This window comes from Salvelinus namaycush, chromosome 14, assembly GCF_016432855.1.
Source record: "Salvelinus namaycush isolate Seneca chromosome 14, SaNama_1.0, whole genome shotgun sequence".
Classification (NCBI taxonomy): domain Eukaryota; kingdom Metazoa; phylum Chordata; class Actinopteri; order Salmoniformes; family Salmonidae; genus Salvelinus; species Salvelinus namaycush.
This window is the reverse complement of record NC_052320.1, coordinates 10836326-10908414: the sequence shown is the minus strand read 5'-3', so window position 1 is coordinate 10908414 and position 72089 is coordinate 10836326. Positions and strand designations below refer to the sequence as shown.

The window sequence follows — 72089 nt, the reverse complement described above, 5'->3', positions numbered from 1 at the left end:
TTTACTCACGTTGGCTGCAGTGAAGGAGAGCCCGCAGGTTTTGGTAGCAGGCCCTGTCAGTGGCACTGTATTGTCCTCAAAGCGAGCAAAGAAGTTGTTTAGTCTGTCTGGGAGCAAGACATCCTGGTCCGCGACGGGGCTGGTTTTATTTTTGTAATCCGTGTTTGACTGTAGACACTGCCACATACGTCTCGTGTCTGAACCGTTGAATTGCAACTCTACTTTGCCAGCCCGGGTCACGCATTCGATATGCTGATAAAATTTAGGGCGCCTTGAGGTGTCTTCTTGGGGGGAGCCATCAAGGTGTCTTCTTGGGGGGGGGGGGGGGGGGGGGGGGGTATACACGGCTGTGATTATAATCGAAGATAATTCTCTTGGTAGATAACGCGGTCGGCATTTGATTGTAAGGAATTCTAGGTCAGGTGAACAAAAGGACTTGAGTTCCTGTATGTTGTTATGATCACACCACGGCTGGTTAATCATAAGGCATACACCCACGCCCTTCTTCTTACCAAAGAGATGTTTGTTTCTGTCGGCGTGATGCGTGAAGAAACCGGGTGGCTGTACCGGCTCTGATAACGTATCCCGAGTGAGCCATGTTTCCGTGAAACAGAGAATGTTAAAATCTCTGATGCCTCTCTGGAAGGCAACCCTTGCTCGAATTTCGTCTACCTTGTTGTCAGAGAGTGGACATTGGCGAGTAGTATACTCGGGAGTGGTGAGCGATGTGCCCGTCTACGGAGCCTGACCAGAAGACCGCTCCGTCTGCGGCACCGTTGTTTTGGGTCGCCTACTGGGATCCGATCCATTGTCCTGGGTGGTGGTCCAAACAGAGGATTCGCTTCGGGAAAGTCGTATTCCTGGTCGTAATGTTGGTAAGTTGACATTGCTCTTATATCCAATAGTTCCTCCCGGCTCTATGTAATAAGACTTACGATTTCCTGAGGTAACAGTGTAAGAAATAATAGATTAAAGAACAAAATACTGCATAGCTTCCTAAGAACGCGAAGCGAGGCGACCATCTCTGTCGGCGCCATCACGGCGAGCAATACCTCGAGACTTCTTTAACATTAGACACCCCCGCACCTTGTCTTACCAGACGCAGCTTCTCTGTCTTGACGGTGTATGGAAAATCCTGCCAGTTCTATATTAGGTGGGGTGAGATACAACGTAACAATTGAGATTTAACTTGTCATGCTGCTCTTAAACAAATGTTGGCTTCCAGAACCTTCCAGAACATTTTCTATGTTAGCATTCCATTCCTCAACTACAAAAATAAACACTATCACGTCTATGTGTTGATTATGGGATGGCAGGGGATGGATGACATTTATCCATTGGACTGCTATACTATGACAGGTATCAATTGGACTGGCCTACAAAGTTAAAGATAGTCGAACCATTGAGCAGTGAACATGATACACTCATCAGTCTCTGTGTCAACAGTGTGATTTGGCAATATCTTACCAAGACAATCCTGAAAAGTGGGTTGCTATGTTTATTCAAGCATAAGTATGAACTTGTAATTTATACACACATCCCAGCTCTGAAACCTGACTGCATTTTTGTGGGAGCATAGCTGTACATAGTAGCTTCAGTTAGTACTGTATGATGGGACATCAACACACACACACACACATACACACACACTGACACACACACACACACACACAAACTCTTATTTTGGTTCTCTGACAACTGTGGAACAGTAACATGAAGCATTTGACAATGTGCAGACCATTATCTAAATGAATAAATTGTGTTCTGTTTAAAGACGTATCGTATGCCTAATGAATGAGAGGAGAGTAAATAGAACCCAGTCAGGAAAGCTAGAACAGAGCTGTCATTCAGAAGTAACTCTATTTTACTAGGGGGTTAGGGACCATGCATGATCCATACATAAACATGTTTGTAATCTATTGGAAGACATATCTCCTCTACGGACAAACAAACAGCAAGCAGAGCCCGATATAACATTAAGATTGGTTATAATAATTATAAGGAATGTGTACCACAAACACAATTTAACAAATCCTGTTGTATCGAAAACATCAAGCCAACCGAACCACAACATCAAATACAAAAGAAACGCGATAGGTTGACGCAACATGAATGTTAGTAAAAATATTATAAACTTACTGGAGTATTTAAGGATCCATTTGTGACCGAGAGATCAGCACCACCACTACAGACGGACTAGTCCGGGCCAAGGTAATCCACACTAACTGAGACAAAGCCCTTTCTACCTCAGGTAATAGAAGTCAGCAGCTGCGATTCAGGACAAGATTATATATGATGTGTATATATCGAAGGTTTGTCAGTTTTTCCAGGCCATAAACCCCAACTTTAATGGCACCACGTGCTCCCTGTGCACCATTCACAGGCCCTGCTCGAGGCAATTGGCATAAATAACATTACAAACTTTAAACTACTAAAAGAAAGAGACACTAAAAGGGGAATGCGATAGCCCTATATAACAATGTAGCATGGTTAGGCCCGACAGTGCCATTGAGAAAGCAGCCCATGCTCTGTTGTATTTATATAGCAGTGAAACTAGGCTACAAATCTGCAAGGTGAGTGAAAATATATATATTTTTCATATGGGGCAACATTTCCTACAGGAAAAGGCATCTGATTAATCCTTTTCCCTGGAACTAGATTTTTGTTTTGTTAAGACATCTTGTTATAATACGTGTCAATAGTTAGGCCAGCAGTGTGCCAAATACAGGTCAATGCATAGCTGTGTTTCAACTTATGGTTTTGTCTACTACACTAGCTTACAATATTGACTCACATGATCAAATATCTACTTAAAGCTATATTAATAAACCGTTTTTTGTTAGCTTTAAAAAAAAACGTTTTGATATAGACTGAATATAAACATATAGCATACTCTAACATATTTCATAACCATAGCTTTACATTTGGTCCGTGAGTAAGGCCACTGAAACAGCCAAGTCTGTGAGTGGCTAGGCCTATGGAGAAAGTTAGCTTATACATCTCAGCCCATAGGAATTTAGAAGCAGCTAGCTATGCTCTCTGGCTCTATCCTGTTAAAACAGGAACCATTTCATATCTGTGGTGGAGAGGTGGAAACACAGTAATACAGTTTTACTGGGGGCTTAAACGTGTATGTGCATGCGTTTGTCTGTCAGGGATTGATAGGCCTACTGTAAATGTTTTAAATAGACGTGTGGGACCTCGAATCTATTTCTTAATACTAAGTGCCTGTACATGTGTAATGATATAAAAGTGCGACACGAATGTGCTGGTAATACGGTATGGGAGGTTTATGCAAACGTTTTCTCAACACCTGTAAGCGTTTTGTTTGAATCACAAGCTTATTCAGACAATTGTATAATAGGCCTTCTGTACATATGCAATTATTGTGCATCTATGGGGGTGGCAGAGTATTCAATACGTACACTGTTTCGATTGGATCAGACAACTGCGAACATATATATAAGACATGGAATGGTAGGCCTATAGGTATGGGTGCTGTCCTCAAATACCATCACGAAACTCTTACATATTTGGTTGGACATAATCCATAGTTCAAAAAGTCAACCGTCTGTTTGCTGTAAACCCGAATACAACAAAGTCACTCAGCGCCCAAATACGAATTTTAAGACATTTAATAAAATAAAAAATGTTCGTCATTATAAGACACATGAACAGTTAGGTCTTCTCGTTATGATTGTATTACCACTCAGTATCACTCACTGACATGTTCTTAATTATTATCTCAAGGATAAAAGAATAGGCAGAATGTTCATGTATTTGCATTGAAACATGAAAGAGGGAGTGGCCTTATAGTCAGCTCCTCCCTAAGACTTCCAAAGGTCTTTACACAATCTTTACATTTAGACAACACATGACTATATTTTTGTTCAATATTTTCCTTCCATTTTTACATCCATCAAGCAAAGAATAAAAGTCCACATGTAAAGTTACAAACACGTAATATGCTAATAATGTAATAGTCCGTAACACAAGTGCTGATTTATGAAAACGGCCTTCACGTTTCGAATAATGGTCTCCCTCTGAGTACTTCTCTTAGCAGTTCGTCTCCAGATCAGTCATCAACTCCATGTTTATATTGAGTCCTTTAATTTCAGTTTCGAATCCTTCTTCCACTTCATACGTCGATTCTGGAACCAAATTTTTATTTGCCTCTCGTTCAGACAGAGGGAATTGGCGAGCTCAATGCGCCTGCGACGGGTGAGGTAGTGGTTGAAATGGAAGTCTTTCTCCAACTCCAGAGTCTGGTAGCGGGTGTAACTGGTTCGAGAGCGTTTACCGTCAGATGATTCTGAAGTGGTATTAGAAAAAATATGCGTTAGCCTAAATTTTAAGAAAACTCAAGAGTTATCGAATATTATAAAATCTTAATTCATATAAAAAATAACCTGAGGTCAAGGTTAATGTCGAATGACGTGAGATGAAGATACTGCCTCTCTATTTTGAGTTGCAGCATCTAAAATGATTAAAATCGTTTACAAATGATGAAACGTTCAAGTGACTAAGCCCCAAAGAAGTGAAACTATTTCAATTCAAATTAACTGCTTGAACGAAATAATGATATTGAAATCAAGGGACAAAAGCTCTGGATGAATGAAATGAAATTGTATTCGTCACATGCAGGTGTAAAAGGTGTAAACTAACAGTGAAATGAATGTTCTTCTAATTCTATTTCATTGAATACAACAGCTTATTTATTCTGGCGCTTGTTCATTTCAAATAAATCTTGGCAAACAAAAAAACAGCATTTGCTGCACTGGGAAATCCAGATCAATATTATAAGGAAGAACACTCGCAGAACAATAATTTTGGTCTTTAATAAAGCACCAAATGCAGTGGTAATATTTAGTGGTAACTCCAGCAGTAGGCTAATACCTAATGGGCAATAGTGGATTTTGGACATGATGAAAAGTTCACACGGAGGTCAGGGCACATAGTTTTCCTCCGAGTTCAACTAGGCTATAGCCTATACTCATCTTAGAGTATAATAACCTGTTAGGAGCTGGAAAGCATTAATACATTACCGTAAAAAAGACTACTCGTTTATCGTTTTCTAATATTTTTGTTTCTCTTATCCAATTATGCAGCCATAAATCTAACCGTGGCAGATCACCTCTTCACAGTAACAGAACAGGTTTACGAGCAATAGACGCCTTTGTCATAAAATTTATGACCGCCAGTTTTATTATTTCCTGCGTTTGGCCTATAAAACTCAAGACGAAAAACTGTGAATGGACAAAAGCAGGATAGCAGGCGAGAGAGAGTGAGTGAGTGAGGGAAGTAGTAGGATTTAAGTTGGCTATAGACTTTTTTTTCAGTTTACCGTGGCTCATGTGTAGTTTTGTCATCCAGGGAAAAATCTGCGGTTGCTGTTGACTGTCTTGGTGCTTCTTCGAATGGTTTTGACATTTCACAGGTTGCATAGTTTCGACTTTGATTGCGTTTTCTTCAGTCATAGGGTTTTCGACCACTTCCATTGGCCTTCCAGTTCCTTTGCTCAGTATCCCATCACGAAGGCAGTTTTGCACGGAGTTCCGGGAGCTCGCAGCTGAGCAAGACTGTAGTCGTGGTGGAGGTTGAGTGTCCGTATTGCCTCGCAGGCTAGTTTCCATCTCTTCTAGTTTCAGAGAGTTCGCAGTGGAATCAGAGGAGGTGAATGTTCCGTTGAAATGAAGACCTCCGTTATAGGCATAATTGGCTTGATGGAGGGAAGAGAGAGAGCCATAACTGCCAAAACTATTCATGGTGTTAAAGGAGGATGCCTCGTGCGTGTGCTCCTTGAAAATGTTGTTTGCTACGTACGAGCTCATCTTACACGAAACACACAAAAACGGTGCGCAAGGGATTCATCAAGTAAAAACTGCAATAGACTAACAATACATATTGTATCCGAGAGTAGCCTGGGCTAAATATTTTGCTGTTGTATTGTTATTTTATATTAGGTTTTGCTATTCCTAGGAAGCTCTTTGGAAGTTCAAGGGGTATCTTTTTTTTTAATACCACGATTTATAGGTGGTGGCATTCATATATGTTTTTTTCTTGATTCGACGTGCAATGCCCAAATATGGGGAATCTGAATAGGATCACGTGCTGATGTTGACCAGTCATGCATTGGCTTGATATTCCCGGGGGTATATTGATGAATAGGGGGAATGTGCCCGGTAAACTTTGTGCTTTGCACTGTTGGGGACCATGGTGGGGTCTGGGTGAGGACAAGGGCGCGACTGTAAGACAATAGCGTCATCTGGTGTCTGGTGTAGGGCAGGCCAGGGCGGTCATCTCATCTATGTCCCTCCATAGGCCCACTTCCCTTGCCCTGCTGCATTACATAGCGTACCAGCCTCTAGTGGGGGTGGGGGCGGGGGCGGTTTGCCCCATAGAGGCACTATGAACAGCAACAGTAACACTGATTGAGCAATACAAAACGACAAATGCTCCATAGTCGGCTATCATAATAATAATAATTATTATTATATTAAAATGCTGTGCTATTTGAGGCGCCATTATGCTATGTAGGTTTATCTTAATTTGGTTTAAATTGGGTTGATAGTCATCCCGGATGTGCGGAAGAAATAGGTCCATGTGCCCAAACTGCCCATATCAACGTTTATTGAGCAGCATAAACAATCTCTAAGCCGTTGTTTATAGGCCGATAGCCTAAAGGTTGGAGTAGCTATCAGTTTCATAGTACAATATGGCCTATGGCTTATGTTTGAGTTTATTTTGGTGTTCCAAACTTGTTTCCGTTGCTTCTTCATTTGGAAATGTGGATTGGCTATTATGACTATAGAAACAATACGGATGCTTTCTTAAACAGTAATATGTCAAGTAATATTCATACATGGCAAGAACCATTCACTTCATACTTTGTAGGCTACCTATAATACATTAAATACTTGCCAGACTAAACACACAAATTGTGCAAAAAAACATCACTGTCTTCTCTGGATTGTAGTGGAGGTAGTGATCTGTATTGTGATGACCCATTGCTCAGAATTGTACAAAAGACAGGGACGGACATGGTTTGAAAACATTTTATTCAATGATACACAATTATGATCAAACATAAATTCACAACCCTAAACAACGTGATTGATTGCTCGTGTATTATTTGTCCTCTTTATTAGGCAGTCTTGGGTAACCCAAAACGGTTATTAGGCTAAACAGTGGTAAGTGCCACTTTAAGAGAACGTCCATTTGAGCTACACAGGGTATACATAAGCGTACATAGAATATATACAGGCATATCTACAATTTAGGTAGTGTTGTTCACCCCATGAGAGCTTTCAGGATATTTGCAAGATGCATATTGCACATCACAAAATTACGATGGGATTCATGGGAAAGTAAAACTTCAAATACCTATATTAACAAAAACAAAATAAGTGTGCCTTCGCATTTCCTTCACATTTGGAATGCTTATGCATATTGTGTTTGTAAACCATGCCTATGAATGACCTATGTGAATTGGTTGAAGTGATCCAAACCGATACATAGATGGGGGTGGGCAAATAGCAGAATAATATCATGCGTTAGAGTTTCTGGTCCTTGAATGGCTAGGTAGTTTAATTAGAGTTTCATGATTTCGTTTTAAATGTCTTTCTTTAATTTATTTTTTATTTTTTTCCCTCTTCCTTCTCCACGCCGTCTCCTTCCTCCACGGAGGTCCCTGTTGATTCACTCCCTGTCACCGTAGACGTTAGAATGCTCTCTTTCTTCCATTTCATACGACGGTTCTGGAACCAAATTTTGATCTGACGTTCTGTCAAACAGAGAGCGTTTGCTATTTCGATACGTCTACGTCTGGTTAGATAGCGGTTGAAATGGAACTCCTTCTCCAGTTCCAGTGTTTGGTAACGGGAGTATATCTGGCGTCCTCTGCGTCTGTCGGACCCAAATCCAACTCCTGTGCAGTGAAAAGAAAAGAAAACAAATTATTGGATTATATATACACACACACACACACACACACACACACACACACACACACACACACACACACACACACACACACACACACACACACACACACACACACACACACACACACTATACATAACCAATCTGTACATTTTTCTGACATCAGATGATTTAATCACTATAATCTAGATTAGACATCATTACAAAGGTACTGACAATGTGATGGCAGCGATTCATGTCCAAAATAGCCTATTTCTGCTCCGGGTAGTAACGCATCTGGCATGCAGTAAAATAAACAAGCGGTTCTCCAAACCATGACACGTAATCTGAATGTCCAACGTCTGTTTGTAAAATATACATCGTTTATGCAAATTGTTTAAATTAAATATATAAGATTCAGGTTAAACAAAACATACAATTTGGGGCAACTCTTAGAATAGTTACGCACTCTCAGAAAGGAGGCCTTTCACCAGGGCGAGACGATACAATGATGTTTTATGGGGCCATAAAAACGAAGTTGCTCTGTTGCTAAGACATATCGTAAAACTGACCCATTTACTTAATTTATTTGTTGTAGTAAAACTCACCGCTGTGAGAGTTCATTCGCTGCATCCACGGGTAAATCTGGACGTTAGCTTTCTGCTCCTGCGATCCTCCTCTGGCGTGATCCAAGCTGTACTCCTGAGCACTGTGGCTTTGTGCATTCAGCCCTCTGCTTGTTTGTCTGCAACTGGCAAGACCCCCATCCTTGTCTTGAAGAAACACATTAGATCCATACTCATAGGATGCCCGGCTCGGCCCAAAAACAACATTGTCTTGGGGTGAATAGAAAGGATTTGAATATATCCGATTCTGGTTCACAGCAGCCCCATACGAGGAAAAATGTCTCACTGTGTCATAAGTTGTGGAATTTAGGGACACGTTTGGCAAAACATCTTGACCACCGGATAAATGGCAGGAGAGCGACGGGTTTGCGAAATACGAATTCATACCTTGCCTGTAACCCTCTCCTTTAACTCTCCCCACTTTATCTGTCTTTTTTTTCTCCACTTCCCTCTCTCAGTAGCTCCCCCTTCCCGTCTCTCTTTATACTCTGTCTATCTCACACACCTTTGCAAAACCTTCCTTTTATACGTTATCTGCTTCTGTAAAATGGACGGTTCCTTGAGATTTCAATATTATTAATTTCCAGTAAGACGCACTAACCCGAGTGTTATAGCTGAGGCTCCGAGAGGGAAAATATGACAATGTCAGCTGACCCTTCTCCACCAATTGAGAGCAAGGAGTTAAATGGAAACCGTAGCTTTTAGGTAAGCAGCTTTAGCTCTAACAACACAGTCAGGAAACACATGCATGAAGGTAGTGGGTCTTGCTACTGAGCAAGAAAACAAGACAATATAAACATATAAGTGACATGTGTATCTGTCAGCAATATCAAACTGCTGCCTGTCCAAAACCAGAATACAGTTTATGTCATTTTATAAATGGGACAACTCAATTGATATCTTTACATCTGTTTAGCCTGCTTATGGGGAATAGTGGAATATTGTGTGTGTGTGTGTGTGTGTGTGTGTGTGTGTGTGTGTGTGTGTGTGTGTGTGTGTGTGTGTGTGTGTGTGTGTGTGTGTGTGTGTGTGTGTGTGTGTGTGTGTGTGTGTGTGTGTGAGAGAGAGAGAGAAGGTAGTTTGCAAGCACATATTTTGCATATTGTAAATGCCACTAACAAGTACAATGTACAAATATATTTGTATAATGTAATTGTTTGACCTGAGCACTACATCATTTCAGGGTGAGTTGTACATTTAGACGTTTATGTATCAGTAGCACTCTCATAAAACTCGCGTGCTTTGTTGGTTCTTGTGTTTTTGCTGAAGCAAGAATTTCTCACATTCTTTCCATGATTTACATCGTGTATGAAATGCATTACATGACGTAGGTAATTATCGGGCCTCGGCTCTGAACTGGTCATTCCGATTGTTAGGGGGAAGGTCGGGGATGCTAAGAATGCGTTTAGGGCCTCTTCTGTGATGGGCAATAAAACCAACGGACGTTGCCCAGCTCACCAATAAATAACTCTATGTATAAATCTCGAGCCTCTGAAACGAATGTGTTGGATTATAATCTCAAGGAAAAATACTAGAATATTTTTTATTTAACGCTATTAACTTTTTCCACCTTCTATCCTGATAATCCAACAATCAACCGTGAGTAGAGCATTGATCAGGCTATGTCAGAGGATGTATCCACAGAGCACTTTTACGGATACAATCTTAGAAATTTAGAGCTAGGTATTTATTTACCTAACCACAATAATCTCTCACCAAATACTGTAATATCAGTCCCAAATTGCATATTATAAACCGGGTGGTTAGAGCCCTGAATGCTGATTGGCTGAAAGCTATGATATATCTGACCATATACCACGGGTATGACAAAAACATTTTTTTTTTTACTGTTCTAATTATGTTGGTAATAAGTTTATAATAGCAATAAGGCACCTGGGGAGTTCGTGGTATATGGCCAATATACCACAGCCAAGGGCTGTATCCAGGCACTCCGCGTTGCGTCTTGATTAAGTATAGCCCTTGGCCGTGGTATATTGTCCATATACCACACCCCTCATGCGTTATTGCTTAAATATATGTTATGTGTGCTGCCTTCACGCAAATATTACATACATGAACGGTATTGATATGATTTTAGTATCGGTGACATGATGTAGGCTATATCTTAAACAAGGATGGATATTTTGAAATAGCCTAGTACTTTAGCTCTACACCATATGTATGTAAATTGTAAAGTATTAGGTTTGTAATGTTTTTTTCGTTATGTGTCGGACCTCAGCACTACTAGATGTTGCCATTGGCGTCGGCTAATGGGGGTCCTAATAAATCAAATCAAATCAAAAATAGACTTATAATTGTGTTTTATGTAGGCCTATGACATGAGCTCGTGCGTAACTGAGGAAATTGAGTCATTTATCATTAACAAGAGTCATTAATCATTGAATGAATACCCGGATAAAATGAGGTACAAACTCGACACAACTGTTATGATCTTGCAGATTGGATACCAATATTCCACATTGAACCCTTTTGTTCTCCGTGTGTGGCAAAGTTCATTCAACAATAGACTACTGCAAAGCCTTTTCCATCTACAGCTTCAACACAGACCTGCACGTAAATCAATTCAGATTGATTCATTTGATTGTTCAAACAACCTTCAAGCTATTCGATAACAAAACGTTGATTAGAGAACGATATTAGCTAAACATTGCCGATATCTCCAAATTGTTCTCAAAAATCAATAGTAATAATATATAGTATTGAAAATACATTGAGAATTCACAGTATTGAAACTACAAATGTATTCAGATGTATTTGACAAGGGGATATCTATACAGACTACAACAAAACGAATCTTTAACTTGCAGATGTAGGTCTATGCTCCTGTTCTGGGTCCTAAGCAGGCCATAAAAGCGAGGACAGAACAAAGACGAGGAAGTCTGTGGTGCAATAAATGTTTCCCACTGGATTAGTGGCCATATGTGACATCCGCAAACAGGGAGAGAAAAATAGGAAAACCAAGAAGGAATATTTCAACTCAAAAACCTCTAATTGTAAACAGTATGGCATATGTGTTATTGTGTTAACTACTTAACGAAATTAAAGGCAGTTGAAAGTGCGTCATAACTCCGAAATTAGACCTATATACCTATATCCTTCCCATTAAATGTTCTATTAAAGTTGCTTTCATTATACTCACAATTTTGCATTTCACTAGCCTACATAAATAGTGTCCCCATTCTGTGAATAGAATTAGGATTCTCCTCCTACACTCAAGTAAGCCAAAATGGTCGCAGACTGTATAGGCCTACTGCTTGGGCTACATAAGTCTGGGTGTCTAGCAATTGATGAGAGCCATACAGCCGAGCGCGCTACCGAAATCAGCAATACTCACAATGTATCAACATAACGTACTTCAATGTGTTGTCAACTGTGACTGATGAGATGACTGAGTGTGAACCTCAATGATATGACTGCACTCACTGCTTCGGTATTTCACTTTTTATACCCTTTATAGGCTCTATACGTTTTGCCCCGAACTATTTCACATAATTGTTTATAAAACCACTATGATGATTTTTGTATTCATAACCTGGAGTTTGTGGTAGTTCCATTGCATAATTCACAAGAGCTGTTGGTATGCGGTATAGTGATGTGAGCTGGGAGAATGAGCTGTATGCCTATGCCTAAGTGGTTTATGGCAGCCCACAAATTACGTGCTTTTGAAGCAGAGAGGAAAGAGCCCGTTTGGCCCGTATTTCTTTGAAGACGAACATCTGCACTGTTGCACTTTATAGGCTATATGCGTGTAGCTTACTATTATCTACTAGGCCTACTACTGCTGCAGATAATAATACTAATCATTTACTCAAAACGATATGATTATTTTAATGATCTATTATTATTATTATTAGTAAATGAGGAAACAAGCCAGAACAGTCCAATTCGGCCTAATAATGGTCTCACACACTTGTAGTTGTAATCAGGAGGAGCAACCCAGGGTGTCAAAAACAATTCAAAATTTGACTTTGGCGCAACTTCGAAATTTGACATGTGGAGATAAGTGCAATAACGTATATTTCTGCAGTGAGACTGTGAGAGCTTGTTGGTTGTAATAGCCTACTCTTGCAACATTTGATCTTAAGTTGTAACAAAATAGGCTAACATAATAAAATAGAAAAGATCAAAATGATGTTGAGTTATAGACAAGGTACAGTAAGTAGTACAGTGTTCAGTTTTCCATGTTCAACAATTTGAAGCACAAAGGAACATATATATGTGTTGATCATGTGGGCCTGAAGCAATGCTTTTGTATCCGCTTTCTCTTACTGTAACATGAGGAGTTAATACTCAATGCCAGCTCTGAACAAGCTTTGATGAGATAATGTTAACATATTGCGGGGATTGGGTATAAAGAGTATGTCTACTCGCTTCCCACTGGGCACAGAAGTCAGTTCAACGTCTAGTTTTGATTTACATTTGGTTGATTTGTCAACTAACGTAAATTCAACAACAAAACATTCACAATTTCATTGGATTTAGGTTCAAAGTTGGGTGACAAAAAATACAAAATACCCTTACCTTGATGACTTTTTGCAAATCCAATTAGTTTCCCACGTTGATGCAACGTCATCACAGATTTTTTTGGGGGGGTGGAAATGACGTAGAAACAACATTGATTTAACCAGTTTTTGCCCAGTGGGGTATAGACTTTATGCCTGTTATGCACAAGGCTAATAAGAGATGAGGCTGTTTAAGGTGACTAAAACACATCGTAAATCATGTTAATTAGCAAATATCTTCTATTTTGATTGATGATTCAATAACAATGTGTAATAGACATTAAAACCTTTGACTGTACAGCGCGTGGCCCTATTACAAGTTTCAAATCCCCAATAAAAAATACCCCATAGGCGTTTGCTATATTTTCTAAATATAAAAATGTATGTGGGTTTTTTGATAAACCTTTAAAAAAGCAGCCAAATACAGGCAAACAATAAACCCCTATTTTCTGCATTAATAAAGCCAGTGTATATCTGCAAACTGACATCTGGAAAATTCTACACTCTTTTAATTTTTACAAGTGAGTTGGGTCAATCGTTGATGTAAGGTTTTGAAGTGTAACGTTAGTTACAAGGGATTGGGGAAGCGAGTTCGCATGTTAGTAATATATTGCTTCTGTGTTATGAATGTTTAATTTGAAGGATATTTCTCTCTCTCTGTTTCTCAAGGATAACCCACCGAAGAGCTAAGATGTATCCCCCATGACAAGCACAATAGGAAACCATGGGGGAAAATAGGTTCGCGCACAATGACCTGACATGACATTTGATAGGTGCCAGTATGAATAAACGCACCTGCGAGAATATCTATTGACATGTTCTAGTTTCAATTAGCCCAATAAAATATCTGAAGTGATCAAATACTCCTCTTTGCCCAATAATGGCTTTACTTTAGGCTATAGAAATAAATAGAAAATACGCAATATGTAACACCCCACACACCCCCCCCCCCCCCCCCCACACACACACAGTATAGGCTAAACTTTTGAAAACGTTCTTATCACGTAGCTTTGCCATCACTACACATGCATGCCATGTGTATTTAGGGCAAATTAATGTACAAGTGTTTGCCATATTTAACCAATTATGCACAGGTAAAGGCTTATATCCTATGGAGCTCAGTATAGACTATTGGTGATCCAAAAATGATGACGCTCGTGCGTTAAAGCTCCTGCGGGAAGCTTAACGAAGCTCGTGCGTAAACTTTAGCAATTTGGTTTACGCGCAAGTTGTAGGCTAGTTAGGCGTGGATATCTTAAGCAAGGATTCTGCCCTATGTGTGTGCATATGATTGTTGATAGGGAATGTGATCATGACGATTATTTTGATAATGATTTATTGTTATTTTTGTTATTATGATTTTGACCATGTTTGCTGTTGCTGGTGTTCCTTCAATTAATATAATTAAATATTGAATCCTTGTTGTTGTGTACAGCTTTATTATTGTATCAGAAAATAACAGGTTTATTTTCTATTCATAGGCCGTCTCACAACCCACCAATACAGACATCAATTCAAAATGGGGACGGTTGAAATATTTCATACGATATTCCAAGCTGCGTGCATGCTGGTGACAGGTTCAGTCATTTTGGTATGCACATATTTCAGCTCTGTATTAAGTTATATCCACACTATTGTGGTATATAAGTTACAGCCAGCCTGTAGACTGACTAACAGATGTAGTTCTGTCCTTGAGCTGTTCTTGTCTATTAATGTTCTGTATTATGTCATGTTTCATGTTTTGTTTGGACCCCAGGAAGAGTAGATGCTGCTTTCGCAACAGCTAATTGAGATCCTAATAAAATACCAAATACCCCACTACTCCCCCTACACTACCCCTCACCCCCGCCGTGGAAGCGGTAGGCACAAGGGGGCACTGTTAATAGCAGTGAACAACCGTTGTATGTGTGTGTGTGTGTGTGTGTGTGTGTGTGTGTGTGTGTGTGTGTGTGTGTGTGTGTGTGTGTGTGTGTGTGTGTGTGTGTGTGTGTGTGTGTGTGTGTCCAAAATACAGTTCAATGTCATCTCTATAATCTGGAAGAATGGCAAAGAAAGATTCAAGCCCCAAATGAACATAGCGCTGCTTACCACAAAACAACATGGTCCCCCCAGTGGATCCTCTCGCAATATTTACACACCCAAGGCAAGCTATCTTCGACAAAACAAACCACACTCTAGCATAACATATGATTACATCTAGACGGTGCGTCATTGATTTTCTGAACAGTGCACTACTGAAGTATCAATTTACAAGCGGAGGCAGTCTTGCCTACTATAGGGAAACAACTGAGGTTACAGTAGCCTGCAGGTCAGGTCACGAATACGCAAAATATACATCAATAGCATTCATATCCAATGTCTTTCCCCTCACTTATCTGATACCATATAGCCTGTATGGCATAACGTCTCAAATGCCCCCTTCTAACAGATACGGTTCATATCCAGATTCAAGCCAGTGAGGAAGGATCACGGAATCGCTATCTTACCCGCATCTGCGTTCTCCGAGTTGTTTGTAGTGACCGTGACGCAGGATCACTGGTCCAGTGGAAGGGTATGGCGGTGATCCTGGCAAATGGACCTCTACGTCGCTACACCGCGCATGGCAAATGTCTCCAAATCTGCCGACGGATCGAAAAGCAAAAACTAAATTGAATAATTTGGTAACCAGCGTAATTTACTGTCCACTGCTTTCTCTTCTCTCTTTGTGCAACCGTTGGGTTATTTTTCCTCTAGGATAGGCTACCGTAGACAGGGGCTGGTAAAGGCTGTGACTGTCGTGAAGCCATTTCTGACGGCGAGGCAGGAGCACGTCGGGAAGGGAATATAGCCTAAACCAAATGCGCTCCATATCCAAAAGCTTAACTGCTATTTAGTCTACACTGAAGGAGAAGAATGTATTTGCGACATCATTTCTATGCTCCTGCTGAGAGAGCTGCTGATATAACGTCAGGTCCGAGGAATAGAGAACAGCATAAAGTTCATGTTCACGGAGCGGGTGTGCCACGTGGCTCGCTGCAACCAATCCCAGAATGGATTCAGTCGTAAACGTTGATTACTCAGCTGTAAATGTATCCCCAAAACAACTAGGAATGTGTTGCACATCCTAGTATTTTTCTCCTTCTTGAGGATAAAGTTCTCTAGACCTAAATATTTTCTTAATATTTCTGGTTTAATAAAGAACAAAACGGAAGAAATGCAAATACCTGTTCCAGCTCAATGATGTGAGAGTATTCCCCAACATGCTACTTTATATCAATATCTCAATGTATCCACCAATGTGAACATTGGCAATGAACAAACTATTGGAAGCTTCACAAACACACACACACACACACACACACACACACACACACACACACACACACACACACACACACACACACACACACACACACACACACACACACACACACACACACACAGCCTATTAGGTAAGTGTATATAGTTTGAGGCCATTTGCACCTCAATCAACACCTTCAATATAGTAGGTTTATGCTCAGGTTCAATTAATTCGATTCATCAATCTTCATTCGATTCAAAGATATGCTACGATATGCACAGGCCTACAATACTCCTAATTTAGAGAAACGACACAGACCTATAACGTGTGAAAATGATAGCCTTTCGTTTTTCATATTCTCATGAATACTTCATATAAGGTAAGTGTTAGATATTTCCCACACCCAAAAGCTTGATTTAGCCTTTCCGTCCAAGAACATATAGAAGATTGGCAAAGCTTCACATGTGAATTTAAACATTTAGGCCTATTCGCTGAAAATGTTAGACAGAACATTGCTGTGAAGTGTAAATCTGAAAATCAGACGGAACTATGGATATAGGCCTATTTGAGCAAAACAAGTCAGTCGGCAGACCTCTTTTAGGATACTGTAAAATAGAAAGGTTCCGAATAAAGATGAGGTAATGTGAAGATCTAGCCCAGGCCTTATGGCATTTAAAGTTGAAAGAGTACATTACTCGGATAATTCAAAAGAGCAGGCCGTGATATTGGAGAGAAACACGTTTGATTTGTTTCGCAGTAGGTATACTATACGCCTACAATATTTGATAACATTTTTTCAGGCCTACAATATTTTCCATCCTCTTGGCATTCCAAATATAAATAGTCTTGCCGCTTAACATAGACAAAGGCTATATCATTAGTCTCTCTGTGAGATAAGAAAGAAAGATAGATCATTTTGTAAATTCCACAGCTATGATTAAGATATAAATACATTATATACATACACCGAGGCAAGTTGCATCTTGTCTGTGCAGGCCATGTGCCATGTCGCAGGATGAGTCGACATTGCACACCATTAAAAGAAAAACACCGTGTTTCCGGATATAGCTAACCCCATTTATAGCACTATTAAAGTTTATGGCAAGTAGACTAAACCTAAACGGGAATCTGTTAAAAGTATACACACAAAAGCCCGACGGTCAGACAATTCTTACGGATAATTGTTCATTGCGCGGAAGCTTCCTGTATTTTCAATACGCTACAAGCATGCAAGAATAGTTTTAAAATAAATAACCTTACCTAATGCCGTCATTTAGCAGTAGAATACGAAAAAATGTAAACACTGATAGGCCTATATTTTTTGTGCTACTTTTGGAATGACAACCGAGAAGATTTGAACGAAATTTTACAATGTGCATTCATGTAAGTTCCTGATTTTTTTTGAATAGCCGTTTCATTCGAGAGCATTATTCTATTTGAGAAAAACAAGTTGTGCAATAACTTATTAAGTAGGTATCTTGTAGGCTTTAGAAAATAGGCTATAGCCCTTTAAAATATTATCCTCCTCATTCTTCTTTTGTTTTCGATTTACAAAAACATATCAACACAGAAAATAAATCGTGAAGTATCAGTTTTGAATGTTTAAGATGCATTTTGAATGACATTTTGGGATAATTTTTGAATATAATTTGGGTTTTGGACTACTGTTGTTTGCATGTTTACATCCAATTGTTATTGAGGTGATGCATATTGCTGCAATAAATTAAGTTAAACAATATTTATTTTAAGTATGTGACTAGTTATGATGGTGTATATTGAGGTTGATTTCCATGTAGTAACTTGTTATAAAATGTAGGCCGTCATTGTAAATAAGAATTTGTTCTTAACTGACTTGCCTAGTTAAATAAAGGTTAAATAAATGGCTCGAGATAGCCAGGCTGCTTGAGATGCCCAAACACGTCTTATAGCAGTACTCCTGTTATGAAAAGAAAACGGTAAACACGTCTTATAGCAGTACTCCTGTTATGAAAAGAAAACGGTAAACACGTCTTATAGCAGTACTCCTGTTATGAAAAGAAAACGGTAAACACGTCTTATAGCAGTACTCCTGTTATGAAAAGAAAACGGTAAACACATGTTATAGCAGTACTCCTGTTATGAAAAGAAAACGGTAAACACGTCTTATAGCAGTACTCCTGTTATGAAAAGAAAACGGCAAACATATTCTGATGAGGGGGATTCCTATACATCTCCATACATTACCAAAGCTGTACAGTGGCACAAAATTAAAGTCCTACAATAGGGAGTGCAGAATAGCAATGGGCCTCAACCCCGGGCTCAAAACGAATCCCTGTGGAATAGGCCTTGTGTTACGGGGATTGTATCTTTCTCTGAGAACATTTAATCAAACAGTAGAGAGCAAAGGTATGACACACTTGTTTCCTAAATAACAATATAACATTACCAGATTGGTTCATAAACACATTTCTCTTCAAGATGTGGGAGCTCTAATCTCTCAAGAATAAACAGACTCCTTCTGATGTTGTCTCCAACACTGCAGTTTTATATGACCCATTCACCCATGCATAAACAATGAGGTTATCCCAAAGGTTCGAATCCCGGGCCAGGCAATAGGAGAGACTAACCCACAACTGGAGGGCTGCTAGTTTCAGAACCAAGCTACAATTGGCTGCCTTTGTGCCCTTGAGCAAGATACTTAACCCCTAGCTAACTCCTGGCATGCTACACTGCAGCTGACCCTGTGCTCCTCCCAATGTGTGGTGTGTTTGTCTTTGGGAGGATTGGAACAGAAAAAAAAAATAATGTCTTTCTCTGATGAAGCAATATAGAAGGACTATTATTTTCTCTGATTCTATGGGCTGAACCATTGCTTCTCCACTGTTGGACCTTCAGTCCCTGTAATCATAGAACCATACTCAATGGTCCAAATGCACAAGACTGGGGTTTCTCTTAACTCCATATTTAAAAGTTATGATTGATAACATCTAAATTCCAATGTTCCACACGTGTTCACACATAAATCCAAAGTAAGTCACTGCTGTCTCTGGGAAATCAGCCTGCAGCCATCATAATTATGATTAACAGTATGGTGAGGAGCAGTCTGTAAACCTTACCTCTTTTGAGGGTGGTGAGAGGTGATACATTTCCTGCAACTTCAATGAATGTTTATGCATGTGGAGGTATGTATGTATAAATGTATTTAATGTTTATGTATATGAATGCTCTGAAGAAGGCTTTGAGGCCATGGCCAATATTTAACCTCAATAAATCAGTGATACTGTCATGTGCAGAGTGCATTAAGTGTTTTTATTTTATTTTAAGTTATGTATGAATGTATACAAATACATTGGTCACCTTACACACAAAAAATGAGGGTTCCTCAAGGGTTCTTTAGGAAAGGTGATGGTTCTATGTGGAACCATACTGACCCAAAGAACACTTAGAGCCCTTCAATGGTTCTTTGCATTTCAAAAACGTTTTTTCTCATCTTTAAGTGATAATTAAAATGTGGGGGCGATGGCTCCTTCGAATATTTTGGGGCGTGGTTAACTAACAGATATTTTTGTGTAACCGTGAGTGAGTGTGTCATTGCAGTTAATCTAATCTGTTGTGTTGTGCTGTTCCATATTTTATATGACTGAGGCCAGTGACGGTGTGTTGTGAAAGACTAATGTATGCTTTTGTGTCTATTGAGAACGGTTGACTAGTCAGTAGTTCCTAGTTCTCTCCTCAAGGACCCCCAGCTGTTCCAGAGCTAGCACACCTGATTCAACTTGTTAATAAACACAATAATGAACCTATGGAATTTTAACAATATAATATAGCTATTAAACCAGACCCAGCATGGTTCTACAAGGAAACGTTGAGATTGAGAAAGCATTATCCATAAAGGTTCTATAAAGAACCATAAAAAGGGTTCTATATAGCCACAAAAGGGTTGTAAAGATAGTGGAACCCTTTTTTGATGCATTCAGAAAGTATTCACACCCCTTGACTTTTTCACATTTTGTTGTGTTACAAGGTGGGATTAAATTGATTTGTCTTTTTTTGTCAAGGATGTACACAGAATACTAAATCCTTTCAAAGTGGAAGAAAAATTCTAACATTTGTAAAACAAAAACCATAATAATAATGAAAAATAAACACTAATATATCTTGAGTCACTACATGTTAAAATCTCTTTTATCAGCGATTACAGCTGTGAGTCTTTCTGGGTAAGTCTCTAAGAGCTTTGCACACCTGGATTGTGCAACATTTGCACATTCTTTTTTTAAACATTTTCAACCTCTGTCAAGTTGTTTGTTGATCATTGCTAGACAGATATTTTCAAGCCTTGCCATAGACTTTCAAACCGATTTAAGTCAAAACTGTAAGTAAGCCACTCAAGAACATTCAATGTCATTTTGGTGAGCAACTCCGGTGTCTATTTGACCTTGTGTTTTCGGTCATTGTCCTGCTGAAAGGTGAATTTGTCTCCCAGTGTCTGTTGGAAAGCAGATTGAACCAGGTTTTCCTCCTCAGCTTAGCTCTATTACATTTATTTTTATCCTTAATAAAACTCTGTAGTCCTTGCTGATGACAAGCATACCCATAACATGATGCAGCCACCACCATGATTGAAAATATGAAGAGTGGTACTCAGTGATGAGTGTTGTTGGATTTGCCCTAAACATAACGCTTTGTATTCAGGACATAAAGTTAATTTCTTTCACAAATTTTTGGCAGTTTTAATTTAGTGCCTTATTGCAAACAGGATGCATGTTTTCAAATATATTTATTCTGTACAGGCTTCCTTCTTTACACTCTGTTATTTATGTTTGTTGTTTTAACCTTTATTTAACTAGGCAAGCCAGTTAAGAACAAATTCGTATTTACAATGACAGCCTACCTCGACCAAACCCTAACCCAGATGATGCTGGGCTAATTGCGCACCACCCTATGGGACTCCCAATCACAGCCTGGAATTGAACCAGGGTCTGTAGTAATGCCTCTAGCACTAAGATGCAGTGCCTTAGACAGCTGCGCCACTCGGGATCCCCATCATGGAGTAAGTACAATGTTGTGGATCCATCCTCAGTTTTCTCCTATCGCAGCCATTAAACTGTAATTGTTTTAAAGTCACCATTGGCCTCATGGTGAAATCACTGAGAGGTTTCCTTCCTCTTCAGCAACTGAGCCAGGAAGGATGCCTGCATGTATCTTTGTAGTGACTGGATGTATTGATACAGCATCCAACATTTATTTAATAACATCACCATGCTCAAAGGCAAATACATGTATGTATATTTTTACCCATCTAGCAATAGGTGCCCTTCTTTGCAAGGCATTGGAAAACATCCATGGTTTTTGTGGTTGAATCTATGTTTGTAACTCACTGATCAACTGAGGGACCTTACAGATAATTGTATGTGTAAGGTACAGAGATAAGGTAGCCATTTAAAAATCATGTTAAACACTATTATTGCACACAGAGTGAGTCCATCCAACTTATGTTAATTTTTAAGCACAGTTTTACTCCGGAACTTATTTAGGTTTGCCGTAACAAAGGGATTGAATACTTATTGACTCAAGACATTTCAGCTTTTCATTTTTAATTAATTTGTAAAAATGTCTTAAAACGTAATTCCACTTAGACATTATCGGGTATTGTGTGTAGGCCAGTGACACACAATCTCAATATAATACATTGTAAATTCAGGCTGTAACACAACAAAATGTGGAAAAATAAATGGTGTGAGTGAATGCTTTCTGAAGGCACTGTACATAGGCCTACACTTGACCTGTTCCACTCTGTAATGTGAACAGGGAAGTCTGAAACATATTAGTTATTGATATGATGACTATGTAGTTACATCTAGTAACACTTTAATCACCATATACATTGAAATGACCAGTAAGTGTAATAAATAATTTCATACAGAGTTAGAAATCCATCACTCATATTACCAATAGACAAACACTCTGTGTGTCACGATCGTCGTATGGTGGAAGAGAGGAGGACCAAGGGGCAGCGTGAAGTGAATACATTCTACGTTTAATGACACGAAACGAAGAACACTTGACAAACTAAACAAAACAACAAGCCGACGACCGTGAAGCTATATAAACAATGTGCAAACATGCAACATAGACATAGACAATAACCCACGAACTACCCAATGAATATGGCTGCCTAAATATGGTTCCCAATCAGAGACAACGATAGACAGCTGTCTCTAATTGAGAACCAATCTAGGCAACCATAGACATACATACACCTAGACTAGAAACTGCCCCATAAACATACAAAACCCCTAGACAATACAAAACACATACATCCCCCATGTCACACCCTGACCTAACTAAAATAATAAAGAAAACAAAGATAACTAAGGCCAGGGCGTGACACTGTGGCTCGACATGTTTTGAGAGATAGTTTTCCAGTACCATGTACAATGACAATTGTTCTATCGGTCTATTGGAGACACAGTCAACAATAGACCTAGTATCTCAAAATAATTGCCCTAATGCTATTGATATCAGTTGAAGCTGTGGTATCAATAGCTAAAGACTAACTACGTCCTGTTCAAAAGCAATCACAGTATTTAAAAAATTAAGGGGTGCGTAGTCTTGGTTACCCCAAAGTAAACTTCTCTTGCCAAAGTTTGTCATTTCCTATTTGACTTCTTGGGGGGATGCCGTTAACAAAAAAGGAGGTTGGTTGCACCTTAATTGGGGAGAACGGGCTCATAGTAATGGCTGGAACGGAATCAGTGGAAGGGTATTAAATACATGAAACATGATTTCCATGTGTTTGATGCCATTCCATTTACTCCATTTCAGCTGTTATTATGAGCTGTCCTCCCCTCAGCAGCCTCCACTGAACTGAAAGTAATGAAGTGTTTTGGTTCTCTTTTTAAATTCGGATTAGTCATTTTCAGTGGTTGTGTCTTAATGTTTAACATTGTTTTATATATTTGACAACTTGTCATTTTATCCCACATTATAGCAGGCATTGTTGAGCACAGTGCTCTGCTCATTCCTCTAGCAGTAACTGGAGAGAGGCCGGTAATCATTACAGGAAGCTGTATTAGCCTCTATCATTAAGAGTGGTACACACCTTGTTGATGGTGGGAATGGCTTGTCTCATTATTCAACATCAATTTGCCTGACGGTTTTGATATTTATTCATCATGATCAATTACAACTTGTAGCATAGCATATGCTTAATAGTATTTTAGAAATATGCATTTCTTTCTTTAAACATGCATACAACATTGTGTAAAAGTATCATAAAGTAAAAGAATATCTATTACCCACGTAGCACTAGTATATTCATAACTTGCAAAAACGTAATAATTCTATATCAGCACAACACAGAAGTGTTTTTTACTCAAATATCAATGTGTCTGACACTTACTTTATTAATTTAAGTAAAGATGCAAAACATAATAGAATCAAGCAAGAACAACTTATTAAATAAACCTTAGATTTACTTTAAAATATGAAATAATTATAAAATCTCAATCACTTTAGATTAGCAGAACATAAATAAATGAAGTTATACTTACTCAATAACCTAATATTTGTAAGGGAAGTCCCCCCCCAATTGTACAAAATAACATGGCAAGTTATTGGCACCGAGCGCAGCATATACACGATGGACAAATACACTACTTCTGGCGGTGTTTCATCCAAAGTTGATGGCAAATGCCATGCTGCAAATGAGCTGTGTAACACTCCAAAATTCCTATAGTGGGCGAGTGTGTTCTATCTAAATTTTTCATAGGCCTTTTGTAACGCAAGTCAAGACCCAAGAGTAAAATTTTGAGATTTTGAAAGTTTTGGCAAAAACTTATCACCCCCTTAAAAAAGTGCTTTCTGGACCGTTTTTCGAAATTCTTTCGAGTTTTATGTCAATTACACATGTGTAAGAACTATATGAAAATACTTTTTTCAAATTTTATTAACATTTGCCCGTAGTATAGTGCTCCCAGAGCGGGTATGGAAGTCTGGATCCCCCCTAAAAGCATTTAAGGCTCTGTGTGTCTTTAAGCACCATACTTTTTCATTCCATCCTTGCTGTGTGTGTCTGTGTGTGTGTGTGTGAGCTTTTCTTTGACATCTGTTTAGAGAAATGACTGATTTACACTTCATGAGGGTTGCCTAATCACACACTTAAAGTTTTGGAAAGATCTGACTTTTTTAACCCTTTGAAACAGCACCTATGACCCCATTTTAAGGCACTTCCGGTTGGCACAGGAAGCTATAAGTAAAGACCTATCCTGATCGGGGTATGATTTTACAGAATCCTGAGTTTTAAGTCTATACGTTAAGAACTGACTGATTTACACAGGGTTGAATGCACTATATATCACAAACTGCTGGTTGGGTATGGCAAAACACTTTTAGGGTGATTTTATCACTTCCGGTTGCTCCAGGAAGCTTAGAATCAACACAGGTAGACCTCATAGTGGCTTGATGGATTGTCATTGAAGACAGGTTCATAAGACATTCATAACCCTCATAGGGTTTATTTAAAGAATGCACGTTACATTTGCATATGATTCAACAGTGAAAAACATCACATCATATTGCAAACATAACACACTGTTGAATCATATCGCAAACACACACTGTTACATTTGCAATATGATGTGTTGAATCATATTGCAAACATAACACAGTGTTACATTTGCAATATGATGTGGTGAATCATATTGCAAACATAACACACAGTGTTACATTTGCAATATGATGTTTTGAATCATATTGCAAACATAACACAGTGTTACATTTGCAATATGATGTGGTGAATCATATTGCAAACATAACACACAGTGTTACATTTGCAATATGATGTGTTGAATCATATTGCAAACATAACACACAGTGTTACATTTGTAATATGATGTGTTGAATCATATTGCAAACATAACACACACTGTTACATTTGCAATATGATGTGTTGAATCATATTGCAAATGTAACGTGCATTCTTTAAATACTTTAGAAATACAAAATTGAACGTCCTGATGACCTCAGGATGGCCGGGCAGTGTTAGTGGTTCCTCTCCATCGCTCGTTGCGTGGAAATTTCATCATGTCGATTTTGGTGATGGTACCCCCGCGTTGAAACATATTGCAATTGTACAAAAGTCAACTAGCAAGTTGGTGTCCATCAGTCAATTGGATATTTTCAGACACCAAACTGATACCATCTGACACCAAACTCACTTTTTCCAACTCCTTTAGAAGCCAACTATAACATATTTCAGAGCAGGCCCAAAATTCACAGCGCCTTCCATTTAAACCATAATAAAACAAATAATACGTAGTTATGTTCTAGCTGCGGGTCCAGTTCTCACATTATGTTTAGCCCTATGTGAGGCGACCTCGAATCCCAAGTTTTGGCTCGATAGTTCATTCGGTGCCCGAGCAATACCTTAATTGGTGCTGAAAATCCACTTTTTTCATTGCCTTGCTACGGGGTCCTTGAATGAGCAATCAAACAGGCTCGTTGGGGTCTGTCTCTATGGGCCGAGCCGGTTTCAATGCACCTAGTCTTGAGACTCTGGGACTTTTCTAAATGTCGTCAGTTTCGTTGAGCTGAAAATGAATTGAAAACATAGCAAATACACGAGGCTGTTTATCGGTCTGAGAACCTTCTAGAGCCACATAACTCACCGTGCACAATCAACCTGAGGTCTAGAACAGGTTTCCAAAGTTTCAGAACTCTAGGTCTGACGGTTCTTTAAAAGTTGGAACAAAAGTAACTACCACAGGCACTGTCTGCCTCTTAGCCCCTCAGTGTGTCCCTCCATCATTTCTGTGTGGGTGTGTATTTTTTTTTTTTTAAATCTGATGGGATGAATGACTGATGTACAGTTCAGGAGGGTTGTCTATTCACATATATGAAGTTTTGGAAAGATTTGACATTTTTAACCCTTCGAAACAGCCCATTTGACACCAATTATGGCACTTCCGGTTGGCACAGGAAGCTGAAGGTAAACACATATACTCACTGGAGTATGCTGTTAGAGAATCCTGAGTTTTAAGTCTATATGTTAAAATTTGACTGATTTACATAGGGCTGAATGCACTATTTCTCTCAAACTGCAGGTTGGATATTGCAAACACTTTTAGGGTGATTTTAACCACTTCCGGTTGCTCCAGGAAGCTTAGAATCGACACAGGTAGACCTCATGGTGGCCTGATGGACTGACATCAAAGACAGGTTCATAAGACATTCATAACCCACATAGGCTTTAGGTTGAATTTAGAGGTGCAGTCAATGTATTCCAATGGGGAGACATTTCATTGTAAACTATTTGATGTAAACACCTTCTTTTAACTGTTAAGGGTTAATGCCACAAGGTCAAGGTTAGGCTTGCACAGATCGGGAGGACCTTAAGAACATTCCTGAGGTGAAATTCTGTTTCTAACCTTAACGGTTCTCTCTCTGTGTCCCAAAAGCAAATAAAATTGACATTGAGGTCAAAGGGTCATTTGGGTCCGTTCTCTTGTAACGGTCGCTGCGCTCAGACCGAGCGAGCTACGGTCAAGCGGGGCATCTCGTTGAACTCGGCACGGCCTGGAGATAATAGTAATGCCATTGCAGGCTTTGTGTGTCGTTAAGCACCGTACTTTTTCACTCCATCATTGCTTTGTGTGTGTGTTTGTGTGTGAGAGAGAGCTTTCCTTTGACATCTGCTTAGAGAAATGACTGATTTACAGTTCATGAGGGTTGTCTAATCACACAAATGAAGTTTTGAAAAGTTCGGACCTTTTTAACCCTTCGAAACAGCACCATGACACCATTTTAAGGCACTTCCGGTTGGCACAGGAAGCTATAGGTAAACACATATCTTGACTGGGGTATGCTGTTACAGAATCCTGAGTTTTAAGTCTATACGTTAAGAATTGACTGATCTACATGGGGTTGAATGCAGTGATTTTCAAAATTGCAAGTCATGTATATCTGGACACTTTTTAGGGTGATTTTAACCACTTCCGGTTGCTCCAGGTAGCTTATAATCAACACAGGTAGACCTCATAGTAGCCTGATGGATTGTTATCAAAGACAGGTTCATAAGACATTCATAACCCACATAGGCTTCAGGTTGAATTTAGAGGAGCAGTCAATGTATTCCTATGGGGCGAAATGTCATTGTAAACTGTTTGATGTAAACGCCTTCTTTTAACTGTGAAGGGTTAATGCCACAAGGTCAAGGTTAGGCTTGCACAGATCGGGAGGACCTTAGGATTGTTCCTGAGGTGAAATTGTGCTTCTAACCTTAACGGTTCTCTCTCTGTCTCCCAAAATCAAAGAAAATTGACATTGAGGTCAAAAGGTCATTTGTGTCCGTTCTCTTGTAACGGTCGCTGCGCTCAGACCGAGCGAGCTACGGTCAAGCGGGGCATCCCGTTGAACTCGGCACGGCCTGGAGAATATGGTGATGTCATTTTAGTGGTGATTTCAGAATGCTATTTTGGTGCATTCATGGAAGGCGCTGTGAATTTCGGGCCTGCTCTGAAGTATGTGATAGTTGGATTCTAAAGGAGTTTGAAAAAGTGAGTTTGGAGTCAGATGGTATCAGTTTGGTGTCTGAAAATATCCAATTGACTGATGGACACTTGCTAGTTGACTTTTGTTGACACTTGCTAGTTGACTTGCTAGTCGACTTTTGTACATTTGCAATATGTTTCAACGCGGGGGTACCATCACCAAAATCGACATGATGAAATTTCACGCAACGAGCGATGGAGAGGAACCACTATCACTGCCCGGCCATCCTGAGGTCATCAGGACGTTGACTTTTGTATTTCTAAGGTATTTAAAGAATGCACGTTACATTTGCAATATGATTCAACATCACATCATATTGCAAATGTAACGTGCATTTGCAATATGATGTGATGTTGAATCATATTGCAAATGTAACGTACATTCTCTTAAATACTTTAGAAATGCAAAAGTCAACGGTCTGATGACCTCAGGATGGCCGGGCAGTGATAGTGGTTCCTCTCCATCGCTCGTTTCGTGAAATTTCATCATGTCGCTTTTTCCTCATGGTACCTCCCCGTTGAAACATATTGCAAATGTACAAAAGTCAACGAGCAAGTCAGTGTCCATCAGTCAAATAGATATTTTCAGACACCAAACTGATACCATCTGACTCCAAACTCACTTTTTCCAACTCCTTTAGATGCCAACTATAACATATTTCAGAGCAGGCCCAAAATTCACAGCGCCTTCTATTTAAACCATAATAAAACAAATAATACGTAGTTATGTTCTAGCTGCGGGTCCAGTTCACACATTATGTTTAGCCCTATGTGAAGCGACCTCGAATCCCAAGTTTCGGCTCGATAGGTCATTCGGTGCCCGAGCAAAACCCTAATTGGTGCTGAAATTCCACTTTTTTCATTGCCTTGCTACGGGGTCCTTGAATGAGCAATCAAACAGGCTTGTTGGGGTCTGTCTCTATGGGCCGAGCCGGTTTCAATGCACCTAGTCTTGAGACTCTGGGACTTTTCTAAATGTCGTCCGTTTCGTTGAGGTCAAAATGAATTGAAAACATGGCAAATACACGATGCTTTTTATCGATCCGAGAACCTTCTAGAGCCATATAATTCACCGTGCACAATCGACCTGAGGTCTAGAACAGGTTTGTAAATTTTCAGAACTCTAGGTCTGACGGTTCTTTAAAAGTTGGAACAAAAGTAACTACTGCAGGCACTGTCTGCCTCTTAGCCCCTCAGTGTGTCCCTCCATCATTTCTGTGTTGGTGTGTATTTTTTTTTTTTTTAATCTGATGGGATGAAGGACTGATTTACAGTTCATGAGGGTTGTCTATTCACATATATGAAGTTTTGGAAAGATTTGACATTTTTAACCCTTCGAAACAGCCCATTTGACACCAGTTATGGCACTTCCGGTTGTCACAGGAAGCTATAAATAAACACATATCATCACTGGAGTAGGCTGTTACAGAATCCTGAGTTTTAAGTCAGTATGTTAAAAATTGACTGATTTACATAGGGCTGAATGCACTATTTCTCTCAAACTGCAGGTTGGCTATGGCAAACACTTTTAGGGTGATTTAACCACTTCCGGTTGCTCCAGGAAGCTTAGAATCGACACAGGTAGACCTCATGGTGGCCTGATGGACTGACATCAAAGACAGGTTCATAAGACATTCATAACCCACATAGGCTTTAGGTTGAATTTAGAGGTGCAGTCAATGTATTCCAATGGGGAGACATTTCATTGTAAACTGTTTGATGTAAACACCTTCTTTTAACTGTTAAGGGTTAATGCCACAAGGTCAAGGTTAGGCTTGCACAGATCGGGAGGACCTTAGGATTGTTCCTGAGGTGAAATTGTGCTTCTAACCTTAACGGTTCTCTCTCTGTCTCCTAAAAGCAAATAAAATTGACATTGAGGTCAAAGGGTCATTCGTGTCCGTCTTCTTGTAACGGTCGCTGCGCTCAGACCGAGCGAGCTACGGTCAAGCGGGGCATCTCGTTGAACTCGGCACGGCCTGGAGATAATAGTAATGCCATTGCAGGCTTTGTGTGTCTTTAAGCACCGTACTTTTTCACTCCATCATAGCTTTTTGTGTGTGTGTGTTTGTGTGAGAGAGCTTTTCTTTGACATCTGTTTGGAGAAATGACTGATTACAGTTCATGAGGGTTGTCTAATCACACAAGTGAAGTTTAGAAAAGATCTGACCTTATTACCCTTCAAACCTGACCCTATGGCACCATTTTAAGGTACTTCCAGTTGACATAGGAAGCTGAAAGTGAACACATACCCTCCTTGGGGTAGGCTCTTATATAATATTGAGTTTTAAGTCTTTATGTTAAGAACTGACTTATTTAAAGAGGGTTAAAGGAGTGTGTGTTATTTCATAAAATCATATAAAATCACAGGATTCTCGCAGAGCATCGAGACCCACTTTAAAAATGTACGTCTGAACACACTGCAACTGGATCTGTGATTTTTTTGAAAAAAAAAATCCTCTTTGTGAACATCACCAAACGGTCAATGTACATTTTCTCTTAAATTACGATAGATAAATGGCTGGTTCTTTTTTTCCTGACACCGTATGCTTATGTACTTTGACATGAAGCGGTCAAATTAGCACCCTACTTGCGTTTTAACCCTTTAATCCCAGAAAAATGGCCATAACTCAAAAAGCGCCGAGGTCTCGACGCCATCTCGTTCGGGGCCAACTGCCCATTACTCCAAACCTACGCTCGCCGAGTTTCGTCTTCGAAATATTTTCAGTTTAGGAGAAAAGGCCGCGCTCGTTTGCCACGTACTCGTGCGCTTGCAATATGATTTATTTTCCCCCTTGTGGGAATTTTCGAGAATGCGGAAAAAAGTCAAAATTTTGTCATTTTTATAAAACGGAAACCGAAAGTCCGAGACGTTTTTTTGGGTGACTTCCTGAAAGAGCTCTCCGCCGCCCACGGCCCGACGCCGTCCGCGATTTTCTGCGACGTCGCAAGACGTCAGGTAAGGGACCGTACATTTGCAATGGGACTTTCTTCACTAACCATACGGCTCCCGTCTCAGATGTCCCTTAAGGTATGTTAACTGTTTTTTTGTAGTGTCTAGGGTGGTTGTAAGGTTTAGGGGGTTATTTAGAGTAGTTGGGTTTATGTTTAGTATAGAAGTCTAGCTGTGTCTATGGTTGAGTGTAGGTATCTAGGAAAGTCTATGGTTGCCTGAATTGGGTCTCAATTAGAGACAGCTGGTTATTGTTGTCTCTGATTGGGAGCCATATTTAAGGCAACCATAGGCTTTAGCTGTTTGTGGGGAATTGTCTATGTCGAAGTGTTTTGTGTCAGCACTTATGTTTGATAGCTTCACGGTCGTCTGTTTTGTTTGTTGTTTTGTTTTTCCTTCTTGAAATAAAAAGAAGATGTACTTTCCACGCGCTGCGCCTTGGTCCTCTCTCAGTCCTTTTGACGATCGTGACAACAGCCCTATTTGTGCTTTGTGGTATATTGGCCATATACCACAAACCCCCAAGGTGCCTTATTGCTATTACAAACTGGTTACCAGTGTAATTAGAGCAGTAAAAATACATGTTTTGTCATGCCTATGGTACATGGTCTGATATACCACGGCTGTCAGTCAATCAGCATTCAGGGCTTGAACAACCCAGTTTATAAAAATGTATATTTGGTTTTTATATCACATGCACTTTTATAGACCTTAACAAATGCTTATAAACCGAGACTTGCTTCAAGACTTGCTGCCGCGCCAATCTTTCCCCTATACATTTTAAGTTGGTGGAGCACGATAACCACATAGGAGCTAAGTTGGTACAGCATTCTCACACACATGTGCAACAAATATAGCCTCTGACAATGCATGTCTCAAAATATGCTATTGAGCCAGAAACAACAATACCATGCACCCACTAATGGTCAAAAGGTTGTGGGTGCCCCAAAAATACGGTATGGTACTGTATTATGTGGGGTGGAATTACAGTAGTATTCAAAATACAGCCATTATTTCCTGAACACAACATTTCCCCACAATGCACCATAATTTACAGTTTGCAGCAGTAAAACTTTTCAGAGTATTTTACTGTTCATAATTTAAAACAAATAGCATGTCATTGAGTTTTCCGTTGCAGTGTACATGAGAGGTGGCTCGGTGTTGTGTAGAGGACAGACAGTAGAAACAGTAGTCTAGCCCATGCACGCTCAGTCATTTAGTCATTCAGTCAACAAGTTCTTACAGCCAAGAAGAGGAACGATTGTGAGCCATCTTGTTTATTCATCTTTTTATGTCAACAACAATGGCGGGGACACACAATTCCGTCGTTCACATGGGAAACACCAGCAAACGAGCATATTAACATCAAGAATATAACAAGACGTACATAAAGATTATATTCAGTGCAAAAAAACTACTCTATTATCACCAGCACATTAAAAGAACACTCCTTACTTCTTAAAACCCTTGCAATTGTAGCAGGTATTATTATCACACACAGTCATGTGCGTTTTCTATAGGCAGTTTTAGTTGTTGGGGAAATATAGGTTTTCATCTAAACATAGCAGTGCCGTTATTATGGAATACAAATGAAGTAAAAGGCAAAGCTCTGTTTTAGTAGGTAGTGCCGTGGTACAATCTCGAACGACAAATCGTTTACTTGGCTTTGAGCTAACTGTGTCTTCCTAAGACTCACAAATTGTCTTAAACAAGCATAGGTATATATTGGGCAAATGATATATAATTGAATCATATAACGTTAATATAACACTATAAAAACATTGTCATTTGAAATCTCCATTTAGAAATCTCTATTGCAATTTTCCCTGTTTTAGGTAGCGTCTTAAGAATTTTAAACGATTGCATGTCCCTGGTAATTCTAACAAAACTATATATGAAGTAAGAACCACATATTCTTGTCTTGGCCATTCACCACAAATGACAATGAAGTATAATAAAAACAATTAAAACATGTATTTTACATATGAGCCTGCTGCTAATCAATGTTATTTCCCTCAGAAGTCACACTGCTGTCATGACATTGAACATTGTTTTTATTTACGTTTTGCTTACGATTTTAAATCACATATTCGCAAAGATGTCTATTGTGAATTTGTTGTGTATTTACAAGATTAGATTGGCATTGGTCAAGGTTTGTGGACCTTGCGCGGTCTTCCTATATGCATTTGTTTGGTTATGCTTTTGTCAGATAAACCAAACCAAACATATTCTAAAAGTACCCTACTCTGTTAATTAAACATGCGTTTAAAGTTAACCCATACAAAGATCACCTATGTACTACCATTATCTTTCCCAGATGTAATATTGGCAAATGTATATTGTAAGGAAACGTCCAAAACTACAAAATAACTAATTTGTATCCCTAAAGCATCGTGAGGAGGGATAAATAGATAAATGATTATGCCAGCAATATCTGTAAGATCTTTTGTCCCTTTCCCTTGTTGACTAATAAAACCGTGGCCATAAAGTTGACGCTCTCTGCCTTCTTCTCTCCTCTCCCCGTCTACTATATGGGACCCCTTGTTTCTCTTTTTCTGCCATTAAACCATAAATGACCATAAAATCACTCCTTGTGATCAACTTTATTTTTCTCTTCCACTTCTTTCTCTTCCCCCTGTTCCCCGTCACCGTCCTCATTGCCCTCCTCCTCAGGCTCGGCATCAGCATCCGCCTCTCCTCTCTGGCCAGGAAACTTGTCTTTGTTGTTTTCTTTTTTCCACTTCATTCGTCGATTTTGAAACCATATCTTGACCTGCCTCTCGGTGAGACTCAGGGCATGGGACACCTCGATCCGCCGCTTGCGTGTAAGATAAGGATTGAAGAGAAACTCCTTCTCCAGTTCCAGAGTTTGGTAGCGACTGTAGGTTTGTCTTCCATTTCGCCTCCCTGGTGCTTAAATTAAATAGTAAATAAGGTTAGTAAATAACAATGAATTTGATGGTGGCATTAAAATTTCAGGATGAAAGAAAAAACAACTCTCAATCACATACTGTATAGGCCCATAGTGCGATGACTTAAATAAATGAGATAATCTTCGGGCGATAAGATAAAAGAAAAAACAATAATAGCTATGATGGTTTGTATTTGGAGTCGGTTTAGCTTATAGCTACATTCCATTGAAATGTGCATGAGCTAGAAAGTACAACCTAACATTTGCTTTTTCAATGATGTAACAGGTAACTGTGTACGCACGCGCGCGCACACACACAAGCACGCACGCACGCACACCACACACAAAAACACACACACCTCACACACACAATGGATACACGTTCTTCTGCAGAAGGTGGAGGAAAGTATATTTAGGCCTAAAAAACATCTATCTAGTATCACATTAAAAACAATCTAAACGATCTAGTCCATAAGGTTTCATTCTAACTATTTAACATCCACTAGCCTATTAGCTTGGTTTAGGGTAAGGAAATGTGAACGGGATGACTATCACGTAAAATAGTAATGTTAGAAGCATTACAAAGTACCTCATATTTCTTTTAAAAGTCATTTATTGTTACTGTAATAACTTGGTCATATTGGTCATAACATTTTTAGGGCATTCTGGTGAGTAGGTTTCAATTTTAATTAGGATGCACTTAGTTGTACTTCAGGTACTTCAAATAACTGGATTTCTGTTGTTGTTGTTTTGTCATTTTAGATTTTCTCAGGCAAAACACAATCTTTATCACCAAAACCTTCGTCAAGTTAGCCAGCATTGGTTTTTAATTATTTGGGAATTATTACATGAGAACCTGGTTGTTTGTAAGAAGGGTATATGTTTATGTTATACCTTACATATTACAGTGCTAATGTTGTGTATACTTGCGAGAGCTATAGATAGGCCTAATCCGTTTACTTTGGGTGAAATGTATATTTGTTGCACAAAAATGTAATAAATAAATAGATACAGCCTCCATTCCTTATTACATATTTTGCTTTTACGCACGTAGGTTACACACACACACACACACACACACACACACACACACACACACACACACACACACACACACACACACACACACACACACACACACACACACACACACACACACACACATATTACACACATTTATAGCTATATAAAAAATAACACAAAATAATTCTAACCGTGGGGTCTCATCCAAGGAAACATAAGAGTGGGAGACGAGTTCTGATTTAAATGGCCCTGTCCTTCACCGGGGTTAGAGCCGTTAGACGATTTACAGTCTGGGTATTGCGCGAGGCTTGGCTCTTGCTGGGTACTATAAAGCGGTTGTCTCGGAAGAGCTTCATATCCATAAAATTTCGTTGCGTCTCCATGGCAAGCCAGTGCGCAGGGGTTCTGTTGGTATGCAGGGTTGGAGATCCCCGTGGTCCCATGGTGGAAAAAATCCTGGACATGATGGGACGGCTGTTGAAAGCCCGATGCAGCTGCCCCGGGTCCGTAGACCAGCGCGTGGCTACGGGCAACGCTTTGTGGGAACCTGCAGTCGTAGTAAGCTGGCTCCAGTGATTCACAGCCTTTGTATTTGGAGAAAAGAGGGTTAACAAAATACGAGCTCATTGTTTAGTTTGCATTAAACAACAGACGAGGTTTCTTCGTTGTAGAATATCCTCTTTTGGATTGTGGCAGCCTTTTGTTTAGGTTCCCAGTCGCACACAGCGCAGACTGACAAACCGGAACTAGATGGAGAAACGCTGCCCCTTTGGACAGTCTAAGGCAGCTCTCTCGCGCTCCAACACTCTTCTCATCGAGTCTCTCTCACTATCTCCAGTATCTTCTATTTTTCAGCCTCAAATCCGGCTCATGGTGTGTGCTTTGGATGCATTGAGGTTCAAGCTGGCTTGCTCCGCGGACAGAGTCACAAGCGTTCCTTTTTTTTTGTTGCTTCCCACCCAACCACCCCCACCACAATTCCCCCTCCCAACACCAATCACCCCCCCCCTTAATTTTTCCACAAGCTGTCAGCGGGTAGGCTACATACCCCTTAAGAGGCAACATGCGCTAACCATTCTATTAGATAGAGGAGTTCAAATTGATGCATAAGATGTGAAAATTATCAAATCAAAATATCGTTGTGGTCATATTACTCTTACACGGTGCTTACATGATACATAGAAGTACACACATATAGCCTAAAGAATAGAATAAAAAGGCTTTGTTCATAAAGTCCTCATGTTTCTGAGCCATTGCTTATATCAACTAATGGTTTCAATTGGATGCTGTTAGCGTAGCCTACCATAAATACTTGGCCTACACAATAGCACTGCTTGCGGGCCCGCTATACTGCCTGCTATTATGACAGTGAATCAAAACATATAGTCCTATATAACTTTAAAAAACGAGTAGACCAGGCTTAGCATATACAACGTGCGTAAGTCTACTGATAATAGCATACAATAATAAGGCTATAATGACATCTTTAACAAAATCACAAAAATATACAAATGTCTAACCCTTGTTGCGCAACATTAGCCCATGCTACGTGTTCATACTTGAGATATATATAGGTCTAAGCGATGTCCCATGTCCCTCGCGCACTTAAACTGCAGAAGGCCGTGAAACACCGTAACGCTCAAATATAAACACGACCTGTTGTGAATACCCGACTCACTGTACTGACCCTGTTAAACCTATGAGTAGATGTAGTAAATATGCCGCTTGCATTAGATGTCTCGTTATTCCTGCGTACATATTGCTGGTACAATATTTATTTCAGTTGTGTCTAGTGTAGTTGCAGCAACGTCTCTCCCTGAATGCGCTCATGTGGGTTTTGTGGTGTTACTGACGATTTTTACACATCGTAAAAAAGGAAAGGCACACAGAAAATTTATAGACTTGTCGTACAGTCTATAAATATGCTGATTGCTGGTCTTTGTTGCAATTTACCGTCGTGGAAATTTGAGCTGCTGTTATAGACATATTTCAACAACAAAAACACAGAAAATAACTATAAAAACCTCACTATACTAGGCTACTATTATAATACTGCTTCTGATGTAGGCCTATAATTGCTAATTATAACAATATTATTACAATAATTATTCTTCTCGTATTATAATATTATTATTAGGATATAGTATTAATGTTAAAATTTGTATTAGGGTAATTGATTATTGAAGCCTTTAGTGTTATTTGTCAATAAATTGAAATAAATACTTTCTTTATTTGTTCATTTTACTTGTTTGAAGATGTTTTCTTCTTAAAGTGGTTTGATACGGAAATGTGTCATATTCTATTAAGTATATATATGGTGGCTAATACAAGTTTATGGTGCACGGTCCACGCCTCTCCACAGGAAAACTAGGCCACACCACTGGCGTAAAAACAGTGGCAAAGAAGTGCGCTTAACTTTAAAAGTGTGATGTTTTCAAATGTTAGTCCGAATGTTAATTGAGCATCAATGTTGGTGCACATATACAGAATCAACCTAATCGATTTGCTAGCAGTTGTTAACAGTTTACAATCATGCATAATGAATCCATAACATGTTTAGTGTGTTAACAAATATTAGGCTAATGTTCTACTAATGTAAAGGTCATAAAATGTGTAAATGGGACATTTAGGTAAAGGAATGTACAAATGCAAAATAGACCTATCCTAGAAATAGCCTACAATTACTAGGCTATACACACGACACAAGCGCATGAAAGGTTAAACAGGCATAATCTATGTATCCTGTACCCAGTTCTACAAGTGAGACAGTCAATTATATCACAACATTTTTTCTTAAAAATGTGATGAACGACCGAAGCAGCCTTTCTTTCATCAGTAGACCTACAGGCATACGCCTCCCTGTTTTTGCACCACGCAAATTCACAGCACGGAGGCACTAGCGGTACAGGCCCAAAGAGTCGGTCAACAGCGGCATCTAGTGTTAAGGTCGATCACCAACATTCAACTGCACCATGCATGGTTTTATCAAACCCACATATATTACAGGAGGGAAAAATGCAGTTGACGACATAACAAATGTGTTGAATATATATTTCACGATCCGTCAAATAAACTATATTAGTAGGCTTCCTACGTTTAGCGTCTGCTTTAATTTCAGTAGACTCAGGATATTTGTTGCTTTTCATGATACTGTCCTATGGGTTGTCTGCTAACCATTATAGATACATTTACATTGTCCAATGCGAATATGCTGCTTTTGACGTTGGTTTCTTCTTGCGGTCAGATAGCCTAGGTCTACTCTGACCTGCTCAGAGAGGGAGCTGCCCTTAGAGGTTGGCAAATGTAGCCTAGGGGCGCGTTGGGCCAGTAACTAAAAGGTTGCTGGATCGAATTCCCGAGCTGACAAGGTAAAACACTGTCGTTCTGCTCCTGAACAAGGCAGTTAACCCACTGTTCCCCAATAGGCCGTCATTGTAAATAATAATTTGTTCTTAACTGACTTGCCTAGTTAAATTAAGGTTAAATAAAACTCTTTTTTAAAGGCAGCGGCATGTTTGCGGTGGGCCCAACAGACAAACTAGCTGCAGCAAGCCCCCTTTGAACGAGCCCAACATCACACACCGACCCACCATTAAAACCATAAAGTAATTTAGCCCAGACGTCTAGCCAGTTAGTCGGGTTTGCTTTGTTCGTCTGCATTTGAGACAAGCAACTGAGTTCTAGCAGGGCTGTAAACGCAGCATTTTTGTCCTGTGCGGAAATGCACTGGATTGGGCTTTGAAATTACAGCATCCTGTCCGTATTGTTCGACACCACAAAAAGGCAATTTAGGCCAAGACCCAGTAAACAAATGCCAGACATGGGAATTTATTTTCACGTTAGAACATTTTAATTTCGTTACCTTTCAAATAGGTCCAATGGCTCGAAATGTGTTTCTAACTGTAATTTAGTTGAGGTAAAAATATGTATTTTTTATTTTTCTTATCAGCAAGTTGACTGAAAGAAGGTTTAGGTTTTAATCCAGGATCTCAGTCGCACGATTCTTACAGGCCCTAAACTTTTCCCTTAGCTTTACAAACACGTAACGTTATAGGGCCTTATTCAATTTAGAAAATGTGGCAAATTGTTAAAGGTTAAAGATATAATAATATCTTAACCAGCAGCTTGTTAGTATTCCTGATTTGAAAAAGTATTTCAAGTGACACAGATATGATAGGTCTGTGATGACACACGGGTTTATTTGTCAAATTTGCATATGAAGTTGACAACCACATTTCGGTTGTTTGTCTGCCATTTTTTTCACGAAATAAATGTATATATTTTTCCAAGTTATGAGTAATGACGGTATCTAATTTGTTCTATAAAACATTTGACTACTAAATGTTGATTTATATGTCTTTGATGTTTACAATTAGACCTAAATGTGGTTGTTTGTGGATACTTGTGGTGGCCTGTGCATACCTAGTGGACTTGTAAACATATATTAATGCATTCACATATAATTTGTGTCACAACACCATATAAAAGGAGTGCACAAAAGTTTCGTTAAATCATATTTAGTTACATCATTGTGGTGTTGGCCTACTCGAAATAATCACCCATTTACGGGCGCGCGTGGTAGCCCCAAGAGTCTGCCTAGCCTGGAAATGCTAACAGAAGATTAGGAAACGTTCCATCTGCTTCCAATATTCCACTTGCGGGGAAATTGGGCTATTTAACGTATTAAAGCTGTTTCTCTCCAGATTAACAGAAATCTGGTTTGTGTGCATTTGTGTTGACATCATTAATATACTGGCTTGGTCTATTTGAAGCGCCTCAAATGTGTGCTCTACGTCGCAATATTTAGTTTTACATTGGTTTGCATAGGTAGTAAGATTATAGGCATATCTACGTCTGTTTTGTTAAGAGACATTGCTTGAAAATACAGAAAACACAAGAGCCTCATGATACTTTTTATATTTGAGTAGGTCTATATCTACACTTTCTATAATGAATGGCACGTGTCTATACAATCAAAATAATACGAAACGCACAAATAGGTACACCGAACGGATACGTTACCACATATACACAAGACAGACAAACATTTGTTAAGAGTGCAGATGTTCTCTTTCTGTACAAAATATGCCACAACACCTGCATAACATTCACAAGAAACACACATGTAAGGAATATTCGCACGGACATCATAAATTATGGAGGGTAGAAATTAAAATCATTCCAGTGTTCCATTCCTTATACTTCGGGACAGTTATACATTTGTTCAAAATATGTTTAATTAAAATGTCCCTTGTGTAAATAAACATATAGGCCTACAGGTATCTTCACAAGTGCAAATGTTTTCTTTCCTTAAAGGTTATTTTAAACCTGGACAAGGAAAGGTGCATGTGGAGAAACAAAAAATATTTAGCATCAAACATGGAAGGTGGGGTTAATAAAAAAACATAAACAAAAACAACATCCAACATTAAGAAGGGGGCGTCGTGTATTTTGGTTTATCTTTGTTGTTATCCATGGCAATAGTGGTTATTTTACTGTTGTCTGATTCTTGTTTTTGTCCTTTGTCGTTGTTGTAACCATTCCTTTATTATTGTTCTTTGTTGCGGTCAGTTTTTTCCTTGTTCATTTTCTTCATCTTCATGCGCCGGTTCTGGAACCAGATTTTGACCTGCCTCTCCGTGAGGTTGAGGACTCTTGCCATCTCGTATCGACGGTCTCTGGTTAGGTACATATTGAACAAAAACTCCTTTTCAAGTTCGAGAGTCTGGTATTTTGAATAAGGGCACCGCTTCTTCCTTGTTGAACGCGCGTGAATCCAGTTTGCAACTGGGTTATCTGAAAATCAACACATAAAAACAGATAACACATTATCAGTCAGCAATAATATCAAACTTGAAGCTATGACGCATGATAAGGCCTTGTACTTTTGGGTCTCCAAAAGCTATGCTAGATCTCAGAGGTAGTGGTGGTCCCTCAAATCTATTAGTAAATATAATGCTGTAGGAAACAAACGTCAAATTTAGTGATGCTCTTCCAGCTTTTCCCTTTCTTGGACTTCTGAGAAATGCCATCGTAAAATACTCAATGCCTATTCGCTTTATAGGCCCATAAAAACGGCCTGTATTTCAAGCCTTTACATGTCAGTGAAAGTCCCTCGAATATGTTGCAAACATTCCTCAACTGTTGGAGTTATATCGACATTTGGTTTGGAATGGAAAAAGAGTATGTAGGATGACAACAGACAACATACACTTACGCTACACCGCGTGTTCATGTGTTGCCATGCTACTGCAGTTCCTTATCAGGGTTTATCTTCGGTGTTTTTCTAGGGAGGGTCCAGTTTTACTGGATATACTTGACATAGCAACATAATATCTCTTTAAAATATAATTGTAGTTTATTTACTAGTAGACTATGGGGGATATAGCGGCATAGTCTACTAGCATTGTAAAATAGTAGCATAAACCATAGTGGCCATACAACATGGTTTATAATGATTATTAATATTGACAGTCCCAATTCTTGGGCAAAAAGTATTTGGCATCTAAAACACCAAAACAGATTTGCTGAGATGCGGACATGTTGCAGAGTCCCTCAAATTTACAACGTCCATAGGTTTTTCAAGTAGTCCTATTTTATAACCCGCTCTTCGTTTTATAGCCCAATCCAACTAGCGTTTGTCTCTTTACAGTCCCTCAAGGTAGACCCCCTAGCCGAGTAGATTCAGTCGAGGAAAGAAAGGGGGATGAAATTATGGCAGAGAGACGCCATAGCCTAGCTCTAAACCAAATTAAATGAACACAGACAGAATCCCATTCCCACTCCCATTCCCGGTTTTGAACAAGGGGCTCGAACTTACTCGGGTCTAATTCTGGCTTCTCCTCTTTATGCTTCCCGAAACCCAAAGGCTCGGTCTCGGGAGAAGGGATGTTAGGTTGGGTCTTTTCTCGGATGTCAGCGGTGGTGCAATATATATAATCCGTGTAGGTGCGTCCGTTGGAGGCGAGGCAGTCACTGGCTCGATGCTCCTGGAAGGCGTCGGGCTTCAGCCCATAGTGTCTGGCGTTGGCAGGGTAGCCTGGAAAGGACATTGCCCCCGAGATCGGCTCCAGCCATGACCGCACATACCTTGAGTCCGTTCCTAGATGAGGTTGATGGCTGTATGGATGGTAAACCACTGAGGACTGGGAGTGAACAGGGGTCCAGGATGTAGTGAAAACGGATGGTTTAGAGGCAAAGCTGCAGGAGGGATAGTCACCACACTCCGATACGAGGGACGTCGGACGAGGGCCGGTAGGGTGCGAACCAGAAGCCGAGAATCGAGCCGCAAGAACATCCTCGCTTTCGTGGTTTATCAAGGAATCTACATAATAATTACTTAAGGGAACCGTGGCCGACATGTCGATGCTGCCCGTCTATTTTACATGCATCCGATAATTTTTTGGAGTGTATGTGTACTTTTTTATCTACCCATAGAACAATCAAGGCAGGTAATTATTTCTCAAAGCTTCCCCGGCTGCTATTGGCTGCCGAAGCAACACGTGATTATATTTACCCCCACAAAAATTGCACTGTGGATCAATGCGCGAGTTATCCTGGCATAGCATTGCACTAGACATGGATTATAGAATCATATTCAGATGTTTTTTTCCTGGATGCATAAGAGGTAAATTCAACAGTATTATGTTCTGACGTTGATCAAATAGCAGCAAAATTGAGTAAAATATGTGAAACTAGTCGTCAAACTATGAAATCGTAGGCACTATTTGCTGATGCAATCAATCTCTGTCTAATGTCCCCGTAGTCCAGGTTTATGCGCGTATAGACATAGTTCAGTAGTAAAATGGATCATTAAACTCACTCTCTAACACATTAGGCTTTGAATTATTCTGCGTTGTTCATTGTATAACGGTATTTATCTTTTCATTTGGAGAAAATATAGTCTACTTGATTTTATTTTATGAGCAGCCTGCATAGATAATATTGTACATTATATCCTACTACCATTGCACCAAAATGTATATACAAGAAAAAAGTTTGCACAGACAACAAAGAAGCAGAAGTGGGATATTTTTCCCCTCCAAATGATGTTTGGATAGATAGAGGAAAGAGTTACTACTACGATGCTTGAAACATGGCCAACTACAGCGGCTATATTCGGCAAGTGGCAGTGCATGTTTTTATGCCCTTCAATAAATGTTTACGAGGACCATTTGATTGTTCATAAACGTGTCGTTAATAAAACTACAGTCGAGTTCCTAGCTTAACATAAAACCACCACTGGAACAGTGAGGACAGACAGCAACGACGGGGACTAAGGGAATGTTGTGCTGCAGGGAAAAATCAGGCTAGAGATGTAGGCTTGCAACAGGAGGAATACACGTTCTTGTTTTGTGAGACTAATATGGCATACACTGATCTATGATCCGAGAATAAGCCTTTGTGATGTCATATATGTCTAGAGAAGAAGTCTGCGAATATTATAATGCCTAGAGAAGAAGTCTGCGAATATTATAATAGCGCAGCTAAACATATTAATCAAATGAAATTGTATTTGTCCAGTAATTTATTTTAGCAGGTGCAGCGAAATGCTTATGTTTCTCCAACAGTGCAGTAATACTTAACAAAACAAAATGTGCATTTGTGTATTCCGAATGTGTATTTTCTCATCTCAGCCATGTATAGGCCTATCTAAAAATAAAATGTAAAATCACGTGTTATTTGTCACATGCTTCGTAAACAACAGGTGTAGACTAACAGTGAATTACTTACTTACGGGTCCTTTTCCAACCACGCAGACTTAAAGATAAAGATACAACAACAACAAAAATAGTGACACGAGGACTATATAAGGTTGATTCAGATTAACTGCGATAACGACGACGGACTTTACTCTAAGGGATAGTGCGTAGTTAGTGGATAAGTGTTGACATTGGTGATACATGTTGTAGTTCGTTGTATGCATGCTATGGTAAGATACATACTTTAATAATCAAAATATTACATTTGAGCTTTTGCAGTCTAAACGAATAACAGACAATAATGCACAATGTTGCCTCCAAAATGACAAAATAGACATAGCCTATTATGTAACTTTTGAAGAGTAGATTTTTATTAGATTCGTCAAGGGGACTATAACTGATGGCCCCTTCGACTGTATCTTATTTTTTTATTTGACAACTGCTAGTGTGAAGTCATTGCGTTGGTGACCTGCAAGATCAAGGGAGGTCATTCGTTTTTGCTTTAAACTGAATAAATGTATGCAAACTTACATCTCAAAATGTGATTATTTAATTACCTCACTAACTACTGCATAATTTGAACTTCCTGTAATGAAAACATGTATATGCTGTACAGCATCCTTAGATTTTGAAGTGTATTTCTCTGTCATGGCTGTTTGGTTCAGATTCAACCATGAAATATGAACACCTAATAAGTCTGTAACCTGTAGCAGGTGTTTGTGTAGTACAGTATGGTATTATGGATGGTGGTGAAGAAGGCGTTGTTTGACTTGCAAAGTTAGGCAATGTAATTTTAGGTTGTGTTATAACTTGTGTTTTAAATATTGTGACGAGTAATCCATATATTCTTATCAATACGATGCAACTAAATATCAAGACAGGCAAATACAAAGTATTTTACTCAAATTAAAAAGCATAAACCTTGAGCTCACTAACGTTGAGTATTTTCTCATACACAGTTAACATTCAGGCCCAATGAGAGCACAAGCCTATTTTAACCCTAGGGGTTTCCCTTGATATCAACACCATGAAATCCTAAATATAGCGTATCTATTATAGCCAAGGTAATCTTTCATTAACAAAAGTCTAAAATACATCTATCTGTCATACTGTACCAAACAAATGCGTAATGCACGCTCTATCATTTTACGCATAAAAGGCAGCCGGTACTAATGAAACTAATGAACTATTCACAATAATATCTACTAATATATATATTTATATGTGGTTAGGATCAGATCAGTTATATTACAGCTGGTCGGCATTTTGCAACACGTTTTGACTAAACAGATCTTCCTCATACAGCCTTGGAAAAGGGTAGGCTATTGTTTAGTGATTTAATTTACAATTTTATTAGTAGAAATTACATTCATTTATTTAAAGGGATACTTCGGGATTTTGGCAATGAGGCCCTTTATATACTTCCCCAGAGTCAGATGAACTCGTGGATACCACTTTTATGTCTCTGTGTCCAGTATGAAGGAAGTTATGAGGTAGTTTCACAATCCAATGCTAACTAGCGTTAGCGCAATGACTGGGAGTCTATGGGTATCTGCTAGCATGCTAGCTAATTATATCAGGAGACAAATATTAATTTGAGCATGGTTAATCCCTTATTTTTGCCATTACTTTGCTGTCTTGTTATTTATATTTGAATGTATTTATTGTCCTAATGATTATTGATAATAAAATAAAATATCCAATGTATGTATCCTGGTTTTCATAATATTTTGTGGATACTAGGCTTATTTCCTTTTCTGTTATTGACCATACTTTGAATTCTCTGATAACTTCAGGCTACTAGCCTATTAGCGTGTTGCCTGTGTCATGACAGCTATTGTTGTGATGCTATATGTAGGCCTACTGATAGAATAAACTACGCCATAATGCAACCCCTGATTGGAAAGCATAGTATAGAATTACTGTTCATTCATTCACTTCAAATACATTTCATAATATGATACGCTAGAGCAATCCATATGCTGTGCGTATGCTGTGCGACCCAAATGCGCTCTTTCGCACGTCACCATGATCCTTTTTATTTGTCATTTGTTCTGGTTGAATCAAAAGAGTCTAACTAAATAGCCAAATATTTTGTATTTTCTCCATAGCCTACTTTATCATCACTAACAATGTTATTCTATCAAATTCCACTAATGTTGTACATGTATCTTGGACATTCAATATTAGGAAATGCTTTGAAATAATGTATTTACACTGACAGTCAACTTGTGGTTTGACATTTGTTTAGAGCAATGGCATTGGAATTCATTGTCCAAATATGGTGAATTATTTAGGGCGAGGCCTGCAGGAGATGAAAAGGTGCAGACTGTCACCGTAGACAACAATAGTGTCCAAAGGTGCTGTCGTCTCAGTGCAGGGGTCAGACTGCAATATATTGTTAGCAGTCGGATTCCCAACTCTTCATTCAGAAATGCTACAAGAGACGCTTATTAGAAATCCATATTTTTTGCGCATGCATGTTTCAGTCACTCAATAACCAAAACATGTCCAAAACATAATTATGTCCAAAACATAAGGCTACTGTTTACGATACATAGGCCTACTAGCTAGCCTACATAATAACGACCTTAAGTTGGTGATATCATTTATACGAAGGGAAAATGTAAAAAAAAAAAAAAAAAAATCCCTTTCCGCTTTGTTAGTAGGCCTACTTTGCGCACTAATACGTTTAAATAAAAAATCATCAGAATCCATGGAACCATTCTTAATTTGAAATGTGATTAGATATAGACCTACTCCTAAATCATTTGGAAAGTTTTAAACGTCTTATGTAACAGTATATGGATCAAAGTAATTGTTGGAAACTATGATGGCAAATGTGTGGAGTTAAAATAGTATACAAATCAGGAGAATAGTATACTGGCTAACTAGAATTTGAATCCACATTTTTCCATTAGTAAATTCTAGGTTTGATCTGAACCCTGCATCCATGTCGCATAACCGATTAAGATTATTCTGAATGAATTGTGAAAATATCGTATTACAAACAGTGATCAGTGTATTTACGTGCATTACTACGTGAAGGAACCTCAAGTAAATACTTGTTGTCATAGCCTATATGATACATATATTTGAACAAGGGACATGTTGTTGTATTGTCAAAAGCTAATTTGAATTGACAAATTAATAGGCCTATACAGTTCAGAATTGGCATGTTAAACTCTTACCCTCAAACATTTATGTTGAATCACCAAGGTGTCTATTTGGCAACTATTCAGGGAACATATTGTTATTCTGATAAATAACAGAAACGTAATACCGTCCAAAAATATACTCCAACCATATACTCACCTACAGTAAGTATATGGTTAAGGCCACTTGGAAAACAAGTGTTATAATTCATACTTTTAAGTGCTATCCTCGGGGTCCACATTGTACATTATGTTGTCTATGTTTTTTACCGAAATAAATTCCATTTAAGGCAACAGCTAATTTAGGGAAATTAAGGATAAGGTAGGTCTATGAGTTCCCCAAATACTTCATATAGTACGATAATCGTTAAGTGCATCAAGATCTGCCATAAGTTTAAGACGTTTTCCTTTTCATGACGCCCTTCATGACTAAAGGGTTATAAAGCATTATAACACGGCACTTCATTTAATTGGTTAATTAATAATAAACCCAGACCACTATTAGAACAACCAAGTGCTTCTTTCCGTGTCAGATCACAAAAGATAGACAGAATGAAAGTTTAAAGGCCCAGTGCACTCAAAGACGTGATTTCCATGTATTTTACATATATTTCCACACTATGAGGTTGGAATAATACTGTGAAATTTAGAAAATTATGCTCATGGCCTTTTAGTGTAAGAGCTGTTTGTAAAGATCATCTGGAATTTCAGTCTTTTTTTAGTGGGATGGAGTTTTGGCCTTCCATGGTGACATCACCATGCATAAATTAGTTAATAGACAATTAAGAAAGATAGTTCCAAACCTCTCTGCCAATAAGAGGACATTTTCAGTTTTCCTCTCCCCACTAAAGACCACTCCTAGACAGTCCTAGCAAAATTCTTGCTTGAGAAATTGCCCTTGGCTAAGAAGCTATTTTTGTTTATTTTTGACCATTTTAATTGAAAACAATCACATTAAGGAACTAAATTGCTACCCAGAAATAATTGTATATTGAGATAAAAACGGCTGCATTGGAACTTTAAGGGCCTTTACGCCATACCCTAATGACATTGCTCATCCTAATATTTATATATTTCTTAATGCCATTATTTTACTTTTAGATCTGTGTGTATTGTTGTGTATTGTTAGATATACTGCACTGTTGGAGCTAGAAACACAAGCATTTCCCTACACCCGCAACAACATCTGGTAAATATGTGTATGGACCAATAACATGTGATTTGATAACAAACTAGCACATTCTGAAGAGAGATATAGCTGGTTACTGTGGTGTAGATAGCTTATTTTTACCGCACAAAGTTATGCAGGTGGGGCGGCAGGTAGCCTAGTGGTTAGAGCGTTGGGCCCGAAAGGTAGCTGGATCGAATCCCTGAGCTGACAAGGTAAACATCTGTCATTCTACCCCTGGACAAGGCAGTTAACCCACTGTTCCTCATTGTAAATAAGAATTTGTTATTAATTAAATAAAAAATGGTTGAATGCAAGCATTGTTGTAATGTTCATTAATGATATATTTTACAAACTGCTAAACAATATTAACAATATTTAAACAAATTCTGATGTAATCAATGTGCTTGCACTGTGTGCCTGCTTGTAGTTTAAGGAAGGGGTTTTGATTGATCCATGTTGCATTTGAACATTTTACACAGGTTTAGGCATAGGCCTAATTGAACGTTTTACTGCAGTGGGCAGGGTCACAGAGTGTTTCTTGGCAGTCTTAAACAAATCTACTTTGAAACAAGTATACACCTCACACACATGGTTATGGGCTTAAAAAAATAAGACACCTGTATCATGTCAGATATAGTATTCCATTTTTAGTTTTGCATTCCAATATTGCACTTTATATACATCACAGAAGACTGAAAGATAACACAAACGTATGACATAGAAATAACGGATTTTCGGTGGCTTTAAAAAATATTATGGCGCCTTTTTAAAATAATGTTTATTAATTGTGCCACTGTGCAGTTTCTGACAGCATGCTATTTGCTATTGAAATTGCTATTAATTCGAGAAAGAATAACTTGTGGACAAAAGAGGCAAAAGTATTATCCATGTAACGAGAACCTTTATAAAAAAAAGTTGCTACATACGTGCGTAATGGCTGTGCGTAATTGTGCACTAGCGCGAATTACGCACCGTCTCAGGGTGTAAGCAATGTGTGTTTCCTGTGGGTGCTATTTGGAGTGGTGTAAACTCTTTGTGAGTGATGCATTCCAGGGGGAGACGCCTATTCACTAAACTGAATGAAAATGACTTTGGATTCCAGACGGTCTCTGCTAGTTTCACTTACTGCTGTGATGATGGGGGGTTGAGAAAACAAAACCGCGAAAGAACTGATAAACACATTCTCTCCCAGAGAGGGGACTTTGACTGTGCCATGTAAAAAAGTTATTGGCTAAACATGAAATCATTTTGTTGTGTATTATGAATACAATACAAAGTTGATATTCCAAATAAAATGGATAATACATGTTTCTCGGCCACGTCTTGTCATTTGGGTCATGTGAATGAAATCAGTTAAATTATTACCACAAACATTTCAAATTAAATTAAATTAAATCAACCTATATGGCCCAACATTCCAATGCTCATAACTTGACATAACCTAGTTAGTTACATGAATGATTCATAAAGAATAATAACATAACAACTGCGAAATACAATTTGCCCACAAATGCACAAATGAAATAGGAACAGGACATAATACATAAAGAAATATGATGTAATATACCCAGCGTATTTCATCTATAGGCTAATCTACCCAGTTCCTTTCCATTGAATTAACATTTTATAAATTATTAGATTTTTTTTTATTCACGACTTCTTCCTCTGGACGCATTATAGTCTAAATCCAGTCTATGACCTAGTTTCTTGAATCAGAATACGTTTTGTCATTTGAGAAAGTTGAGGAAACGGAAACAATCAAAGGAATTATGGCTGCAGGTAGCCTAGTGGTTAGATCGTTGGACTAGTAACCGAAAGGTTCCTAGATCGAATCCCCGAGGTGACAAGGTAAAACTCGGTCCTTCTGCCCCTGAACAAGGCAGTTAACCCACTGTTCCTAGGCCGTCATTGAAAATAAGAATTTGTTCTTAACTGACTTGCCTAGTTAAATAAGATAAAAATGTCATGGTAAATATATTATGACGATGGAGTCATTTCCCCTTGATTTAAACAGGTGGCAAATGCGTTACAGGTCAGCAAAACCTACGGGATATTCAAAGGTCCACTCAGTTAACCCAAACACACACACAGTGCCACAATCAGAAAAATACTGGACCATGTGTACCAACGAAAACTTATATTCAGAAGAAGATTAAAGAGCCCATGTGAATGCAACATACATTGTTTCCAGCTTTAAGATCAATAACATTTTACACATTTTAGAGAAAAGAAAACTAAATTCTGTCAACATTTGGCTGGCTGATAGCCATGTGATCTTTAGATGGTGGCCGAACAAGCTAAGTCTGTAAAGGACATTCCCATCATTTCATGGTCTAGAAACCAAAACCCAACCGAAACCAAAATCAGGGGAAACCTAACCAAAAACCAGTAACAAAATGATAAGGCAACAATAGCGGTCTAAAGTCTACCCCATGTTGTTTACAACCCATTCTCCATCTGAGTAGCTAAAGTACTTTTTACAGCCCGCCACAAACATGAGAGCCGGGGAGAAAAAGTGTCCGTCCCGGCTATCAAAGCTCCAGTTCATTTACAATGCCATTTGCGATGACTTCAGTCAGAGCCGAGGGTGTAATTTAAAGGAACGCGTCGCCCTTGATGAAGACGAACTGACGTAATCAAGGCAGTTTCTTGTTGCGGAGCCAGGAAGCGAATCCCAACAACATGAAACTACCTAAACCACGCTTCAGCTGCGCGAGACGTGGTGTTCCAACCAGAAGGGAAAGAAAACAAACAGCAAAATATTCAAAGCCAAGTAAGGATTTTATTGTCTGTCTACAATAACATAGCTATTACCCGAATTATATTCTTGTCTCTGTCATGCTATCCTAAATAGGCTTATCGTGTAAAATATTAATAATAAGAATAATACATGGTGTCTAAAAAAGGCTCAACCAATAAACGGGAAAGCTCGTTAGACATAATTCTGAAGAACATCAGAATATGTCATAAACAGTTCTAACGTCTCCAGAAATCGCAATCATGTAGACATAATAGACAAGACCAGTAGCAGCAATAACAAGAGCTGTCAACCAAGCGCCATTGGCAGAGCAACCGGCAGACATAGGCTACTCATCTCCAAATCACAGCAGAATAAATATCTATTTGTGTCCTACCTTGCATTTCCTCACACACACTCTGTCGTGGTGGTCCTCATTTATCCATGCTGTTCTTGTTGTCGTTGTTATTGTTGTTGATAATCATCCATCTGTTTCCTTTCTTGCTGAGATGCAGTATCCTCAATAGAAGGCTGCAGCCTGCCTCCATAGCAGAGGGAGCCCGTCGAGCGCATTCGTTCTATCCAGTAGGCATAGCAGACCCTCTCCTCTGTGTAGAGTAGCCTGTCCCTCCTCTCCTCCACACACCTTTAAACGATGCATCTTAACTGCAGCAGCCAGCTAGCACATTATATTTGCAGATCATAAAATCCACCCCTAGCTGGGCGCTTCTACCACGAGACGATCCTGACGTTAGAATTGTATGACCTTGACTTACTGTGCTCACCTGGATAATAATTAAATCAACGTAATGGTCTCCCTCTTCTATTAAAACGGCCATGATCTTCCCAATTTCTCTTATCCGCAGCCTCTCTCTCATTCCCTCTCTTTCTCTCTCTCTCTCTTAACATAGTGCCAAATTGATAATAAAGGGAAGGACAAACTATATTTTCTATAGGAATAAGGAATAATCAACGGGACAAATATGACGCGAGCAACAATGCGGATGCAAAAAGTCCAGTGCACGAATAGCCTATCACACATAGCAGCAGAAAACTAAAGACAACACGATGAAGCTAGGGAGTAAGGGGACATTGCTCAAGAACAAACAAAACAAAGTATTTTTTCATTCCAGCAGTTCTAAGCTGCTTGAGTGTTGGTGTTCATTACAGGCCTTCACTTATATTTTTGCTTTATATGACAAGAGCAACGGCGCCAATATTTCATGTTCATGTGTGGAAAGGCAAACTCAAGTGCTGAAGTCCTTCCTTCATAAAGTCGTGTACTCTTGGGTATCGTTGAAATATTGTCATTGTATGACGGAACACTGTTTGTGTGTGTGTGTGCGGTGTGTGTGTGTGTGTGTGTGTGTGTGTGTGTGTGTGTGTGTGTGTGTGTGTGTGTGTGTGTGTGTGTGTGTGTGTGTGTGTGTGTGTGCGGTGTGTGCGTGTGTGCGTGTGTGTGTGTGTGTGTGTGTGTGTGTGTGTGTGTGTGTAAATGTTTTATAGATAATATAATTTCAGGTGAAGTTGTAGGCCGCCATAAGATGATCGCGACCCCGACTTTCACTATTGAGTTTCTTGAGCTTCATCCTTCGGTTCTGGAACCAGATCTTTACCTGTCTATCGGTCAGATCGATACTCTTACTGATCTCCAGGCGGCGCTCGCGAGACAGATACATGTTAAACAAGAACTCCTTTTCCAGCTCGAGTGTCTGATGCTTCGTGTACGGGCATCTCTTCTTCCGTCCACTTTTGGCTTTTAACCAGTTTCCTGGAGCATTTTCCAATGTAAAATCATCTGTAGACATAAAAACATGGAAAAGGTGAGCATAGGCTTACTGAAGGTCTACTTCCATGTTCAAGACAGACTATATCAGAAATACTGCATTCCAATTGGTCTGCGTCAGGTCTGCACTGCCGCACCGCAATGTCTGGACGGTCTCTGCCAGTCTTTATCTCAAATGCACATTCAAGTTCTTGAGCTTGAATCAAATGTCCACGCTCTTTAAATACACGGGTTTAATAAGTATCTATTTTTGGACTTTCTTTGAACGCTTCGAACGAAAATACAAATAGTTTTAATTGAAACATCATGTAGGCCTATTTATTTTGACGGGACTCTACAGTGTCTGTCCCTGTGCTATAGGCCTACAGACACTATACAAGCCCAGCCACCATATAGCCTTTATGTGGTTTGAGGCTATATGGGTACTATACAAGCCCAGCCACCATATAGCCTTTATGTGGTTTGAGGCTATATGGGTACTATACAAGCCCAGCCACCATATAGCCTTTATGTGGTTTGAAATTATATTGGAAATAGTTTCATAATTAATTACGCATATTCCATATTTCAGGGTACACGGATAGCATGTTTGGTTAGTCCTACTCTTCGATTGACTTAAACATGCCCAACCTTTTTAAACGATTGATGAAATGAATTCAAACAAAAGAGGAGAATATAAGAAGGGCATCTCTGGATCATCAACGGTCTTATTTCGCTCCTAAAAGACGACGCAAAGGGAATAATATAGGCTGAATGAATGGTTCATAATATCAAATGGAAGGCTACATTGTAGCGGTTAAAAATAACCCTATGTGTGGTGAATTTAGCCTACAAATAGCGGTACCAGAAAATATGTAGCCGACACTGTTTAGAAAACAAACAATGGATATTTTTAAAACAGTGCAGCAGCATAAATGAACTAAAAGTCAAATTTCAACTGGTATTTTATAGTTGTTTGGTTGAATCTTAGTTGTATAATCATGATAATTATAATTATAATAATACATTGATTCGTTAACAATATATATTCACCATTTTTGTTTCCTTGTATACGCTATCTATCCACCATAATAATTAAAATGCCGTTTAAGCTTTTTTCTCAATCAAAGATCTCATGTAAGGAAAGTAGTATTACCTATCCATCTTTATGAATGTTATTTCAGTCTGAAAAGTCAATCGCAGGCCGACACTGTTTTATCAAAAACAGTAATTATGGAAATTGAGGCGTGTGTGTGTCTGTCTGGTCTATCTGTTTTACGGTGCACGCGCGTTATGAGTGTGTGAGCTTGTTTATTTCAATGATAACTGCCCAACTCACCTTCGCACATTAAATAGAAAGGTGATAAGTGCCGTCGCCACAGTAACCCCTGCTAGGCCAGACCGTGAAATGCCTGTTCAGAATGTCTCCGATATATACATAGCGTAGATATACAGTAGCAAACCAACAATATAAAAACGCGAACACTGAATGACATGCATGCAGAAGATATTTTAGTATGCTCTCTAGCAGAGGCTTTATTGTAGGATTGTAAGTACATTGCACTGTGTGTGTGTGTGTGTGTGTGTGTGTGAGAGAGAGAGAGAGAGAGAGAGAGAGAGAGAGAGAGAGAGAGAGAGAGAGAGAGAGAGAGAGAGAGAGGGAGAGAGAGAGTGGGGGGGAGCTTTCTGGATTACCTTTCAATTCGTCAGAGTTATCAGAACAACTGTCAGTCTTTGCTCTCTCTTCTTTCTTGCGCTTTCGCTGTTCTTCCTCTTCGAGGCCCGTTTCCTCGCTAACTTTTTCCTGCGTAGATTTGTTAACCGTTGATTCTCTTGGTGATTCAACAGATGTCGTCACCGGGGCCAAAGACGCAGAGCCTGTCCCGAACTGCGCCTCTCGCTGTCCCCTGCTCTCTCCGGAGTATACCCGTCTTACTCCTCCATAACATTCGGACACCTCCGAGACAGCGGTTTGGTCCGTCTGGCTGCTGCTATTGTTCCCAAGCCGAATGTAAGTAGCCGACTCTGTATTGTCCGTATTAGCCCTGCTGCTACTGTCACCCTGATACAGACAACAGAACGCCTCCTTTTTGACGTTGTCGATTGGAAACGAACACGGTTGTAAACTGGACTGGGCAACAGGTTGCTCGTCACTGTTAGTTTTAGGAACTGAGGTCCAAGTGCCCAGTTGGGATGACAGGTAAAGCGCATCTTGGTAGGAGCCGAGAGGGTGGCTACTCGGAGGAACCTCGTCTTTTTTGGGAAGGGGCGATCCAACTACTCCAAAATGTCTCATCATTGAGCATCCATACTCAGATGCAGCCGAGTGGATGTACATTCCTGGGATGCTGCTGGAGTAGCCCTCGCCTCTATAGGAAGATGATGATCCTCCCATCAAAGAATCCATCAGGAAATGACCGGCAGCAATGTTATCCTGGCATGACATTATTTTTTATTGTTGGTGTTGTTGGTGTCTTTTGTGTTCCTGTGGTAACGGTTTTTCTCGAGGAGAATAAGGACAGTAGGACACTGACAACTTTTTGGAGCCAAAAATATCAGCAACATAATTATGGATTCTTGGAGCGCCATGTCATGTGATTTTCAGACCAATAGCGGCGTGGAAGTGGCATTGACGCTCCAGACTAAGGTGACGTCAGCGCGGTCAAGTTGTTAAGCAAAGAGATTTTTGCACGGTGAAAGGGCGCCACCTAGCGGGGAGATTTAGGGGGGAATGCCACGGGAGGAAGGAACAAAGGGGTGGAGAAAATATTTTGCAATCAGTTACGTGAGTATAGCCGAAATTAAATATAGTTCAATAAGTAATCGTTAAGATAGGCTAACATAAAAACAAGACCGCGCAAATAATTCGATAAATCTGATTATTTCTTGGAAGTGTAAATGCCACTATAGGAAAGTCACTTCGTTCTGGTATTCGTCAATACATTAAGATAATCCAATGGACGTACATATTATCAGCCCCACTCTCGGGTAGGCCTAGACTTGTTAGGCAAACTGATTTTCATAAGAGGTAGACTTTGCATTAACCTAACCTATACAATCAAATAACTGTAGCTAGTCGTTGTTGCACCAGCAGTTGCATAAGAACGTTTGTTCGATTAAAATCTATTTAAAATGTTAACCAATGTGAGTATTCCAAAGTGTATCTTTGTCTTTAATTACTTTAGCAGCCCTGTTCTTCTAGAGCATTTTATGGTAGTGCTATTCCTTGTATGTATACTCCTAGTAGTCCCAGTAATGCCTAATGCCTAAGCATTAAAATGATATCAAGGATTATTATAGTTCTGGCCCTTTCTTTTCCACTCCTGGCCCTTTCTTTTCCACTCCAACTCGTTTGTAATTCGTGTGTAATATTTAATTCATATAAATGCAGGGTGATATCAAACTGAGGGAGAAAAATGTACATGTATGCCACGTGTAAATTGTTAATTGAAGACAAAGGACCAGAACTTTTTTAGACAAATATCAAGTGTACATGTAGACTATTAAGCAGACATGTGTGTAGGTTTTTTTATTTAGTACTAATTGAAGCTTCGACTCAGACATTCTTAAATCCATTGCGAATATATATGTTGTTACATATATAATATATACTATCGTTTATATCCATTCTTAGAAAAAAAAATCTGGATAGAACCAAAAACGGTTCTATGCTTGCTTCATATATGGCACCCCTTAAGGATCAATATATAACCAAAATTGGGTTCCCAAAGGTTCTATATCGATTAATTCCATTAAAGAACCCTATATGGAACCCAAAGGTTCTATGTGGAACCAGTTTTGGTGCAGTGAAGAAGAAGCCCTGGGTTTTGTATTTAGGGGTGCCATATATGAAGCAAGCAATATAACCTTTTTGCTTCTACCCAGAACCTTTTTCACAGAGTGTACGGTACATTCTATAGTTTGCCCATGAAAATAACGTTCTAGCATTTAAGACGTTGCATAACGATCATCTTGTTTTCCAGTAAGGGCTCTAGTTCATATTTTCTGATATTGATAAACCAAGGCGAAAGTAACATTTTATTTTTGAATTCATGTTTTTTGTATTCCTATTCACATATTGTTTTGAAGTTAAAATGTAAGAGGACGAGTTAAAACATCCTATATGCTGGACGGTTTGCATGTTAATAGATTATTGTGTTTCCTTATTTTGAATCACCTTCACAGTGTGAGTCAACACCAGAATCAAAAAGATGCGCATAGTTTTTTCAGCCGAAGGCCTATGAAAATGGCTATTCATAAGGAATATGTCTAGTGTTTTGTTGTTTTATACTCGAATATATATCCTCAACACGATTGATATTCCCATTACTAAGGTAGTACAGTGACATCGACAAACAGTAGGCTACCAGGTTTAGCAACTACTGCCAAACAATGCAGGGCCCCTTGTGTGATGAGTGTTGATATTGCTCTTGTGTTGGCTATGACGCTTTATAATGAAAGGGGCAATCCAACCTCTTTTTTTCATTTAATTTCATCACGAGCAATGATAAGTAGGGATTATCAGACTTTGCACGTCTTGTATTTTAAACTGATGCAAAAATGTACGAATGGTTACTAGGCCTATGTCTCATTTGAATTGGAACATAGAAGGAAACGTGTCCGTGAATTTCGAGGTTGTTTAAGTCTGGCCCATAGGCCCACGACTTCTTCTGTTCCTTAAGTCTAATTCAGATAACACCAGAGCAATTTCAGTTGCATAGCAAAAAGTTCAAACGAACCGGATGAAAAAGGTTTAAATATTGACAATTAGAGACGCTTTGATTAATTTCGAAGCAAATAACAAATAGTCTAGCTAATAGCCTAACAGAAATTCATGTACATTATTCATGTTTATGTATATTGAATGGTGTGATGCCAAGCCCATTTTCACCTAAAATAAATAATATTAGCTAAATGCTGTGGCCTATTTCAAATAGGAAGATTAGGCTAATACATATAGGCTGTGGAGAATGCAGATATTTCTCTACCAACCACTAAACGCTAGAAGTAATACCAGATTGTTTTGATTGGTTTCCTCACCTGTCCATCATTTCATCATCTTGTTAGAAATGGAATCCAGGGCTCCATTCAATCAGATCCGCTTTAGCCAACATCTGTATAGGGGTTGTTTTGGCGTTGTCCGAGGTGGAACTGCGTTAGAGCTATCAAATCCACAAGCGGCTCCTGGCAAATCCATGCGGCCTTGTTTACAAGTTGGAACCCTGGAATGTGAGATGTAATCTACAACTCCATTAGGATGATAGAAACCTTCATTATTTCGTTTAATGAATTTCCATTTGAGCGTCATTATTTCTATAACGCCTACACTTTCTCATTCTGAACTTCTAACGCGAGTAAAGTGGGTGTGGCTTCGATACAATGATCACAAGAGCAGCTGCTCACCGTTTTGACAGCTCCAACGCAGCTACACCTCCAAAACCACCAAAACATCTGCTATGCAGGTGTCTGCTATCACCGGTTAGCGCTTGATCTGATTGAATCTAGGCCTCACAGTCTTCCATTCTAAAGCTAGAATTCAATTTTTGTATTTATATGTCTCAGAAAAAGTTAACAATATCTAACACTGAAATTTACAATAAAAATTATGTTTTTGTCCATGCATGCTCTTCAATGGCATGTAGCTTGTAGGCTGAACGCTATTTTTGTGTGTCTTGATTTCGTTCTGAACATTACCCACACACAAGCAACTACATGTAAAACAATGTTTAATTTTTAGAGTAAGTTTAGTGCACCAACATAGTATAATTGAACACATGTATGGAATAAAAGGGATATTATGTTTATGATCTTACAATTTCCATTAAAACCACTTTTCTTGTTTTCAAATACATGGACCCTGGGGTATGGCTATAGAGACCTAGAGGACTCATCTTTGAATCTGTGCCACCTGTGACAGCATGAGCACCATCGAGGCTATCTCTATTTTGAAGTAGTCAATTTTCTTCATGACTATTTCTTATCCCTCCTGATGACCCAGTTGGACATGACTCCAACGGGGAGCCCATGCTGATATGGCCTTTTAGCCACTAGAGGCCTCTATCATTCTCTATGGGTATGGCATTAAATTATATTCTATAAAATGAAAAAGTATTCTCAAATGGGGTTTTATTGTTTTGTGATAGAGAGATAATGTTAAATGCTGCTGTAATGTCACCTTTAGGAGGCTATTAAGTTTGCAAACTGAAACCAGCATCCTGAAATCATGACATTCATATGTTTAACACCGATGTCATAACCTTGAGTGAAAATGCAGAATGCGTGTGTGTGAGAGGTACCTTTCTCTATCTACTTCGAAATTTGGCGTTTGAGGAACATTGATGAACGTCTAATTCTGACGTGAGAATATGAGAGCTTGTAGCTACCCTGCTATCTCTCTGTGTGTGTCTGTGTGTGTATGCCCGCTTACCAGTCATATTATCTAAATTAAGAGAAGGATGAATTCTGTAATTGGCCTACATTGAAGATTCAGACCCAATTGCATTATTCCCGGAGACGCAGATACTTTTAACGGGTCATTTGGAGTTTGATTAGCTGGGTTAAAACCCCACCTAGAATCTGGGTCATTCCATAATATAAATATGAACTGTACTTATCATAACATTTCTCATAAAATAGTAATTGGTCAATAAACAATGTATTTATTCAGCTATAAGCCCAATAATAAAACGTATCGTCATGATCTGAATGTTTTACTACATGTGAATCACTATAGCTTTGTAGGCAATGTGTGCCTATTTGCCCCTGTTTTTTGCAATGTGTGTTTGACGGGGTGAATTGTGTCGATTGGAATGCCTATAGGTGTGAATGTTTTCTTTGTGTTTTTTTAATGTTCTTTTGTGCACATATGGATCTTTACGCAGGTATGTATCGGCCTACTTAAGCGTGCGTGCACACACAGACGTAGGGGAATGTTTAATTTGCTCGTACGTATGTCCTCTCCATTCGTTATATTACTAAATAGTTGTTGATTTGTATTTAGTATAAAATAAGCACAGGCACATTTATGTTTTACGTCTTTAAACTTTATTCAGTCTACTAATATATGTACCATCATGCCGAGTAAAGAAAACAGACAGGCTACTCACATTCAGGATTACGCATAGGCCGCCCATCCCCTTGCCATGTCGCGCATATGGAGACGGAGAGACGCCAAAACTAGTTTGCATTGCAGGCCGCCATGACCGCCATGATATATCTTTCCAATTTGATGTAACGAGGTTGAGCTCCTTGCAAGCAGACGTCCACACCCTGTGAATGTGGGAATGTATGGTTGAGGCATGTAGCTTCTTAAAGACAATTATAAATCAAAGGTGGTAATCGGAAAGCACACATTGATATTATATTACATTCCAATATGGTTACGACCACACAAGGGACCACAGGTTAGTTTCTTCGACGTAGGCTACTGTATATCTACAGCTTTGGGCTTTCATCACATAGGGGGAAGGTAAGCCACCTATGTACGTATAGGCGTATGTACATTGGAAATCACTATGGCGAGAACTCATTGCAAAACAAATATTAAATTGCAATTTGTATCCAAATGGCCCTTTTTCATTTTTGATGTAATCTATTTTTTGGTTGTAAGCACCCGTTCATTTGTTTATGCAAGAGGATATATGTTGAGTGCGTTATCTCCCTTCACGTAAGAACTCATTGCAGAATTATTTTCAATATCTAGGCCTATAACAAGCTACTCTCTGAGGAACTTGATAGCGCGGGCTTGTGCTTTCAAACCACTGCGCTCCTATTATAAACCACGTTTTTTATTTATTTTTAAATATTTAACCTTTATTTAACTAGGCAAGTCAGTTAAAAACAAATTCTTATTTACAATGACGGCCTACCAAAAGCCAAAATACCTCCTGATGGGACGGAGGCTGGGATTTAAAAAAAGAATTACAAAAAATAAATAATAATTATATATATATATATATATATATATACTAACATATATATACCTAAAGAGATACCTAAGTCAACAACATAGCAAGGCAGCAACACATGACAACACAGCATGGTAGCAACACAACAGGACAAAAGCATTGTAGCAACACAACATGGTAGCAAAACAACATGGTAGCAGTACTAATTTGGGAGACAACGGTTATTATTATACAGACTTTTACATAAAACGTCTGTGTAAATCAATAGCAGCATACATTTGACAAGCATCGCGTGTGAGAAAAGGTTCGTGTGTAATGTGGAGGTAGGCCCAGCATGGTAACACATTATTTCTTGAACATTCCCCTTTAATCTGACACACACAAAAGTCCTGACATAGCACCTGACTAAAATGTGGAGAAAATGATTGAGCACAAACATAATTTCAAGAAATCCACGTTTAATTACAACGACACGTAATTTAGACAGTGTATTTATCCTTCCCAACTGAAAACATGTATGGATAAGATAAAGGAATGTTAAAAACATCAAAGAAATGAAATAGGCCTACAGTACTCACAAAACACATAAACCATAACAATGACACATACATGGAGTCAAAAACACATACATTCTAATTATTTGAGCGGTGCCTAAAATGACATACAATCCATTCAAATAACCATTAGCTACTATCACTTCGAAAAGAGTCATTATAGATTTCGCTATTCGTTAGGTTAGTTCCTTTTCAACCTTATTGAATCACCTGCCATGTAGTTGCTCTTACGAAATGCCATTCTTCAGGCCGTCTCATTGCATTCGTCTGTGACAGACCCGCCATTTTCCTTCCTAATAGCCAAGCGCCCAACGGGGTCAGCTCAACTGAACCAACCGCCGGCTGCATAGTATCCTCTCTCTCGTTGTCTCTCAGGATCAATCACGATCACCACATTAAAACTATAAGACAACCAAAACAAAATAAAATGTAATTCAATATCGAAGATTCCATGTAGGCCTACATTTTAATGACGTATGAATAAAAACACCCATCAAAAGAATAACACGATGTTTCTAGTGTCCTATAACTTTATAAAGCCTATTGAAGGAAAGGAAACAAAACATTGCTCTCCCATTGTGCGACCAACACATTCCGGGGTGAATTCTGGCCCCCTGTGGTTGATAGGCAGTTTGAGGAGCCTCGAGCCTCTGCAGTTAGAGGACGGTGAATACGTGTGGCAAAGTAATCCAACAAATTACCGACGTCATCGTCCCAGAGCCAAGGTTGGTGGGTGTGACAAGTGAAGTCTTCTAGCCTTGATCTCTGCCTTCTAGCATCTCCCTCCTCATCCCCTGTCACAACCAACATCCCCCTCTTCCGCCCTCAGCTTCATTCTGGAGGGTGACTGGGTAGTGTGTTACATAGAACAAACACACACACACAAAGAGAGAGAGAGAGAGCGAGAGAGAGAGATAACAAAATTGAATGGAATTCTGCATCCTTCTCAAAGAAGAACATAACCCAAATGCATTATCTATACATTATTTTCCACAAGAAACGATGGAAATATAAAATAGGTATTAAAGCTCATGCCAACATGTTATAAAACTTCTCATGCGTGAAAACGTATACATTTTACAGGGACAATAAAGTGTATTTACTGGGCGTGCTAAAGCTGGAAAAGTTACCTGCTGTAGTTTAATGGCATGGGTCAAAGTTGGACTCTCTACACATTCCTTTTTCTGTTCCCACTCACTCCCATTGGTCGATACCCCTCCTGCACAGATTCCCGGGCAAAAGGGGCTCCTTGATTCCACTTTATTGCAGCGGGTTAGAGGTGAAAGCCTTGACATTATTGAAGTTCAAAGACTACTTTTAATTATAAATTGTAGTTAATACATACACGTGCAATCTTCCATAGACATATGCTCTGTGAGCACGCGGGCGCAGGCACATAGGCCTACCTACACACACAAAATCTATCAAATCAGTCACACACCAGTAATGTCCTCGATATTTATAGATATGCACATACACCTACCACCATTGACTTGGAATTCCAAGATTTAATTTTAGGGGTCCGTTTTTATCAGAAATGTCTGTCTCATATGGCTAGTGTGTGTGTGTGTGTGTGTGTGTGTGTGTGTGTGTGTGTGTGTGTGTGTGTGTGTGTGTGTGTGTGTGTGTGTGTGTGTGTGTGTGTGTGTGTGTGTGTGTGTGTGTGTGTGTGTGTGTGTGTGTGTGTGTGTGTGTGTGTGTGTGTGTGTCTAATGTGCAGTCGTATGTGCACAACACCGGCCCGAGGTCAGGTTGAACTGTGTAGTTGTCAAGTTTTTTTGTTCCGACAGCCAGTCTTACTTGTTTACTATTTACTGCGGAAGTGAGCACCATTCCCCACGAACAGACGGTGCAATTAAGAGCAAAAATGTCAATTTAGTGCCTTTGTCTTTATGGCAGTGTCTAGACTGCAAGAGTGGCGATTCCATTTAGTGGGCACTAAAGAAGTGTCCCGTACCTCTTTCTTTCTCTGCGTATCTGAAATGTAGCCTAGTTTGCATGTTGTTGTTTGTGTCTAACCCTGTGTATGCTTGCAAAAGCTCAAATATGCACTCCTATATGAATGTACCCCTCAACAGTCCCACCACACACTCCGTCAACTTTTTTGTCAGAAAATGTTTGCGTAAAAAGGGAAGGCCTATTCCTAGATGACAATAGTTGATATATATAAATACCCCGAGAAATACCCCACTAACAAGATAACCATTCAGGATAGAAACCCCCACTCAAATCCTTTAAAATTACCATCAGATAGACTTAATGGTTAAAAATAAAATCTAAGACTCAAATGCAGTCAGAGGTTTTGGCAATACTTTTTCAACCATTGGCTACCACTCTTAATCAATTCCCTTTAAAAATGACCAGCAGATAGCCATGGTCAATAATAAAAATCTATGACAAAATCCACCAGAGTCTGTTTGTTGTCTATATGTCTGTTTATTTCATAGGTATCTTTATATTAATGATACACAGGCACAGCTCCATATTTTCCTCCTCCTCTTCCATAGCCAAACACCGAGCATAAAGCAAATAATTTAAAGGAGCGTTAACATTAAAGCTTTTAAAGTACACTGCTTGCTTGGGCGGTGTAAAGAAAATAGCAGCACGGAAAGGGGGTGAGAAATTAAAAATGAAATCATATTTACAATACGAATGCACATAGTTGCATAGTCTGTACAAGGGAAAACATTATTACAAATTGTACACGTCACAGTTCTCAATGGCAAAAATGAAGCCTGTAAATACTATTTTGTGTTCAATAGTCTAGTCGAAAAGAGAATCGTGGTTTCATGGTAGGCTACACATAGGCAATACATATACCTATACAACGACCAGAGGGAAGGGACATTTTTAAATATCCAATACAGGCCTATCATTGCTTCCAAATTGTGTTGTAACATTTAATATTCAACAAATAATATACTTGTGAAATGCACAAGTAAATACACAGAATTAAAATTCGTGGTAAATACATGGAAATTCATATGAACTACGGCATATCAATGATTATTATATCACCTGTAGGCCTATATCTGAAATAGAAATTATTCTGTGCACGAAGGCTACAGGAAAATGGCGGCTTATTACGCATACATAGAGAAACCCCATATGTTGGAAATAGAAATAACCCCATCATAACATTTAGTTGCTCAACATGGCTGCTGATCTGGGCTACTTTTTGTAACTTGAACTTTGTTTATTACTGGTGATAAGAATTCACTGAGAAAAGAGTGTCATTGACCTTTGACTATAATCATTAGGCCTATGCTTTAACACTCCTCACATGTTCACAATAGAGGGTTTCCAGAAAAATATTGCAAACGATCTCTGCTTAATTTCTTTTCTTTCATTCTTCGATTCTGAAACCAGATTTTAACCTGTCGGTCGGTGAGGTTCAGCATCCGGGAAAGCTGCAGCCGTTTCTCTTTATTGATGTAAACGTTAAAGAAGAACTCCCGCTCCAATTCTCGAATCTGAAATTTGGAGTATGGACATCTCTTCTTCCTCGTGCGAGGAGTACCTGGGGTAATCAAACAGGAAGGACATGATCAGCGAAAGTTTCAAGGAATAGTTTGTCATTCACGCACGGATATTCACATGAAGTTAAAGTAGCCTAGCTAACAGTATTAACATCAACATAAAGTACGTAGGCTCTTTCTGTGAATACACTATTCATGTATTTCTAGAAGCATTAATTTAATGGTACCAATTCTGTCAACATCCAACACTGCACGTAATAGATCAAATCAATCAGCCATAAAGACTGTTAAATTATCCCACGCACTCAAAGTGCAAAGAATATCAACTTACATGTGTCTAAGTATGTGTTTATTTATTACAAATATACAATAACAAAATGTATATGGCTGCAGTTTGCGGGGCATTCCCATGGAATTCAACTATACATTTGCACACTCCTTCATGGTTGTTTGAAATGCACATGTTTATATTAGATATTAATCCTCTTGTAAAGCTAAAATGGCTCTCAAAATGGCAATACATCACAGTTGTGGTCAAAATCTCATGAAAAAGACAAAGTACAACGACATAAAGCATCTCTACAGTTATACTCTGATTGTGCAACATCAGGCTACACAAACAGACGCCAATGTGTGTGTGTGTGTGTGTTTGTATAAATCACTGCAAATTCAGATATAGATATCGCAGGGCTAACCGAATGGAAAGGGGTTCTCAGTTCATACTGACCACAATTTACGCATACCCTAATTCATAACTAAATGCAATACACATAGATGTAGCATTGATGCTAACAGAATGTAGCTATATAGACTGTGTATACAGAATGTGTTTTCATACTCAGTGTTGGGGAAGCTACTTTGAAAATATAGTTTACCAAGCTATCAATTACTTCACACTGGAAGAACTTAAGATACACTAAAACTACCCATAAGAAACATATAGTTACCTTAACTGAAGTAACTTTGAAAAAGTAATTCGCATCATGCAAACTACTTCGTGAAAAAGTATCATACCTTAATCTGACTACAAATGACAAGAACAGGTCACTCTGGAGTTAGATGTTAACATAATGTGTAATTTAGCTTATTTAACCCCAAAACTACGTTTCAAGGGAAAATCCGGCAGGTGGTCTGATGCCGAAAAAGAAAGGAAATTCTTGCCTACTTTACCCATAATTTATTTTAGCCAAAAAAGTCGTGTGTAGTTCCAGCAGTTAGCTACACCGCTACATGGTAAAACAGTAATAAACTACTGAAAACAGTACCAAGATTTGAATTTATTTCAACGACCAAGCTACAGCAAATTTGAATGAAATTACTAGTTGAACTAGCCTACATGTAGTTCGCTACTCCCCAACACTGTTCATACTGCGGTACAGAGCTTGAATTGCAGACACAAGCATGGTCCAGATATGGACACAAACACATAACCAAGTCTCTACGACTAATTCAATTTGTCTCCAGATACATATAAATAGCCTAGATGGATACTTATGGAGCCTGTCATATGGTCAATAGCTGAATTAAGAATACTAGTTTGCCTCCAAGTGTACAAGGCTAATAATCTCCCAGCATCTTTTAGTAGGGTTAGTTTGCATGCAAGCTGCTAAAAGAAAATTAACAAGATACCAAAAGCAATGTTCTGCCAAATTGGTTTTTACTCACGACAGACCAAGGAGAAAATCCCTTAAAATTCCCAACGCAAGTTCATGATCAAAGTTAGCATTTGTCACAATAGCGCGCTCTTAAAATTTCACGGACTCTAAGATAGAAGCGTCTGTGTATAACATGCTTTTTTTCAAAGCACTTTCCCATCGTAAAAAGTATTCTCGTTGTAAGAAAGAGCTTTGTAGGTTATAATAAAATCCTTTGAATGCTTATAAAACTCCACATAAAATCTGACCGACAAAACACTCGGCTAGTCCCTTAACCTTTCCCCATTTACAGCTTCGGTACCTACTCGAGTGGCTGTTCTTGCTGGCACTGCCGTCCTTCGTGGCTGAAGAAGTACACGAGCCCGAATGTGTATGTTCCTCCTCATCCTCTGGGTCCTTGTCCTGGTCTGGGGCGCCCAGTAGAGCCGCTGGCTGCTGGGACTCTGTTTCCAGTTTACTAGCCTCGCTCTTATGTAAACAATTCTCTGCTGACTGATTGTCCGCGCCGCAGTATGCGGTCTCAAAAAAGCGGTCGAAACCTTGAGGGAGGACGTTGTTTTTCCCCACGCCGGGGTAGAACCCTGTGGAGGAATGGTTGGAGCTGGGATGGTGGTGGTGGTGGTGGTGATGACTGTACACACTCTCGTTCGTTTTCATAAGCATTTCTGTCATGGTGGATGACGGAAGACAGTCCCTGTGCACCAGATCCTCTCCAGAGTAGCATGATGCATAATTGCTTCTATGGTGCCATTTACTAGAAGGGTCCAATCCATAGGAAACTTCCCGTACCGGCTGCACTTGAGGCAGATTTGAGGAATATGGGTAGGTTATCTGCCGCGACGAGGCCTGTGGAAGAAACGTAGAGACGGCGGAAAATTCGGGGACGTAGTAGGTGCAGTTCGGGAGGTAGATGTTTGAGGCGCAGCCCGTTCTGTCCCCAAACTCGGATGTCCGGTCTTTGCGCGTCTGGGGGCAGAAGTTTCCCAGATTCACCGAGTTAAACATCTTTCCCCCGTACTCCGTACTATAGATAGATGTTTTGGATTCGAACTGCAGAAGGGGAAAATTTAGGAAGGCAAGATGACGCGCAATCCGTCTAAGTCGCCAAAGACACGTGATCGAAAGTAGATATTGTCATATATCAATTTGGAACACTTGGATGTGTAGTAGTTCACTTAGGTAAGATCTAGGAGGTTCAAACGATTCATTTAAACACCACAGGAGCACTAAGAAAACCAGTAACATAATCCTGTTTGTTGGCTTAGGTTATGGCAATTATAAAGATAAGCTTGAGTATGAGGCTATTTATGTATAAGAGTGGGCTAGGGTAGCATAGTTTAGCATGTGATATAGCAGACTAAATTTGATTTTGAATTCTACAGGTAAGACCTTACTATTATTATGACTATTATGATTATTATTACTACTACTACTATAGCATAGTTTACTACATGTTGTATATCGTACAATAGCATATAGCCTACTGGTAGACAGCAGAATTTACTCTCACACATTGTAATGTATGACTAAACACTACCAACAAAGTGTACCGAGATCACTGCGAAGTTAAAACAAATCCATGCTTTACAATGAGACCAAGATTCCAACACCACACTCGAAGCGCCCCTGTTTTGAAAAGTGTGTTTTCACACATAGCCTAGCAGGCTTTATGCGATTATAGGTAAATATCTATCGTGAATCTATGACTAACCTCTCTGAAACTGCTCCTGATCAAGGCAATGATTGTGACTGTTTTTGATTGATATAGATGTTGTCTTGCTTAAGATATTGCAGTTTTGAAACGTGGGGTATTTTTCATCTAAACCACTTTTATAGCCTATAATTACATTTTTAACAGCCACTAAACAGACTAACATTTCCCTATAAGGAAAAAAAAACATTAAAACTCAATGTTCAAAATAAACATTTTTGAATACGCATTTGGTTACATTCACGTGCTTGAGGGACATTTTTCTATTTAGTTTTTCTCCGGATGGTATTTTATTTTATTTTTATCAAGACATGGCCTTGATGGAAGCCTATATCTTTGGTGTTGTCTCAAAATAAATGTGAACTAAACGGGAATAAAACAATACACAACATACCGTTTAGGGTACCTTAGTTCGACAAAATCACTAATTTTCTTCATTAATTTCCTTTCTCTTGGATCATGTTAGAGCTGGAGGAGAATAGCCGAGAAACTCAAGACCAAGGTTCCAGGCTGAACGTGGAAGAGAGAAGAGCAACAAGTGAAATTTAACCTTGGTCGACGACGGCTGTCAAAACAGCTGTAATCCACCAACCGCAGAGTGTAAAATATAAAATAATCTTAACTTTGAATTGCAGAAATGAACAGTGTTTTAGAAAATGATAGTCTACTCGAGAGGTGACCTAGCTATATTCAAGCTAAAAGTCTACAGGAGACCATTTATTTTGTTTTGAATTAGGCTTGAGGACCTATTTCTACTTAGGCCCTACAGTCTCACTGGGCAACAAATGAATCAATTTGTCATGGAATACTTTCACTCTGACAGCTGTTGAGAAATAAGAAATCCTTTACTGTATGTATATCTTTAGGACTACATCGTGTAACTTCTGTACATAGATGCCCGATTAAATATGCATTGTTTTCCGGAGAGAAAACAAATCTCGTTATTGATTCGTTTTAATAGTGCTCCCAGACATTGGTTATTACCTTCAAAATATACATGACGTCTGGAATCCCCATCACAAACTTGGCTAGGCCATGTGATCAAGTAGAGGGATGTATGGTATTTAAATCCTGTAATTGCATTTATTCAAACAATACCTCCGTGTGCGATTTCTCTTATGTGGGAAACTTTCATTGTTGTTGAATCACGTGAACCATACTGGCCAATCATTAATACAAAGTAAAACTATGATCATTGTATTGATTATGATAAATATCATTAACTTCCTCTGTTCCAAAATATGTTTTCTGAAGGGTAATCTGTATGCAAATGATATAATTGCATAGCCCAAACCCTATTGTTTCAATAGTTTAAACGTTTAAGATTTTGAGAGTATGTTATCATGTAGGCGCATTTTGGTAGTCGCCTTAAAGCACATTATAGGAAGAAAAACCTACATCACGTCTGCTGTTCCATTTAAACCATCAGAAAAAAGAATACTATAATAAGTAGACCTAGGTATGTTGGAGAGAGGTATGTTGCAGTGGCATTGACATATGTTTGTTTACAGACCCCTTTCAGAAGATAAAAGGTTGAAGTACACGATGCCTGCATCCAAGTACAAAGAAAGCAGACAGCTGCCTAGACACAGCACTTGAATTTGACCACTAAACTCCTCTACGTGCCTAACCATAAAACGCCGAATGGCTGTAAGAAAAAGCTAAATCCCTTTGTTCTATAGAACACAATAAAGTGAGAGGGAGAGTAAGGAGTTAAAAATTTGTGAACACTAATAAGTTCTACCCTGCACATATGAAGTAGTCTAACCAGGCAGTCATACTGTCGTTTAGGATTCTATATGAAAACACAAAATGGACAATAACACGTCACACCACAAGGGACGGGTAAAAGAAGTTGAAAGCATTTTCGAAAATAGCTTATGTTGGACAAATGTTACTTAGCTACCATTAGTTAGTCTGGCTATATATAGCCCAGAGCGCAGTGAGTCAATTCCCTCTCGTTCAGGCTTGTAGCGTCTAATATTGTAGCCTAATAGAACATGGTGAAAGTTTGGATCCTATAATGACATTCAAAGACTTTGCATACCATATTGGGAAACCATTGGAATATCATGACGCATGACCATAAACTATATGGATATAATTCAGGCCCTGACAGAAGTATATTGCATTATATAGGCCTATTTAATTATTCAGGTTTAGACAATCCATAAACGCACACAAAGAAGCGATAGCTCGACTCTCAAATGCATAGGCCTAAAGCTACCATCCAGTTTTAGGAAGGCTTATTATTCATATTTTGCAAGGAATTCTATATCTTGGATAATTAATATCACAAATCATGATTGGATTATAATAGCGCTTTTTGCTCAAGGCGCTTTGCATTATTTAGGAGAAGCGCGCCTCAAGAAGTGATATAATACGTTTAATTGGGAACTTCATACATTCCAAAAAGTAAACTAGTCGAAAACATAATAATAAACCATTCATATTGACAGGTTGCAGAAAATGTACTGTCGTTGTGCTGTTGAGTCATTTCAATAAAGAGTTCTAAATGGCGCTAATTCTCCAAAGCCAATAACAACATTTACTGTAAACGAAGCCTCCACGCAGAATAATTAATTATTAGTTCCTTTGTGGAATTCATTATCGTCTATAGCAAGACAACAACAAACAAAGTGCAAGTAGCCTTCATGTAGTCCACAACACTGTCAGATATTCTCCAGCTCAGAAATCACTAACAGCGTTTTCTGCATGCGCTCTAATTAATATGCACACTGATTTTGAGAAGGATAATCAAGCTAGGCCTTAACTGAAAGGCCCAATCGCTGAAACAGGGATATACCTATATACCAGTCGTGTACAATTTCAAACAGAGATGCCAACACATTGTCTGTGGTATTACATAAATGGCATGCCCACAACACTTCCGTTTTAAAATCTGGACACAAGCTAGTAAGGAAAATGAACACCGTGCCTAATCCTCCTTCGAATACCTAAAACGATGAATGTCTTACGGGGCTGAAGCTCCAAGGCCATCATTCGGGGGATAAGGTTTACCATGTGTTTATTCTTCTTGGATTTAAGTTAAAGTAATGGATTTTAGTCTGTAATATTCCACCCACAGTAGGACCCTTGAAGTGGATGGCTGGTGCGCCATTTCTCGAAATAAGAACCCACTGGGCACAGACGTTAATTCAACTTCTATTTCATGTTGAGTCAGCGTAATTTCAATGAAATGACGTGGAAACAACGTTGATTCAACCAGTGTGTGCCCAGTGGGAAGGGTTTCCTTCACTAATGTTTTTGACTAACTAAAGTCCCTGACGAATATGTCTACCACAGGCAGCGAGTATGATCATAAAATGTACGAAAATACAGGCAGAGGCTTCAACTTAGTAGCCACACATGGCTTTTGGAGTCCTGAGAATTTCCTGAAAGGTGTTGTAAATATTTGCCATTCTCTGGTTAAACATCACTGTTTGTGAGCACAAGCTTTTACGACTATGTCAGGAATATAGGCAATGTATTTCTACCTCGCACCATTATTACAATGGTAGCCTAAATGTTTTTTAGAACACAAATAACTATCTGGACAAAAATTAACACTAGAAAAGTACATGGGGAATAAGTTGCATGTGTACTCACAAGTCGTAGGCTGTTCTGTTAATAGCCTATGATCGATAGCATGTCTATTGTGTGGTCCGGTTCATAGCCTAAACCTATTATGGACTATTCCTATTCCTTAGCTTTTGGGGATCAGACAATGCTGTAAATAATTTCATCATCCACATTTTTGCTTCTGTGCTCCAGACACAGACCTTGTTTCGTCACCACGCACCAAAACGGAAGGAAAGCACAGTTCTCCTGTTGAGAGGCGCACGGCCGGCCCGGCGCGCCTCATATTAAAGCGGTCTGAACCAGGGCTAAATGTGGGGAGCGTGAGTAATCATGTTACTGTCCCCCCATGGCCTAGATACATTTAATTGGATGTACGTCGGGCTGTTAAACGTGGTTCTATGAGCTGCGAAGAGTTTCAAGCACAACAAGAAAGGCCCTTATTTTTACTGAGGTCTCAGTGAATGCACCTAGCTTGAACGTATTTGCACTGGGAAGCAGTAGGTTACAAGATCAGATGATATAAACACGGTAAAAGGGCTCTCCAGAGTCTATTTGTGGACTATAGGAGCACAAAGATTGACAAACCATTATAGGCCTTTGATTAGTCCTCTCATCACCAAGATATACATTCAAGTTAAAGGAACTCCAGTGTTTGGACATTTAAATAGCTTTGAATTATTTTGCGGACAATAATTTGGTGTGTTTTACAATAGTTTTTTACAATAATGATCAATGAAATATTGTCATCAATTCTGTGAAAGTGTCAAATTATTTCACACATATTGGCAATTTATTTTATGGTTATCTTCATCCATATTTATCCAGTGATATGTTGAAGTAGAAACAAACGTCTGCTCCTCTGAGGAATTTATTATCATAGGCCATGGTAAATATTATTGACTGGTCA

General features: G+C 39.1%; 6 protein-coding genes across 8 annotated transcripts; all 6 read right to left on the bottom strand.

Moving 5' to 3' along the window:
- Positions 1-3848: 3848 nt before the first annotated feature.
- Positions 3849-5849, bottom strand: LOC120058836 (homeobox protein Hox-C5a-like). The gene is made up of 2 exons (XM_039007569.1): positions 5345-5849; positions 3849-4312 (listed from the first exon to the last, which is right to left on the bottom strand). The coding sequence occupies exons 1-2, from the start codon at positions 5829-5831 to the stop codon at positions 4095-4097; spliced, it is 705 nt and encodes a 234-aa protein (XP_038863497.1). The 5' UTR covers positions 5832-5849; the 3' UTR covers positions 3849-4094.
- Positions 5850-7378: 1529 nt separating this feature from the next.
- Positions 7379-8931, bottom strand: LOC120058834 (homeobox protein Hox-C6a-like). Of its 2 annotated transcripts, none has more exons than XM_039007567.1 (2): positions 8529-8931; positions 7379-7927 (listed from the first exon to the last, which is right to left on the bottom strand). In XM_039007567.1, the coding sequence occupies exons 1-2, from the start codon at positions 8929-8931 to the stop codon at positions 7638-7640; spliced, it is 693 nt and encodes a 230-aa protein (XP_038863495.1). In that variant the 3' UTR covers positions 7379-7637. The 2 variants fall into 2 exon arrangements, with proteins under 2 accessions (XP_038863495.1, XP_038863496.1); XM_039007568.1 differs by having other exon boundaries at positions 8532-8931.
- A 24194-nt stretch (positions 8932-33125) lies between these two features.
- Positions 33126-35697, bottom strand: LOC120058833 (homeobox protein Hox-C8a-like). The gene is made up of 2 exons (XM_039007566.1): positions 34956-35697; positions 33126-33743 (listed from the first exon to the last, which is right to left on the bottom strand). Exons 1-2 carry the CDS (start codon positions 35389-35391, stop codon positions 33415-33417), a joined length of 765 nt encoding a protein of 254 aa, XP_038863494.1. The 5' UTR covers positions 35392-35697; the 3' UTR covers positions 33126-33414.
- Positions 35698-40185: 4488 nt separating this feature from the next.
- LOC120058832 (homeobox protein Hox-C9-like) lies at positions 40186-42320 on the bottom strand. Its single transcript, XM_039007565.1, has 2 exons — positions 41585-42320; positions 40186-40560 (listed from the first exon to the last, which is right to left on the bottom strand). Exons 1-2 carry the CDS (start codon positions 42123-42125, stop codon positions 40313-40315), a joined length of 789 nt encoding a protein of 262 aa, XP_038863493.1. The 5' UTR covers positions 42126-42320; the 3' UTR covers positions 40186-40312.
- A 9726-nt stretch (positions 42321-52046) lies between these two features.
- LOC120058831 (homeobox protein Hox-C10a-like) lies at positions 52047-54740 on the bottom strand. Its single transcript, XM_039007564.1, has 2 exons — positions 54017-54740; positions 52047-52327 (listed from the first exon to the last, which is right to left on the bottom strand). The coding sequence occupies exons 1-2, from the start codon at positions 54738-54740 to the stop codon at positions 52047-52049; spliced, it is 1005 nt and encodes a 334-aa protein (XP_038863492.1).
- A 9277-nt stretch (positions 54741-64017) lies between these two features.
- Positions 64018-66988, bottom strand: LOC120058830 (homeobox protein Hox-C11a). Of its 2 annotated transcripts, none has more exons than XM_039007563.1 (2): positions 66191-66988; positions 64018-64259 (listed from the first exon to the last, which is right to left on the bottom strand). In XM_039007563.1, exons 1-2 carry the CDS (start codon positions 66892-66894, stop codon positions 64043-64045), a joined length of 921 nt encoding a protein of 306 aa, XP_038863491.1. In that variant the 5' UTR covers positions 66895-66988; the 3' UTR covers positions 64018-64042. The 2 variants fall into 2 exon arrangements, with proteins under 2 accessions (XP_038863491.1, XP_038863490.1); XM_039007562.1 differs by having other exon boundaries at positions 64043-64275; positions 66195-66894.
- Positions 66989-72089: the final 5101 nt, after the last annotated feature.

Excerpts from the sequence above, each read along its gene's own strand:
- LOC120058832 (XM_039007565.1), bottom strand. The coding sequence starts at position 42,125 with ATGTCGGCCACGGTTCCCTTAAGTAATTATTATGTAGATTCCTTGATA. Across the intron at positions 40,561-41,584 it reads GAAGCCAGAATTAGACCCGA|ATAACCCAGTTGCAAACTGG; the intron begins GTAAGTTCGAGC and ends GTTGATTTTCAG.
- LOC120058830 (XM_039007562.1), bottom strand. The coding sequence starts at position 66,894 with ATGTTTAACTCGGTGAATCTGGGAAACTTCTGCCCCCAGACGCGCAAA. Across the intron at positions 64,276-66,194 it reads CAGCAAGAACAGCCACTCGA|GTACTCCTCGCACGAGGAAG; the intron begins GTAGGTACCGAA and ends TGATTACCCCAG.
- LOC120058834 (XM_039007567.1), bottom strand. The coding sequence starts at position 8,931 with ATGAATTCGTATTTCGCAAACCCGTCGCTCTCCTGCCATTTATCCGGT. Across the intron at positions 7,928-8,528 it reads GCGAATGAACTCTCACAGCG|GAGTTGGATTTGGGTCCGAC; the intron begins GTGAGTTTTACT and ends TTCACTGCACAG.
- LOC120058836 (XM_039007569.1), bottom strand. The coding sequence starts at position 5,831 with ATGAGCTCGTACGTAGCAAACAACATTTTCAAGGAGCACACGCACGAG. Across the intron at positions 4,313-5,344 it reads AAAACTACACATGAGCCACG|AATCATCTGACGGTAAACGC; the intron begins GTAAACTGAAAA and ends ATACCACTTCAG.
- LOC120058833 (XM_039007566.1), bottom strand. The coding sequence starts at position 35,391 with ATGAGCTCGTATTTTGTTAACCCTCTTTTCTCCAAATACAAAGGCTGT. Across the intron at positions 33,744-34,955 it reads TCCTTGGATGAGACCCCACG|CACCAGGGAGGCGAAATGGA; the intron begins GTTAGAATTATT and ends ATTTAATTTAAG.
- LOC120058831 (XM_039007564.1), bottom strand. The coding sequence starts at position 54,740 with ATGTCATGCCAGGATAACATTGCTGCCGGTCATTTCCTGATGGATTCT. Across the intron at positions 52,328-54,016 it reads GAGAGCAAAGACTGACAGTT|ATGATTTTACATTGGAAAAT; the intron begins GTTCTGATAACT and ends TTATGTCTACAG.